A 72,089-nucleotide genomic window follows, 5' to 3' on the forward strand; every position below is an offset into this window, starting at 1 on the left:
GGTGATGGGTGTCCACCCCAGTGTTCAGAGGACGTGGCAGGACTTTCTCACACTGCTCCTGTAGAGACCTTCCCAGAAATTGTAGAATACTTTTAATCAGTTCATGGCATTCTGTATTGATTTGATCATGGACTCTCTAGATTGACATTCCCCATTCATATGGATTTGTACTATAAATGTAATATTTGGGAGTTCCTGCTGTGGTGCAGTGGGTTAAGAATCTGCCTGCAGCAGATCTGGTCACTGCAGAGGAGTGGGTTCAATCTGAGGCCCAGCCTAGTGGGTTAAGGATCTGATGTTGCTGCAGCTGCGGCTTAGGTCGCACCTGTGACTCAGATTTAATACCAGACCTAGGAAGTTCCATATGCCACCAATGGGCCATAAAAAAGAAATAAATAAAAATAAATGTAGGAGTTCCCATCATGGCACAGCAGAAACAAATCCGACTAGGAACCATGAGGTTGCAGGTTCGATCCCTGGCTTCCCTCAGTGGGTTAGAGATCTGGAGTTGCCGTGAGCTGTGGTATAGTTCACAGACATGGCTCAGACTGGCATTGCTGTGGCTGTGGTGTAGGCCGGCCACTACAACTCTGATTAGACCCCTGGCCTGGGAATATCCATATGCCTTGGATGTGGCCCTAAAAAGACAAAAGACTAAATAAATAAATAAATAAATAAATAAATAAATAAATAAATGAATGTAATAGTTGATTCAGATTTTCTTCCCACCTGCCTTCAACAATCAGAAACTAGAAAGTTAGTAGCATTCATTTTATTCCCTCAAAACAATTCAGTCTTGGGTAGAAGCCATTCTGAACCTCATTTCTCACTGTATGTCCCCGCATTAACCCAGAAACTGGTTAGAAATGCAAATTTCTACCCTACCCCACCGCACTTACAAAACCAGAAATCCTGATGGGGAAGCCCAACAGTTGGTGTTTGGACCGGCTTTCCTGGTGAGGCTGATGAATGATGAAGTTTGCAAACCAGTGCACTAGTGTAATAAGTTACATTGGCTTGGCCAAGCCTGAGTGAAATTGGACCCCCTCCACGGCAATCAGGCCTTCTCTGTGTTCCGAACAGTCTCCCCTGATTGCCAGGGGCAATAAGTGGTGGCTCAGAAGATTTATTTCTGAATAAGACCCAGAAACAGCATGGAACAAAACCTGAATTCTTTGCATACTTGGGCTTCAGAGGCTCACAGTGGACATGAATCTGAGTGGGGAGAAGAGGCCTCCAGGAGGGACAGAGGCATCTCTACAAGTGGGAGAGGGAGAGAATCAGGGGGACAAGGGTGAAGGGAGGAAGGCAGGAGGTAGTCTGGGGGATCCAGATTCATCGTTGATATAATGTTAATATAATTTAGTCTAAACCTCAATCCATATTCAAATTTCATCCATTTGTCCCAATCATGTCTTTTATAGCTTTTTATTCTTGGTCTAGGATCCAGGATGGCTCAGTGTGATATATATATATATCTATATACATACAGTTTTTTTTTTTTTAAATGGCTGCGCCCAGGGCATATGGAAGTTTCCAGGCCAGGGGTCGAATCCAGCTGCTGCACCACTGGATCCTTAACCCACAATGCCGGGCCTGGGATCAAACCTGCATTTCTGCAGTGACCCGAGCAGCTACAGTCGGATTCTTAATCCACTGCACCCTGGCAGGAACTCCCACTCAGTGAAGGTAGTTCTATTTCTTTAGTCTATTCATCTGAAGTAGTTTTTCTGTCTCTCTTTTTAATTTCTTGAACTTGACAGTTATTTTGTATAATTTCTTCAATTTTGGTTTGCTCTGACATTTCCTCATAATTAAGAGGCAGCTAATGCATCATGGGCAGGAATTCCAGAGAACTGCTGTAACCGTTTCAAGTGCATTGTAACAGGAGGTAAGGATGTAAGTTTGTACCCAAATTGGTGATGTTGGCTTGGATCACAGGGTTAAATGATGCCTACCAGATTGCTCCATAATCAAGTTATTATTTTTCCTATGGCCTTATTTTTAATCGCATGAGCATAAGCTATAACACAGGTGACCAAAAAATCTACTAAAGAATCCCTCATTTCTACAGATGGGCTCTTTGCCTCCCTCCACTTAAACCCTTTCCAGAATCTTAACCATGAACAGAAAGCTTGAGGTAGAAGGTATCTTAGACTTCATCCAGTTCCCAGCTTCCCAAGAGTCGGATGTTTACTGCTAGTGGACTGAGATGATTTTTATGTTCTTCCCATTTGTATTAGGTTTCATTGTATCACTTAGCAGCAAAGCCTTTCCCATTTCAATAATCTCTGCAGCCTTCTGAGTATATAAAGTAAAAAGGCTCTAGCTTGGCTAGAAAATGGGTACTATCCTGGCTTGAAAACTTTAAACAGGAGTTCCCATCATGGCTCTGTGGTTAATGAATCCGACTAGGAACCATGAGGTTGTGGGTTCAATCCCTGGCCTTGCTCAGTGGGTTAGGGATCCAGTGTTGCTGTGAGCTGTGGTGTAGGTCACAGATGTGGCTTGGATCCCGCATTGCTGTGGCTGTGGTGTAGGCCTGCAGCTATAGTTCCGATTGGACGCCTAGCCTGGGAACCTCCCTATTCCGCAGGAGTGGCCCTAGAAAAGGCAAAAGACAAAAAAAAAAAAAAAAAGAAAAGAAAAAAAGAAAAAAAATTTTAAACGGTTGCCATTTTTTCTTTTAAAGAAAGAGAAAGAGAAGGCCTTTGTTTGACAGTATTTGGCAGCAATAGTATAATTCAATAGCATTTTAAAAATTGCATCTATTTTTATACTTACCCGGTGTTCATCATTGAAAATTATACATTTTAATTTCACAGTATTAACAACAATTTCCTTTTAAATTACATTTAAAAATGTGCAATAGACTACATGAGTCAATTTAGAGACATGAGAAGAAAATGAAAACTCTTAGGTATGCAGGCCCAAGGCTTGAAAATTACATAGGAATTGCTTAAGTTTGGGAAATTCCAAGGAAGGGCTTTTGGCCAGCATCCTTATAGGAAATTGACAATCTGGCTAGCTGACCTTGATGCAAACTCTGGCAGGCAAAGAACTCATGATGACAAGGAATAGATTAGGCCCAAAGAAGGCCTCTCAGAGGTCCTATTGTGGCTCACGTTGTGGCTCCTTTGTGGCAAGTTACAAAACCGGATAGTATCCATGAGGACGTGGGCTCCATCTCTGGACTCTCTCAGTGGGTTAAGGATCCTTCATTGCCGCAAGATGCAGCATAGGTGGAAGATGCAGCTGGGATGTGGCATTGCCATGGCTGTGTTGTAGACCTGCAGCTGCAGCTCTGATTCCACCTCTAGCCTGGAAACTTGCATATGCAGCAAGGGCGGCCCTAAGAAAAAAAAAAAAAAAAAAAAAGGGAGAAGGCCTCCAAAGCCCAAACCCAGGGTTGGGAGCACAGGTGAAAGCTTCCAGGTATAGGCTTCTGAAACACACTTCCTCTTTGTGACTTTGGGTGGTTCTGCACTTTCTTTAATTCTCAGTTGTCTCATCCTTGAGATGGGATGGAAATAAATGGTGCATAACTCATACATTTATTAGGACTGTGAGTATAGTGTCGAGAGCCCTTAGCGCACTGTAAGGCACAGAGGCAGGAAATATAGGCTATTACATTGAGGTCATTTTTCTTTTGCGGGGACAGGGACAGGGCATGAAGGGCTGGGCATGGTACCCCGGAGGGGGTCTTTTCTCCCATTCCTCTATACTGGAAACCCAGTGGGTGAAAGTGCATGGGGCCCAGGCTGCAGCTGAGACCTGCGGGCCCGGCGGCGCCTTGCCCCTGGTGAGGTCATTTTTACTGAAGGTACGGGGGAACCTCGTCTCACCCACCCCAGACACCAAGGGCTGCAGATTCGGGTGGCAGCGCGCGGGCAGGACGGCTGTACCAGCGCGGCTCCCTGGAGCCCCAGCCCGACCCGGGGAACTCCAAAGCAGAGGCGGGCGGAGGCGAGGGCAGGGCGCGCTCTGCGCCAGCACATCTCCAGGACTCCCTCGCGGGTCCCGGGCAGCCTGAGCGGCAAAGAGAGCCCCAAGCACCAGCGCTCCACGCACCAATTCCGAAGGAGCTGCGGTGGCTCCCGCGCATGCGCACTGGCGCCTCCTGCTGTTTGGTCGTTTCCAGGGCGACCAGGTCTGCCGGCTGGCGGTCCCCCAGTGAAAAAATGAAACTCAAGAGCCTACTGCTCCGGTATTACCCACCAGGTAAGGGTGGGCCCCCCTCTAACCCCTGGGGCCCTAGGATCCGGCACCGGGAGGGTCTGGAGGTGAGGAGGCGGGGGGGATGCGAGGGAGCGGGGAGTCCCCAGTAGATGATCCAAGTGGGACGGGAAGCCTGGCGCTTCCCAGCTTGAGCTCCTCACTCCTCCTCACTCGCTGGACTCCGTTTCTCAAAACTTAAAAACACTCTTTGAGGAAGTCTTGAAACTTTTAAATTGCTGGGTTGTAATGCTTTCTGGTTACTTAGGAATTAAGTGGGTGGAGAGGGCGAGATGGTGATTAGTGATGTCTTGGGATATTGGTTTCTGGAAGGGAAGACACTGACAAGGACCATGTTGCTTTTTATTTTAAAAGCACCAGAATGAGCAAGTCAAGCGTGTAGGGTATGGAAAGAAAAATTCACACTCAAAAAACCTTTGGGGACTATACTCCAGACTGTACATATCAATCAATGGACACATTTATCATTTACTGAAGACCTACTGGGTGTGGAAAGTAACATAATGTCTTTTCTATCAAAGGAAATCTTTTTTTTTTTTTTTGCCTTTTCTAGGGCCACTCCCGCAGCATATGAAGGTTCCCAGGCTAGGGGTCTAATCGGAGCTATATCTGCCGGCCTACACCATGGCCACAGCAATGTGGGATCCGAGTCACATCTGCGACTTACACCACAGCTCACGGCAATGCAGGATCCTTAACCCACTGAGCCAGGCCAGGGATCGAACCCGCAACCTCATTGTTCCTAGTTGGATTCATTAGCCACTGTGCCAAGATGGGAACTCCTATCAAAGGAAATCTTGGTTACTCCATTTTGCTTCAGTTTCAGCTGAAATACTTTCCTGTGACCCCCCCCTTCCCTCTTCTCCCAGTAACAATGTTTCAAATTAGCCAACCAAGAAGAATATGTGCCCTGACCTGACATCACCTGCGTTAGGGGTAAATAGGGAAGGTCTTCTTTGTGCGTGCTTTTTGGAGCACCCGCCCCTTCTGCAGAAGTAAAGAGCCTTGTTGAGATCTCCCCGGGTTCATGGGTCTCACGACACTGGTGATCGGAGCCATGACCCAGCATGGGTACACGTTTTGTGCTCCTTAGTATGAGGCTTTTAATAAGTTCCGTTGAGTTAAGGTATTAGGAAGTGAACCCAGAAAATGCTGGAATACTAGAATGCTATGGTTTTAGAGTAGGACAGCCTTGCCTAATCCTCTTGTTTTATAAGGGAGGACATGGTGACGTTTAGCAAATAAGTAAAGTCTGCTGGTCACACAGATTGTCAGGGACAGAAATAGGAGCAGAATTCTTGGCTTTTAATTCAGAATTCACATTAAAAATAGGAATATAAAGTAAAAAGTCTGCAAAACTTGCCACAGGCAGTAGATAACAAAATATATTTGCCAGTGAAAAGTTTGGACAAGAACATTCATAAAATTTCAAAGGAGGATGAGATCACTTTGGACCAGTTTGATTTGGGATAACTTTGTGAGGCAGGACTCGAAGAGCTACCAGTGAATATCTCACTCACAGCCATGCATCCAGCTGCTTAGTCAGCATCTTCACGGAGATGTCTAACAAGCCCAGATCTCACCATGCCTTTTCTCCAATCTCATCCAGTGGGGTAGCTTCTTCAGTCTGTGCCCAGTCCACAAATGGTATCATGACCTGTGTCCACTTTTTCTGGCAGAAACCTGGGTCATTGTTGATTTTTCTCTTATGATCCCTCACTCCCTGCTCAGTCTCACTGGACTCCCATATCCAGTCTATCAATGCATTCCGTCAGCTCTACTTCCAAAGTATCCTGTGAACCCATCACTTTCTCTCCATTTCCTTGGCACAGGTTCGTGACCCAGCACTCCTTCCAGCTATCACCTGTGCCCATGGCTCCATCTCACCCACCATGGCCGCAATTTCTACCGTCCCTGGGCTTGTTACCTAGATTCCTGATTTTCCCCTTCATCCTCTACAATTTGTATGTCGACAACAGCCAGCAGGATCTGGACTATACATCTCCAGTAGTTTCCCACCATGTTCAGAATAAAATCCACCCTCTGCAGGATTTGGCATAGTCTACTCCACTGACTTCTAGAAACCTACTTATCTACCTTACTACCCTTCTTTAAATGTTCTTCTAAGACGTGTTCTTTTTAAGGTCGCACCTGCAGCCAATGTTGCATCTCACATGGGGCCTTTGATGGTCAATGGAAGCTCCATTCTTCCACTTGCTTACGCCAAAACTTTGGACTCATCCTTTTCTCCTCTCTGGCTCATTCCGTATTTGTTCCAGGGACAAACCCGGCCAGCTCACTTTCAGAATATGTACAGAATTAAACTCCCCTCCACAGCTATGGCCACGTTTTCTTTGTTCCTGGAGCCTCCCTATTTGCCCCACCTCACTGGGGTGACTCTGTTAGAGCATGGATCTGATTATGTCACTCTTCTGCTCCAGCCCTTCAATTGCTTTTCATTTCATTTAAAGTGAAAGGACTGAGATGTCCAAGACCATAGAGCATCCTGCCCCTTTTTGCCTCTCTGACTTCCTCCTGCTTCCCCTGAAGCAGCATGTCCCTTCCTGGTGTTCCTTAGGTGGGCCAGGGGGGCCCTCATTCAGGGTCTCTGCAGTTGCTGGTATTTTGCTGGAACAATTTTCTCCTGGGTATCAGCACTTTTGCATTTTTAGCTCTTTCCTTAAAAGTAAGCTAAGTGAGTAAAGTGAAGCCCTTTTTTTCTAGAATTGCAATGTCTCCTCAAGGTACAACATAGATCCTGCTGTATAGCACTGGGAACTTTGTCTTTTCTTAGCATTTTCTCAATTTACCCTACCATAACTTCAGTAGGTTTGTCTTACTTTGTCTTCTATTAGCATCATCTTAGTTTAACCTACCATAATGTTACTTGTTCATCTTGCTTAGTCTCTCCCACTAGAATAAAAGCTTCACAAGGGCAAGGGCCTTGTCAGTTTCATTTATTACAGTATCTCTACCACCTAGAGTAGGGCATCTAGGTGAGTGGAACCCCTAGCCAAGTTGGGTGCATGAGTGAGCACTCAACTCACATATTTGTTAAAGCAATGGATGGGTTTGATGAGATGGTGTGTGTCAAGTAGATTGCCTAGGGTTTGTGTTGAAAAGTGAATGGGTCAGATAGGTGACCTTCGAGGTGCCCTCTGGCTCTAAAGTCCAGGGTGCTAATAGCAAACTTAAGTAAAGATTCAGACTCATGGTGGTGACTGTTGCCTTAATGATTATCTTATAATAAGGTCATCTCACGTGGCATGTTAGATACTTAATTTCTGAACTCTAGTTTTTGGTAAGCTGTATGATGTGCAAGTTTCCAAGGTACCACTGAGTAGCATGTGGGTGTTATAATAACACTATCAAATAAAAAGTCCCTCATCACCGAATCATTCTTTTGCTACCTTTATTCCTTCTGCCTGCAAAGCAATTACATTTCACCTCCTAATCCTTTCATTTCCACCCTCCCATTTTCTTTTTAAATAACATATGGATCAGGAGCATTCTTTTGTTGGCATCCTATGCATAATTCTTCTCCTGAAGACTAAAGGAATGTAGCAGCAATATGGCCAGTCAAACTTGAGACATTCCCTTTTTTTGGTCTCTGTCACAGTCACTAATTCATAAGCTTGGCACTTTGTGAAGAGTAAGTGTTGAGTACATGCTTTGCAACTGACTCATATATGACAAGCTTTGTCTTTTATTTATCGCATATAAGCTCCTAGTTCTTTGGCCAGAAGAAGCAACTAAATAAGCATTCATGGAACTGGTTGGTATTCTGAATGCATTGAAGGTTTCTGTTGATTGAATGTAGCCTGGGTAAGGAATACTATTATCTTTTGAAGCTTAAGCTTTTAGTACATTGGAGAATTTTGGGAATAGCGGCTTCTTACCCATGTATTCTGGAAATAATAACCTATTGCATGATAGTTCACAGCCAGAGGAAGATCAAGAATATTAAGACACTCGAGGAAACAATCACTGAAGAACAACATGTATTCCTGGGAGCAACTTTGTCTATTTTTTGCTTGTTCCCTTCACTGCACACGTCACAGCCTTATGCTCATATCGGAGCTCAGTGAGCATATTGTCTTGATGTCTTGTCGCAGTGAAGCAGTCAAAACAAATGTACATGTTTCCACTTTTGCACTTTATTTTCTAAATCCATTTGTACAGCAACCCAATTAATTCTCAGTAGTTGACACAAGACTTTTTAACATTTTTTTCATCTTATTAAAAATAAGGTAGCTTTGAATAAGGAAAGAAGAATTTTATCAATTTTGTTTGCTAGATTTAAAAATGCATCTATTTAGGACATTAGATTATGCCATGTGGGCTGTCAAGTGCTCATTCTTTCCAACCTTTGTCTGAGTTACAGATTATGATTATATTACTATTACTTATTTAACTCAACTATTTATTGAATGTCTACTTTCCTCAATAATATATGGTGCATGAGCACCCTTGTATATAAGGCCAAATACCTAAAATTCCAGAACAGGAAAGAAACAGTGCTTGATAATAGCAATACTTTGAACTGATAGAAACTTGGTATGTTTCAAAGCACTGAAAAAGTACTTGAAAGTATTTGAGTTTTCAAATAACCTCATGGGGATCTTGACCTTCAGGAGTTTATATTCTGATTATGTTTATCCACATCATTTTCCTCCCCTTTTCTTCATTTTTTTTTTCTTTTTTTTTATTATAAAAGTAACATTAACTTATAACCAAAATTTGAAAAATACACATCAAATACCTCAAATCACACTCAACCCACTAAAGGTGTGATTGTGCCTTGAAAGAACATCCCCCCAACAACATATCTAATTTGAGAATGCCTGTTTGCTCAACCCTGCTCATATTGAGTACTATTCATCTTTGTAATATTTGCTAATATGATGGGTGAAAATTGTCTCTGTTATTTTATTTTGTCTTTCTTATTAATGACATTGGGAACATTTTATTTTGGCCGTTTTACTGATCCTTGTCTTTCTTTGCAAATTTACTATTCATGCCTTTTGTTCCCTTAACATTAAAAAAAAATCATTTCTATAGTTTTTTTAAATTGTAAGGTCTCTTTTTTAAATTTTATAATGATTTTTATTTTTTCCATTATAGCTGGTTTGCAGTGTTCTGTCAATTTTCTACTGTACAGCAAAGTGACCCCGTCACACATACCTGTATACAGTCTTTTTTCTCCCATTATCCTGCTCCATCATAAGTTATTAGACATAGTTCCCAGTGCTATACAGCAGGATCTCATTGCTTATCCATTCCAAAGGCAATAGTTTGCATCTATTATCCCCAAATTCCCAATCCATCCCACTCCCTCCCCTTCCCCCTTGGCAACCACAAGTCTGTTCTCCAAGTCCATGATTTTCCTTTCTGTGGAAAGGTTCATTTGTGCCAGATATTAGATTCCAGATATGATATCATATTACAGTATTTGTCTTTCTCTTTCTGGCTTACCTCACTTAGTATGAGAGTCTCTAGTTCCATCCATGTGGCTGCAAATGGCATTATTTTGTTCTTTTTAATGGTTGAGTAGTATTCCATTGTGTATATATATCACATCTTCTTAATCCAATCATCTGTTGATGGACATTTAGGTTGTTTCCATGTCTTGGCTATTGTGAATAGTGCTGCAATGAACACACGGGTGCATGTGTCTTTTTCAAGGAAAGTTTTGTCCAGATATTGCCCAAGACTGGGATTGCTGGATCATATGGTAGTTCCACGTATAGTTTTCTAAGGTACCTCCATACTGTTTTCCGTAGTGGTTGTACCAGCTTACATTCCCACCAACAGTGCAGGAGGGGTCCCTTTTCTCCACACCCTCTCCACCATTTGTTATTTGTGGACTTGTTAAAGATGGCCATTCTGACTGGTGAGAGGTGGTACCTCATAGTAGTTTTTTTACATTTCTTTAATAATCAGGGTTGTTGAGCATTTTTTCACGTGCTTGTTGACCATCTGTATATCTTCTTTGAAGAAATGTCTATTCAGGTCTTTTGTCCGTTTTTCAGGTGGGTTGTTGGCTTTTTTGCTGTTGAGTTGTATAAGTTGTGTGTATATTTAGAGATGATGCCCTTGTCATTTGCATCGTTTGAAATTATTTTCTCCCATTCTGTAAGTTGTCTTTTTGTGTTTTTTTTTTTATGGTTTCGTTTGTTGTGCAAAAGTAAATAGTAAGTTTTTTAAGCTTTATATTTATAGTTGAATTTTTTTGCTGACTAGCATTTGTCTTTAAATTTGTGGTGTCTTTCACTGTATAGAAGCTTAATATTTATTTCACACAAATTCATCAATTTTTTTCTTTTTTAGCCATTGAGTTTCATATCATGCTGAAAGACATAAATATTTCCTATTAAATCATTTATATTTTATTTTTAATTCATTAATTAATTTTTTACTCAATGAATTTTATTAATTTATAGTTGTACAGTGATCATCACAACCCAATTTTATAGAATTTCCATCCCAAAGCCCTAGTCCTTACCCCCTACCCTCATCCTGTCTCCTTTGGAAACCATAAGTTTTTCAAAGTCTGTGAGTCAGTATCTGTTCTGTAAAGAAGTTTATTGTGTCCTTTTTTTAGATCCCACATATGAGTGGTAGCATATGATGCTGGTGTCTCACTGTCTGAATAACTTCACTTAGCATGATAACTTCTAGGTCCATCCGTATTGCTGCAAATGCCATTATTTCTTTCCTTTTAATGCCTGAGTAATACGCCATCGTGTATTCGTAGCACATCTTTTTTGTGATCATTGTAACTTCCCTGCCAGGTAAGTGTGTGCTGCATTTTTTTATCCACTCCTCTGTCGATGGACTTTTAGGTTGTTTCCATGTCTTGGCTATTGCATGTAGTGCTGCAATAAACATTGGAGTACATGTATCTTTTCACGTCATGATTTTCTCTTAATAGATGCCCAGGAGTGGGATGGCTGGATCAAATGGTAATTCCACTTTTAGTTTTTTGAGGAATCTCCATACTGTTTTCCATAGTGGTTTTACCAAGTTACATTCCCGCCAACAGTGTAATAGAGTTCCCTTTTCTCCACACCCTCTCCAGCATTTATTGTTTGTAGACTTTTTGATGATAGTCATTCTGGCTGGTGTAAGGTGGTAATTCATAGTAGTTTTGATTTGCATTTCTCTAACAGGGATGTTGAACATCTTTTTGTGTGTTTTTTGGCCATCTACATGTCTTCTTTGGAGAACTGTCTATTTATATCTTGTGCCCATTTTTCGATGGGATCGCTTGTTTTTTTTGGTATTGAGCTGCAGGAAGTGTTCATAAATTTTGGAGAATAATCAATCCCTTGTCAGTCGCTTCATTTGCAAATATTTTCTTCCATTCTGTGGGTTATCTTTTCATTTTGTTTAAGGTTTCCTTGCTGTGCAGAAACTTTTAAGTTTAATTAGGTGTCATTTGTTTATTTTTCTTTTATTGTCTTTATTCCAGAAGGTGGATCTGAGGTGGTTTATGGCAGACAGTGTCCAGCCTATGTTTTCCTCTAAGAACTTTATAGTATCCTGTCCTTCTATTTAGGTCTTTAATCCATTTTGGATTTATTTTTGTGTGTGGTGTTAGGAAGTGTTCTGATTTCATAATATTTTATTTTAAATATTAAAATGTCTAATTAATCTAGAATATATTTTTGTACATTGAGTGGTATAATTCCAATTTTATTAATATTTCCAAAATCCAATTTATCATATCATTATTTATTGAATAATAATCTATTCTTTCCCCTCTAATTTGAAATATTACTTCCACTTTATTTTAAAATTTCCGTAGATAGGTGATTCTATTATATTGATGTAATTTTTGTATATCAGAGCCATACTTTATTGTTTTTAGTTTGTTATAATAATTGGTAAATTTTCAAATTCCAAAAATAAAAATGATTTTAATTACTTTAACTCCATAGAATGATTTGACACTTTCACAATACTGAGTTTTCTCACCCAGAAACGTGTCTCTTCCTTTATCACAATTTTCTTTTATATCCTAGATTACATGTAGGTCTTAAACATTTTTTGTTAATTTTATTTTAGATGCTCAATGCAAGTATAAATGTGATCAAACATTTTTTGTTAATTTTATTTTAGATGCTCAATGCAAGTATAAATGTGATCAAACATTTTTTGTTAATTTTATTTTAGGTGCTCAATGCAAGTATAAATGTGATCTTTCCTTAACTTGCATCTTCCCTTGTTTATGTATCTATTTCTTATCTACTTCCTGTCTTAGCTTTTTGTATTCTATTCATCTTTTAAACTCCATTAAATCCTTTCTAGAATGTGGGGCATGTAAAATAAAAATATTTTGGAGTTCCCTTGTGGCTCAGTGAGTTAAGGATCTGGCAATTGTCACTACAGTGGCTCTGGTTATTAAGGTGGTGTGGGTTTGATCACTGGCCCAGGAAGTTTCTCATGCCACGGGTGCAGCCAAAAAAATATTTTAACAATGTTACAATATCCATATTTTGCTAAAAAGCCTAATGTGAAACGAGAAGCCTATTTTCCCTCTAAGGAAATAAGAGCAGTATTTGCAGTGGTTGGCTCTCTATCCAGCCTTTCCCCTGTTCTTTGTAAGTTTGCTTCTTAGACTAGAATTTGGTTTCAAGTCTTGGATGTAAAAGAATTACTTCTTGGGAAAGGAAATAAAATAAGACTGTGCCAAACTAGCCTCTTTGTTACAGTTGTTTGCCTGCTGTGCCAGGGCGTTCAGCCAATTTTCCGAGTCATTAAAAGCATTTAGGATGCTTTTTCTGCTCTGAAATGTTACACTTGACTACACGACCACTGCTTGGGCTACCAGCTTGGGTTGTGCCAAATCAATGCAGCAGGACTGTGTTATTTCTGAGTTTGCAGCTTTGTAGCTGGGTGAGTGATGGCATCAGACACTGAGGAAGAAACTGGAGGAGAAGCAGGGTTGAAGGGAAAGATCTCAAACTTACTTGAGGTGCAGGAGAGCCATCTACCTGCCTGGAACTCAGAGGCAGTCCAGCCTGAAGATGAAACAGCTGGTAATTGTTGACATATTGGTGGCAACTGAAGTCAGGGGTGTAGGTGAACCTACGTGGGGAAAAAATGTAAAGTGAGAATTGTGCGACCTGCATCCTAAAGACCATCAGTATTTAAAGAGGAGGCAGAAGAGGAGGAACAGGTAAGAGCGAATGAAACGTGACCAAGCAAAAAAAAAAAAAAAAAAAAGACAGGAATTTCACAGAAGCCTGTGGAGGGCAGTGTTTGAGGAAGGAGGAGTTGTTCCTGGAGTGGATTATTTCTGAAAGGCCACGTATGGTCAAGGCAGGGAATGTCAACTGCGCTGAGCAGTCTGAGGGCACATCAGTCATTTACCAGTTAGTTCATGAAGTCAATGAACACTGAACTTTTCCTGTGTATCAAATTTTGGGGTAAACACTAGGGATAAGGTGAAGACAGACCCAGGAGCCCACGCAGGCTAATGAATCAGATGTCGCTAGGAGAGAAGACAGAAAGATTGTGAAACCAGTGGGAAAGGGGCAGACACCATTGAGGGAGACATGGAAGCCAGAGCGGGGAAGGTGTAAGTCTCATCCACTTCTTTCTGTTTGTTTTTGCTGTAGAATTGTATGAATGTTTATTCTCATTCACTCTTTTTTAAAAAAATTATTGCGGGATAGTTGACTTACAATGTTCTCTTTGTTTCAAGTGCACAGCAAAGCCAATCTGTTATACATATAACACATCCATTCTTTTCCCCCACTTAGGTTGTTACTATTGAATAGATGTCTCTGTGCTATGCAGCAGGTTCTTATTAATTATCTCTCGCTCTCTTTTTTTTTTTTTGTCTTTTTAGGGCCACACTCACAGCATATGGAAGTTCCCAGGCTAGGGGTCGAATTGGAGCTACAGCTGCTGGCCTGTGCCACAGCCACAGCCATGCAGGATCCGAACCGTGTCTGCGACCTACACAACTCATGACGATGCGGGATCCTTAACCCACTGAAAGAGAAGCCAGGGATCAGACCTGAGTCCTCACAGGTACCACTCGGGCTCGTTACTGCTGAGCTACGATGGGAACTTCCTCAATTATCTATTTTATACAGTAGTATGTGTATGTTAGTCCAGCCTCCTAATTTATCCCCCCCTCCCCATGGCTTCCCCTATGTTAACCGTAAGTTTGAGTTCAAAATCTGTGCTTTTTTTCTGTTTTATAAATAAATTCTTTAGTATCATTTTTATTAGATTTCCCCGTGTAAGTGATAACATGTGATTTTTGTCTTTGTCTGACTTCACTTAGTATGGTAATCTCTAGGTCCACCCATGTTGCTGCAAATGGCATTATTTCATTTTTTAAGGATGAGTAGTATTCCACTGTATACATGTATCACATCTTTATTCATCTGTTTTTGGATGATTAGATTGCTTCCATGTCTTGGCCATTGTAAACAGTGCTGCAGTAAACACTGGGGTGCATGTATCTTTTTGAATTGTGACTTTCTCTGGATAGATGCCCAGGCATAGGATTGCTGGATCATATGATAATTCTATTTTAATTTTTTGAGCAACCTGCATATTGTTCTCCATAGTGGCTACACCACTGATGATAGATATTGGTAGTGGTATTAACAAATGTGATTTTTTTGGCGATATTGTATGATGAAATATGTCTACATTTAGAACTCAGTAAACTAATATTTTTTAAACATTTGATGCATGATTTGTAAATCACATGTGGTAAAAATCCATTGAGAGTGTGAGATAGACAAATGGATTTTAATGTACCAGGCTATGAAGTGTTCACCAACGTGGTATCAGATTCTGAATTGCAACCAATCTTTATAAAACTACCCTTTGTTGAGGTTTCTGTTTTCTTTTCTTTTTCTTTTTCTTTTTTTTTTTCTTTTTACGGTCATACCTGCAGCATGTGGAACTTCCTGGGCTAAGGGTCAAATCGGAGCTGCAGTTGGGGTCTACACCACAACCACAGAAACGCCAAGTCTGAGCAACATCTGTGACCTGCACCACAGCTCAAGGCAATGCCAGATCCTTAACCCACTAAATGAGGCCGGGGCTCAAACCTGCATCCTCACGGATGCTATCTAGGATTCTTAACCCTCTGAGCCATGATGGGAACTCCCCATTTGTTGAGTTTTAATGTAGTATCAAAGAAGAATATCAAAATTACGCAAAAATCCAATTAAAATATTCCTCCATTTTTCCAACTGCATATCTGCGTATAGGACCCAGATTTTTTTCTTATATTTGGTCTAAGATAACCTATAGCAACAGCTTAAATGCAGAAGCAGGAATGAGACTCTAGCTCTTTAGTTAAGCCAGATAGTCTAGAGATTTGCTAAAGTGTAAAACAATGCTACTCTTCTTACATTTTTTGGATGGGGGGATAAATACAGTTATTTCTATAAAATATGCTATTTATGTTCATACGCTATGAATTTATTATTACTATGTGAAAACAATTTAATAAATATTTTAATAATTTCTCAATTTTAATGTGGAAAATATCAGAAATGCCAAAATTCTCAATAATTTAAAAAGTATAGAGTGGTCTTCAAGCCAAACCTTTTTACTTCTGCTGGTTCATATCCAAGGCGGTGTTACAGAAAGCTCAGTTCATTTTTATTTCAGTCTATCAGGACGCTGTTGTTCAGATGGAATGCATTCTATTGATTTGTCTTCAAGTTCACTGGCTCTATCCTTTGTCATCTTTGCTGTACTATTGGGCAAGTTTTTCATTTTGGTTATTGTATTTTTCCATAATTCTCATTTGGTTTGGCTGAACAACGTCTCTTTATTTTCTGAGATTTTTCATTTTTTTCCATTGTTTCAAGTGAATTTGTTACTGACTGCTGAAGCATTTTTATGAAACTTCTAAAATCCTCAGCAGATTATTCCAGCATCTGATTCATGTCAGTACTGGCATTTTTTGACTGTCTTTCTCTGGTTCTTGGTGTGATGGGTGATTTTTTATTGTACCCTGAGTATTGGGTTTTAGTAAGTGTTTTTTGCACAATTGTTGGTATGACGAGAGAATTTTTGTGTCCTGGAGACTCTCGACCCCATCTATATCTATGCTGTCATGTGTCACCATGTTTCGGTTCAGCCCACAGGTCCTGCTCTGCTTTTGTGGACTTTGCCTTTAATTTTGTGAGCTTTTGCTGTGTTGCTCTGGTCTGATTTGTTTTTCTGGTGTAAGACTCCTGCTTTGCTTTGCCTTTTAATTTAATGCAATTTTTAAACATTTTATTGAAGTAGAGTTGATTTACAAGGTCATGTTAATTTCTGCTGTACAGCAAAGTGATTCAGTTGTCTATAAATACACACCTCTTCTTTTTCAGATTCCTTTCCCGTATAGGTTATCACAGACTATCGGGTAGAGTTCCCTGTGCTATACAGCAGGTTCCTGGTGATCATTCATTTCATATGCCAGGTGTTCATATGCCAATCCCAAGCTCCAGTCCATCCCCCACTTTCCCCTTTGTTAACCATAGTTTTGTTTTCCAAGTCTATGAGTCTGTTTCTGTTTTGTAAATAGTTTCATTTGTATCATTTTTTTTAGATCCCACATATAATTGATACCATATGACATTTCTCTTTCTGACTTAGTTAGTGTAATAATATTTAGGTCCATCCATGTTGCTGCAAAAGGTATTATTTCATGCTTTTTATGGCTGAGTACTATTCCACTGTATATGTGTACCGCATTCTTTGTCCATTCCTCTTGTGATGGCAATATACCTTGCTTCCATGTCTTGGATATTGTAAATAGCGCTGCTCTGATTTGCCTTAGCAAGACTTCTGTTCCATCTCTGCTTGTTCACCTGCAGGGTCAGAAGGTATGTTCTCAGTGTGCCTGCTCTCACTGTGTGACCTTTGAGGGATGGAAGATGAGACCTGGCTGTGCCACTGGTTGAAAGGCAGGGAGACACTGGTTTGGTACCTCACTGTGGAATGGGGTCTGGGAAGCCCTGGGACTTTGATGCTGCTGTTGCAAGCAGATCAGATGGCCTCCTGGGCCACCTGCTGAGGAGCAGGAGTTGAGGAGGTCTGGGGCTTTGCTGTCTGCAGCTGCTGCAGGCAGATGAGATGGCACTGGGGCCCAGCTTTGCAGTGGGGATGGGGCAGCCCACAGCTTCCACTGGTGGGGGGCCTGCCTGCAGGGGTTGCAGTGACGGAGCAGACTTGAGGACTCCCTCCTGGTGCTTGGTTGGACTTGCCCATTCCTGGTCCTTTGACCACAGAGAACAAGCTTTTCTGTTGCTTTTGCATTTTTGTTATCTATGCTTTTTGGTGGTTCCAGGCTGCAGGTCCTTCTGGTTCCCACTGCTGGGGGGTAAATGTGAAATAAAGAAAACCCAGGGAACTCCCCATGTTGTCATCGCCCAAATCCTGAGGCCTCTAGCCATCCACCTTCTTCTACCCGACCTTCAATGATTTCAGCAATGTCCACTGAGTGATTTCAGATGTATGTATTTATTTATTTTTTGGCCTGGGCCAAGGGATCAAACCCATGCCCCCGCAGTGACGACACTAGATTCTGAACCTGTTGAGCCACTGGGGAACTCCACTCTCAAGTATATTTAGTTGTACCGAGCAAGGGAAAGTGGGTCTCTGCAATCTTCTTTGGGGATGACATCACTGCCTATGTTTGATGCTGAAAAATTAAGAAAATTGAAAAACGACAACGAAAGAAATTATGGCAAAGTAGGTTAACGCTTGGCATAGGCTGTCATTGTTTCATAACATATTTGTTTCTTAGGAATTATGTTGGAATATGAAAAAAGTGGAGAATTAAGGACCAAATCCATAGACTTGCTTGACCTTGATCCCAGGTAAGCTAGCTTCGTGATGCAACATGTGTTTCACATCCCAGGGGGTTACTGGGAAACCCTGACGCAGGATGAGCGTGGATGAGCTCCGTCAACTACAGACAGCGCTTCACTGACAAACTGTTCCGTGCGTATCTGTTCCTGTTCGTTTCTGAACTTTATTTGAATGTCTTGCTGAAGGAGGAGGAGGTGGAAAAAGGCTCATCACTCTTTCCTTTTCTTCTTCCCAAACCAACCTTATGCTTAAAAAAGAAACCTTTTGGTTTAGAATAATTGTAGAAAAGTTGGGCAGACAGAGCTCCCATATACCCCGTAGACCATTTCCCCATTACTGGCGTCTTAATTAGGGTGATGCATTTGTCACATTAGCAAACCAGTATTGATACATTACTGGGAACCAAAGACACTATGTGACTCAATTTTTCTTCATTTTTTTCCCCCAGTTCTCTTTTTCTCTTCCAATATGCCATCCAGTACATCATGTAATGTTTAGTCATGTCTCCCTAGGCTCCTCGTGCTGTGACAGAAGTTCCCAGGCCAGGGATCAACCTGAGCCATAGCAGTGACAACAGCAGGTCCTTAATAGCCAGGCCACCAGGGAACTCCTGCCAACTTTCTTTATTTTTGATGACCTTGACATTTTTTGAGGAATACCAGCTGTTGAATTTTAAGAATATCACTGAGCCTGTTATTTTCTTAGTAGAGAGCTGTCTCATAAGGCTGACTGCATCTGCTTGTCCATAGTAGTTGTCATGGAGCAGAGGTGGGGGGGCCAGATATTTGTCTCTGAAGCTTCATGTGTACACAGAAGAAACCCCCTTGTGAATTCATGTGGCCCTAAATTTTTTCCCTTTAGGAAATCTTACACAAAACTTTACATAAGAGACAGAGTCAGGAGGTCCCACTGTGGAGCAGTGGGTTAAGAGTCTGACTGCAGTGGCTTGGGTTGCTGGGGATGTGTGGGTTTGATCCCCAGCCTGGGATAGCGGTTTAAAGGATCTGGTGTTGTTGAAGCTGTGGTGTAGGTTGAAGCTATGGCTTGGATTCAGTCCCTGGCCCAGGAATTTCCATATGCTGTGGGTGCAGCCATTTAAAAAAAGAAAAGAAAAGAAAAGAAAAAACAGGAGTTCCCATTGTGGCTCAGCTGGTTAAGAACCTGACTCGTATCCATGAAGTGGCAAGTTCGATGTCTGGCCTCTCTCAGTGGGTTAAGGATCAGGTGTTGCTGCAAGTGCAGCGCAGGTCACAGATGTGGCTGCAGCTCTGATTCAACCCCTAGCCTGGGAACTTCCATATGCTCCCTAAAAAGACAAGAAAAAAAAGGAAAAGAGACAAGTCAGACTGATTATGCTTGTTCTAGATCATATCAGAGCCCAAATTCAGTTAAGGTGAAGATATTCTCAATGGGTGAAAAAAAGAATAAAAATACTGCAATAGGCGTTTTATTTAGCGTTGTGGCCCAGAGAAATAGGTGATTTTTCGGTGTGACTGTCCTTTGCGCGTGCCATGATTTCTGGGAAGGGGGTACAGAAACTCTCGGCAAAAGGACCTCTCACAGAACCCAGATGAAAGAGATGAGCTGCTTTCCAGTTTTAAAATGAGCCCGCACGGCCCGATGACTTGTGAGAACTGTGGCCACTCGAGAGGTTTGGAGTTTCAGGGGTGACTGGTCTGAGGGTGAGGACAGGGTTTGACTCGGAGGACAATGGCTTAGGTTGAGTTCAAGTCTTATTTTAGGTGCCTGGCACAGAAAAGATACCCAATAGGCATTTTTTTCAAATCAATTTTTTATACGTTTATATTATGTATGGTTCTGAAGTTATTCAACCTTCAAATTGCATGAAGACTTTGGGGACATCAAGTTTTAGCAAAATAGTCCTAGATTATATCCCATTATATGTACTTTCACTTATTTATTTATTTTTTCATTACTGGAGCATCATTGACAACAAAGTGAGTCAGTTATGCATCTACAGGTATCTGTTCTTTTTTCCCATATAGGTTATTATAAACTATCAACTAGGTTTCCCTGGGGTATGTAGTAGGTCCTTGCTGATGATCTGTTTTATGCAGTAGTGTGTACCTTTCAAACTAGTTCTCTTCCAGAACAATAATGTTACAGCCCATAAAAAATTAATGATGATAATAATAATAATTCTCGGAATGTTTATTTTTTAGAGGTATTTTCCCCTAAAAATATTAAAATATCGAACTTTTCTGAACCTCAGTTTCTCCCTCCCTCAAATAGCTACCATAAAACATTAAATTAGAGGGTTGTTAGAAGATTAAATGAGAGACTATATATAAGGTGGAATAGAGAGTAGGACCGGGACCATTGAATGTATGTTTACTAAAAGAAAGAAGAGACAGGGAGAAATAAATAGAAGAGCTCCCGTTCAGACACAGCATGCACTTGGCCTTCTTGGGTGAGTAACCCAGAATCATTGCCGACCTTCCTGGCGCGAAGTTTCAGATGTGCAACGAACGGCATTGGAAGGGACCCGAGCAGCTTCCACTCGTGCCACGGTGCTCTCTCGGTATTGATTTCTGGGCTTTTCTCCCTCCAGAAATCTCTTGGTAAAGATGATGGCATTCTTGACATTTTATAAATGTTGTGCTTCCCAACGCCCTGCAATTCTTCATGGAGTGAATGTATGTGCAATTTTCCACCTAGAAAAAAGTAACTTTTGTTTTTGCTTGGTGAATTTCAGTACAGATGTCAACGCCTTAGTAGAAGAGATACAGAAAGCAGAACCTCTAATCACAGCTTCACGGTCAGACCAAGTCAAACTTCTAATACAGAGATTACAGACGAAACTCGGACAGCACAGCAACCACAACTTCTATCTTTTTAAGGTAAGGCATGTTTTAAAAATACGAAGGAATGCTTTCATGAATTCATTGATGTTCTCCTAATCAGAGGTAAAAATACAAAGGCTGTTTTCTCTTTCTCTCAGTGCCTCAGATATTTTCTGAGACTACGTCTTAATAAATGTTTGTCGAATGAATGAAATTCAAAAATTTATTTTTTGAGAGGTTCAATAAAGATTTGTAGTAGGGAGTTCCCGTCGTGGCGCAGTGGTTAACGAATCCGACTAGGAACCATGAGGTTGCGGGTTCAGTCCCTGCCCTTGCTCAGTGGGTTAATGATCCGGCGTTGCCGTGAGCTGTGGTGTAGGTTGCAGACGCGGCTCGGATCCAGCGTTGCTTTGGCTCTGGCGTAGGCCGGTGGCTACAGCTCCGATTCAGCCCCTAACCTGGGAACCTCCATATGCCGCGGGAGCGGCCCAAGAAATAGCAAAAAAAAAAAAAAAAAAAAAAAAGACAAAAAAAAAGATTTGTAGTAGTATTGTTGTAATGATAAATCTAAAGGATAATCATTAAGGTAGTTCTAAGTCATTGAATAATTTTTTTGATTTAGATAATATTAAAGCCTATTTCACTGTGTATCAATATTTCACATTTTCTGCTTCCATGTGAACTAAATTATACTTCACTAAATTATGTATTGATTTGAGTGCATACTAATTCAGTGTAAATATGCTTATTTTCCTCTTCCTATATATATTTTTTTGCTTTTTTAGGGCCACACTTGCAGTGGATGGAAGTTCCCAGGTTAGGGGTCAAATGGGAGCTGCAGCTGCCCGCCTACGCCACGGCCATAGCAATGTGGGATCAGAGCTGCATCTGCAACCTACACTGCAGCTCATAGCAGCGCCAGATCCTTAACCCACTGAACAAGGCCAGGGCTCAAACCCACATCCTCATGGAAAAAAGTTACTTTTTTCTTTTTTCTAGGTTTGTTGCTACTGAGCCTGAATAGGAACTCCTTCCTTTATGATTTTTTTTGGGTCTTTTTGCTATTTCTTGGGCCGCTCCCGCGGCATATGGAGGTCCCCAGGCTAGGGGTCGAATCGGAGCCGTAGCCACCAGCCAGAGCTACAGCAACTCGGGATCCGAGCCGTGTCTGCAACCTACACCACAGCTCATGGCAACGCCAGATCGTTAACCCACTGAGCAAGGGCAGGGACCGAACCCGCAACCTCATGGTTCCTAGTTGGATTCGTTAACCACTGCGCCACGATGGGAACTCCCTTTTATGATTTTGATGATTAAATTAAAATACAACAAATTAGTCATTTATTACTTTGAGAACAGCGATTTTCTTTTTTATCTAATATTTAATGCTTTATCCTAGGATTGCTTCATATATTGATTTTCTTTTTTATGACTTAAATATACTTATTTTTTATATACTCAGCGTATTCTGTCTGATACAACATATCCAGGTAATCTTCAGCATTTACCTATTCAGTTTGCAGAAAGAGGATGATTATTCTTGTAATATTTCTTTTTCCAGCAGGTGGCACTATTTCACTTCAAATAGGAGCTCTATAATTCACATGACCTTGTAATTTACCTCCTAAGGGAACATTTTTTTTTTTTTTTTTTTTTGTCTTCTCTAGGGCCCCTCCTGGGGCATATGGAGGTTCCCAGGCTAGGGGTCTAATTGGAGCTGTAGCTGCCGGCCTAGACCAGAGCCACGGCAACACGGATCCGAGCCACATCTGCAACCTACACCACAGCTCACCGCAATGCTGGATCCTTAACCCACTGAGCAAGGCCAGGGATCGAACCCGCAACCTCATGGTTCCTAGTCAGATTCGTTAACCACTGAGCCACAACGGGAACTCCCCTAAGGGAACATTTTTGATAGTGAAAAGGGATGCTATTAATAGTTACACTCTGGCAGTAGACATAAGTGGGACTGTCCCAATCTAGCCAACCACTTTATCTATAAACAGATTATCCAATTTAAGTATATTCATTCAATAAATATTAAACATCTGCTATACTAGACAATGCAAGGGTGGAAAAATAAATAATGTCAAATTCTGACTCTAAAGGAGCTTTAGGAGTTAAAAAGTAATAATATATTGTACATCTGTATTTGAAACATATTTAGTTTGTTTCCTATGTACACTGTTTATGCATAAGTGCAAAACCATGTGCAATAAGTAACAGAAAATATAAATTTGTGCTATTTGGTATCATGTAGCTGTAATCTGTCTCGGAGTAGATTAATGGAAAACACTGATCCAGTTACATTTCTGTAATTATTTGTAGCCGCCAAATGTGTTATTGGTCTTAATAATAGAAGGTACAATGTGTTTTTGTCACTTGTTCAGCTAGTGGATATTGTCCATTTATTATGTGTAATTAAGATATGTTTGAATGCCTTCATTGATTTGAAGTTAAGATGAATGAATGAAACAATTTTGTTTGAGTGTAAAATAAATGGTGTTGTCTCTCATCGAAGGTTCTCAGAGCACATATACTGCCACTGACCAACGTCGCACTTAATAAATCGGGCTCCTGGTAAGGTTCTCTATTTATTAAAAGTTTCTTTCTTTCTTTCTTTTCTTTCTTTCTTTCTTTCTTTCTTTCTTTCTTTCTTTCTTTCTTTCTTTCTTTCTTTCTTTCTTTCTTTCTTTCTTTCTTTCTCTCTCTCTCTCTCTTTCTCTCTTTCTCTCTTTCTCTCTCTCTCTCTCTTCCTCTCTTTCTCTCTTTCTCTCTTTCTCTCTTTCTCTCTTCCTCCCTTCCTCCCTTCCTCCCTTTCTTCCCTCCCTCCCTCCCTTCCCTTCTTTCAGAGCTTCACCCAGGGCATATGGCATATGAAGGTTCCCAGGCTAGAGGCTGAGTAGGAGCTACAGCTGTTGGCCTATGCAGCTGCCACAGCAATGCCATATCCGAACCACATCTGCAACCTACACCGCAGCTCATGGCAACCGGATCCTTAACCCACTGAGCGAGGCCAGGGATTGAAGCCTAATCCTTGTGGATCCTGGTCGGATTCATTACCGCTGAGCCACAATGGGAACTCCTACAATTTTTTATTTTTTTAGAGCTGTTTTAGGTTCACAGCAAAAGTGAGCAGAAGATAGAGAGACTTTCTATATCCTCTGCCTTGCACCCCACACAGCTTCCCTCCCATGGACACATCCCCCACCGAGACCTCCATCTGTTGCAAATGTTGAATCTATGTTGACACATCATATTCACCACAAGTTCGTAGTTTACATGAGGGTTCACCCTTGGTTTTGTACATGCTATGGGTTGGCAAACGTATAACAGCATATATCCACTGTTATGGTAAAACCCAGGGCGGTTTTACTGCCCTAAAATCCTCTGTGCTTTGCTTATGTATTTCTGTCTATTTCTACTCTTTATTTTTGATTTTTCATAATCAAGGGATAAATTAAAAAAAAAATAAAAGTATGTGCATGTAAGTCATGCAGCATGATGATTCGATATACATGTACACAGTGAAATGATCCCTGCCGTCAAGCTAGTTGACATACCGTCTCCATACAGTTGCCATTGTGTGTGTGAGCACCCGAGATCTATTCTCTCAGCATATTTCAAGGATGCAATCCAGGGCTGTCAATTACAGTCACTATGCCTGTAGAGTCAATCTCTAGACCTCGTCATCCTACATAACCATGATGTTTGTACCCTTTGGCCAATGTCTCCTCATTCCTCCCACCTCTCCAGTAGGTCACTACTGTTCTATGTTCTGCTTCTGTGAATTCAACTTTTTCTTTTGCTTTTTTGGGTTCCACATATAAGTGAGATCATCTGGTATTTGTCCTTCTTTGTCTGGCTTGTTTCTCTTAGCAGAATGTCCTAAAGGTTCAACCATGTGGTAGCAAGTGGTGGTATTTCTTTCTCATGGCCAAATAGCATTTCGTTGTATGCATATCTATGCACCTTATTTTCTTCATCTGTCCACCCCTGGACAGTACGCAGGTTGTTTCCATATCTCGACTATAGCGAACAATGCCAGAATGGACATGGGAGTGCAGGTATCCCTACGAGATCCCGATTTCATTTCCTTTGAATATATACCCGAAATGAGATTGCTGGATCATATGGTAATTCTATTTTTACTTTCTTTGGCAACCACCATACTGTGTTCTATCACGACTTTACCAACTTACGTTACCAAGAAGCCAGGAGGAAAATGCCTAGAAGAGAACCAAAGATGTGTTGCCCTGTCAACCCTCCTGTTCAGTTGGGTTTAGATATCAGAATTTGTTTCACCTTTTACCATCACTACTTGACGTTAAGACTGGGTTTCCGGGAGTTCCCATTGTGGCTCAGTGGGTTAAGAACCCAACTAGTATCCATGAGGATGCAGGCTTGATCCCTGGCCTCGATCAGTGGGTTAATAATCCAGCGTTGCCATGAGCTGTGGCATAGGTCGCAGATGCGGCTCAGATCTGGTGTTGCTGTGGCTGTGGTGTAGGCCGGCAGCCGCAGCTCTGATTCCACCCCTAGCCTGGGAACCTCCATATGCTGAGGGTGCAGACCGAAAAAAAAAAAAAAGGAAAAAGAAAAAAGACTGTCTTTTCAATGTTGTACCTTTTTTCCTGCTTTTGGGAAATACTTTTCTTAATGGAATATGTAAGGAGTAACCAAGATACTGTTGTTTTACTTTAAACTATTAGAGGTCAATATACTGATGATTCCTGTAGAGGAAAAGTCATGTAAAGATAGTAAATAGTAAACGCATATTTATTGGACATCTCTTAGTCGTGATCCAGGTCGTGGGCATGGTGGTTATACTCCAGATGGGCAGAAGGACTAGCGTGCGTGAAAGGAAGGATCCAGTTCTTCAGAGACTAGTGGGAAGCAGGGTGTGGCTGGTCAGGGGGTGTTTGGGAGAAGTTGAGGTCCGAGGGACAGCCAGGGCCGCTGGCCAGGTGGACCATGAGCAGAGTCTGAACTTTCGCCTGGATTGCTAGGGAGCCATTTGACGAAGGTTAAAAAAAAAAAATTAACTGCAATTTTATTAAGGAAAATAGACAGGTAAGGATCACACGTGAGCCCAGACCTGTTAGAAGATGGTTTCGTTGGTTTATGCAAGAGATGCAGGCGATCAACCGGTGAGAAGTGGCCATACTACGGATGTATTCTGAGACTGGGCTGATGGAATTAATAGACGGTATATGGGATGTGAGGGAAAGGGAGGGGTCAAAGATGATGCTAAGATTTTTATGGTTCAACCATGTGGAAGAACGATGCTATTGCTGAGATATATTAGTTTCAGAAAATGTTACTGATTATTAATATTGTTTAATTATATAATTATTTATATTATAAGAATGATTACTGGAAGGATTACTTTTTTTTTTTTTTTGGTCTTTTTAGGGCCGCACCTGCAGCATATAGAAGTTCCCAGGCTAAGGGTCGAATTGGAGCTGCAGCTGCCGTCCTATACCACAGCCACAGCAACATGGGATGAGCCAAGTCTGTGACCTACACCACAGCTTGCAGCAAGGCGGGATCCTTAATCCACTGAGCAAGGCCGGGGGTCCAACCTGCATCCTCATGGGTCCTAGTAGGATTTGTTACCACTGAGCCATGATGGGAACTCCAGGATTACTCTTTATTTATTACCTCCTTTTTGGGTTTAGGATAAAACTGGAGAATTTCTAAGTGAAATTATTTAGATATTGTTCCCAACTCAACTCCTTGTTCTGCAAATGCGATTCCATTGTAAAGAGCAAGATAAATGGAGTTCTGATTTTGTAGGCAAAAACATGAGGTCTTTCCTGACCCACTGCTGTTCTCACCTTGTGTTGTATTTCTGTGGCCTGTGTTAGCTTTATCACAGGGAGCTATGATCGGACATGCAAACTCTGGGACACGGCATCTGGAGAGGAACTTCACACGCTGGAGGGCCACAGGAATGTGGTTTATGCCATAGCATTCAACAATCCTTATGGGTAAGGAGACGTTCGCTCCTTCACTTATTCTTTACGAATCCATTAGTTTCATTAGCTATTCATCCATTAGCTATTAGCTATTCATCGCTCCCTCCATCTACTGGAGAAGCAAAGAGGAGACAGAGAACTCACATTTACTGAATGCTTGACATGTGCTTTGAAAACCTGACAGATCCCTTCTTCAGTGCTTAAAGGGGCTTTTGGGTAGGTATTCCTGTCCTTGCATAAGGTCTGTAAAGTTCACGCATACATCCTAGGATCACACTGTACTAAAGGGGTGACCAAGCGTTCAAGGTTCCGCAGGGCTCACTCTCTGCCCTTGGGGGTTCTCTGACGGGAAGTTCCTGCCGGTGTTTATAGCGCTGCACGGACGCGGCAGGAGACTGGACATGCATGCATAACAGGGTCTACTTTGTTGAGAAGTTCACTGACAGTCTTCTCAGGTAGAAAAAAAGGTGCTGAGTAACAAGCTAAGTAACCCTACAAAATATAGTGGAACCATTTTTAAACTAACTTCTAGTTAACCTGTTCCATAGATTAACCAAGGTTCTCTACCCTTCTGAATGACATAGTACGGGTAGCCTTGCTGCCTGCATGCCTGGGGCAACTAGGCTTACCCACAAGCGTGCTTAACGTCTCTCCCCCCCGGTTAGATTCTTAGCTTACCAAAGTAGTACTTGTCTACAAACCTGCTTCTGTCGGCTGTGCTTTCAATTTGTAATTAATTTAATTATGATTGCTTAAACTAATGAAATATGAGTGTGCAAATAAAGCTGCTGTCTCCTATGAAAACATAGATAAGATAAATATCTGAAAAAAATGTTACTAAATGAAATTGTAGATGAGGTCATTATAAAAATGAGAGAGAAGGTTGTAGAATGTCCCTGCTTCCCTCTGGTGTCAGAGACCACAGAAAACTCTGGGGTGGTCCTGAGAACAGACGCGAGGTCTTCGGGTCCCTCTGGAGGATTACACATTCCACAGTGGGGCTGAGCCCTTGTCCTTTGCTTTGGAATGGCTGTTTGGGGCCATAAAACCCCTCACCCTTTTGAACGGTGAGCTTGTACTATAAATCATGGCCCAACTGTGTGAAATTTTAATGACCTGCTGCAGAAGACAGACAAGGGTCAGGGGTGGAGGAAAAGGTTTTTGTCCCCTGATGAGGGTTGGTTGACCAGACTCCTCTACCCTTGCCCTTGTGTGTTGACAGCAGCCTTGCTCCACAGAAAACATGAGGAACCCCCTTTTTGAAAGGGATCGAAGTCTTTACCATCGCTCCTCTCTAAAGCCCCTAAACTCCCCCCCTTTTTTTTCATTTTTAAAGTTTTATTGAGGTATAGTTGATTCACAATGTGATAATTTCTGCTGTGCAACCAAGTGATTCAGTCATACGTGGGCACACATCCATTCTCCTTCTGATTGTTTTCCCACATAGATGAGCGCAGAATGTTGGGTAGAGTTCTCTGTGCTATACAGCAGGGCCCCTTTGGCCAGGCATTCCATATACCTCAGTGCGCATATGCCAATCCCAAACCCTCAATCCATTCCCTGCCCCCACCTGTCCCCTTTGGTAACTGCAGGTTCTTCAAAGTCTGTGAGTCTGTTTCTGTTCTGCCAATAAGTTCATGTGTATCCTTTTTTGGAATAATATAAATATTATTTTCTCAAGGAGACACTCTGGCTAATGTCTCAAAACTTTATCTAGCCATATATTTAACTGGATTTATATCTTCCATCTGCCTTCTTTCAAATTCAATGTTATCCTTTTCAGTAGATCTACTAACAGAAATTTTCTGCATTTGTACAACTCATATGCACATTGTTAATTTCCCTTTGTTAGTAATTTTCTAAACTATTTTGCCATATTTGTTATGCTCATTAAAAAAGAGTTACAATCTTAAACACAATTTACACCTTTAATGTAAAATATTTTAAACATATAAACTGACACTATTCAAAAATTAGAAATTTGTTATCCACAGAGATGTAGGTTTGCTTACTCTTTTAAAAGTGAGATAAATTTCTGAGTAGATAGAGAGCTTTGTATTACTTCAGCTTGTTTTAATTCAGTTTATCAAATACTGTGGTTGAATTCATTTTCAAATTCCGTGTATATTTTTTTAAATCTTAGGGACAAAATTGCCACTGGGTCCTTTGATAAGACTTGTAAACTATGGAGTGTAGAAACAGGAAAATGTTACCATACCTTTAGGGGTCATGCAGCAGAAATAGTGAGTATATTTATTTTATTAATATATTTTTAATGTTGCCATCTCTTTTGTTTTTGTTTTGTTTTACTTTTTCTTTCTTTTCTTTTTTTTCAATAGACTGTATTTTTTTAGAGCAGTTTTAGGTAGATAGAAAAATTGGGTGAAAAGAACCAAGATTTCTCACCTACTCCTCCCCTCTTCCCTCTGCAGCATCCTTGGTATCAGCATCCCCACTAGGGTGGTACCTACATTACAAGTGATGAACCTACCCTGGCACATCATTCTTTCTTTTTAGGATTCCGTTGTAAAGGTAGTGGTTATAGCTTTATAATTAATTTTAACATCTCTCTGATAATTTTAGTATCTATGTATTATATATGGCAGTATTGACATAATTTACAAACTACTCTAGTTTGATATCTTGCAGATACTGTCAAAGACCCATATCCTGCATTGACTAGGTAGACAAATAAATAATAAGTATATGACTACAATAACCAACCTGACTTTTTCTTTTTCATTGACTTATCTTTTTTTTTTTTTTTTCTTTTTCCAGCTGCGCCTGTGGCATATAGAAATTCCTGGGCCAGGGTCGAATTGGAGCTGCAGCTGTGGCCTATGCCATAACCACACTAGATCTGAGCCGCATCTGTGACCTATGCCACAGCTTATGGCAATGCTGAATCCTTAACCCACTGATTGAGGCCAGCAATTGAACTCCCATCCTCACAGAGATAATGTCAGGTCCTTAACCCACTGAACCACAGCAGGAACTCCTTCCTTGACTTGTCTTTGGAGAACTGACTCCGTGAGTGTTGACGGAGTCCTTCAAGTAGCTCTTAAAATAACTTTTTTATATCACATAAAATATTTACACTGATTGTTTTCTGGATGTGATTAGGACTCAGATTTGCATGGTTTGATACTCTAAATAGCTTTCACTATTGGGAAGCCCTTGGCCTTGGCCAATTCTGTGTTATATCTTATAACAATTAGTGAGATAATTGGCACCCTATGGAACAGGCAATAGCTTTAAAAATAAACACTCTGCTTATTTTAGGAGTAAAAATGTATTTGTATTCATCCTTCCATTTGATTGTATGTTCACCCAATAGGAGCTCATGCTAAGCTCAAGGTTCTTCGTTAGACACTAGGGATACTGCAGTGAGAAACCATAACTGACCCTTCAGTGACACACTCTCATAAGCCCTTGTACAGATTAGTTTAGCTGTTTACCCTAAGGGGTAGGTATTTCCCCATTTTACAGTTGAGGATGCTGAGGCATAAGAGCTTACGTAACTTGCACAAGATCATAAGAAAGACATAATCCTCATTCTCAGAGTGTGCCCATGTTTCTATATTCCCAGTGGCATTTTGAAAAGATTTTCTTTATTTACGGTTCCTAGGAAGACCTTTGTAATATATATTTTTTTGTAGTCAACAACATCAATCCAATGAATATTTATTAAGTATTGGACCATGTGAAGCCCTGGCCCATGTGTGTGGGGTGCCAAATAGAATCAGATGTAGTCCGTGGCTCCCAGAGATTTTGCTGTAGAGAGAAGAGAGGCATCCATGGATAAGTTCGAAGATGTGCTGTAGGTGGGCTAGAAGTGGGCAGGGGGTTCAGTGAGGGCGGGAGGGAGCTGCCACACCTCCATGGCCAGGAGAGACGTTCAGGAGACTCTGCAGACAGGTGGCACGTGTGTTCCAGGCAGAGGGAGCTGCCCTGGCAAATGCCCAGAGAAGGTATGGCACCGTAGTACATGCTCGAGAGCTCAAGTGGCTCTGGGCATCCAGAGCTGCACTTCCCAGCCTTCCCTGCAGGGACAAACACAGAAGGTGCTTGTCTGGATATGCTGAGGGGACGGGGGGGACCCCTGGTGCTGCCCAGCCATCTGCACTAACAGGGTCCATGTCCTGGGGCACCTGTAACCCTGCAAAGTCAGATCACAGCCTTTGTGTGATTGAAGTGGGGGAGGCAGGAGAGACCATCCTGTAGGCTGATAGAGGGTCCTGTGTGCTGTGCTAAGGACTTGGGACTCTATCCTGGAGACATTGCCGTACTGTTGAGCCTTGTCAGCTGGGAGGCGGCATGGTCAGCTTTGCTCTGTGAGGAGACCACTGTGGCAGTGGGGAAAAGACATGGAACTGGGTAAATTAGAAATATGGGCCAGTGGAGGCGTTCCCGTCATGGCTCAGCAGTAACAAACCTGACTAGTATCTATGAGGATGAGGGTTCAATCCCCGGCCCTGCTCAGTGGGTTAAGGATCTGGCATTGCTGTGAGCTCTGATGTAGGTCACAGATGTGGCTCAGATCCCGCGTTGCTGTGGCTGTGGCATAGGCCAGCAGCTGAGCTCCCATTCGACCCCTAGCCTGAGACTTCCATATGCTAAAGGTGTGGCTCTAAAAAGAAGTTAAAAGTATGGGCCAGTGGGGATCTTGGAGTGCCCCAGCTGAGATGATGAAGGCCAGACGTGAGGCTGGTGGGGAGAATGTGAGAGAGGTTGGGGTTGGTGTTGGGTTAAGACTGGGTTACCAAGTAGATAGATACGTGGCATGAAAAAAAGAAAAAAAAAGGTATTTAAGATGATGCCCTGATTTCAGACTTGGGCAACTGGCAGTGCTGTTCACCAAGTCTGTACATAAAAGAGAAGCTGGCTTCTTCATGTGACTCGCATGAATTAGACAGAGTGACACGGTCTCCCTGTGTGATGTCCAAACCAGGGCTTCCCTTCGGCCGTGAGGTCTGGGTGAAAGTCACGGATGTGTGATTCACTGGCATCTCCATGGCAACAGAAACCACTGAGCCACTGAAAGTTTCCAAAGGAAAAGATAGAGCATGAGGAAGACACTGACGGGATCTTGGGAAGAGGGAAAGGAGAAACTTGTAAAAGATACCAAAAAGAGAGAAAAGAAGTAAGAGAAGAAAAGCAGAGCATTGCCACAGCTTTCGAGAGGGAGAAAAATATGGAGAACTCCAGGGAGGTTAAGTTAGATGACTGAGCACGCCTCTCTATTGGACGTTTATCCAGAGTGGTTCCAGGAGAGCTGAAGAGTGGGGGATGGGCCAGTGAGGGACAGTAGGCTATTTTCCCAGGGAATTTGGTTGGAAAGGGAAATAGAGGGAGATAAAAGGGGGGAACGTGGAGTCAAGGGAGGATTTATTTTATGAGGGAAAGGCTCAAGCGTTGGTGGGTACACTGCCCTGAGGGCTGCAGGGAAGGCATCTTACAAAGGCAAAAGGGTTCCTCTGGGAGGAAAGGAAAGTGAGAGCCAGCAGAGGAAGTTCCCACCGGATGGGTGAGTTTTTTCAGGGACGTGTTAGGAGGCCAAGTTACCTGCTAAGGCAGGATGAGGATGGGAGTGGGGGCAAGGATGGAGTGGGGGCAAGGATGGAGCATGGGAGAAGGTCTGAGCCAGAGGCACGTTAACCAAAGTAGGGAGTGATGCTGAGGCCACAGCTGAGGACAGAAGGCACAGATGAGCAGTACCAGTAACCTGCCATGCCGTTTTCTTAATCTGCCTTGGCTGACTGGTGAAGTCGAGCAGGCCGACGAACGGCTAAAGTCCCAGATTGATACAAGCTGTTAGGAGTTTTATGAAGGGTGCCGTTGAAAGACAGGGTCTAAGGGTGTTGAGGATGCTGGTAGGAGAGATGCTTCCAGATGTCAGTTGAACGGGGATGATAAACCAAGAGAAAAGAGAGGGTTTACATGCCAAGGAAGATATCCTGGGGGTAGGACTTGGTAAGGAAGAGAGAAGGCAGAGTATTAGAAAATGATACCTGGAGATTACTGTGTTGGTAGTGAATCTTCTAGAGAAGGTGGCATCACGGGAGTCATGAAAAGGAGTCCAAGATCGTGGGTCTGGGGGTATTGGATGGATGGCCCCCAAGACGGTCACCTGGGATCAGAACTGAGACGGTGAGCCAATAGGCAGAGCCCTCGGTGATTGACGGGAGTGTGAAGACAGCAACAGAGACAATGCGAGCCAGATGGGAAGAGTCACAAAGGAGCAGGGCTTGGCTTTTGTCTTTGTTCTTCTGTGGTCTGGATGTGACCAAGGGGAAGCCAGTGCCCCTGCAAGCCTGAGACGGCTGATGTGGGATAACAGCAGCCTCATCTCGGGAGGAGAACGCCACAGGACCAGCCTGCAGAGAGACGACTCCTCTCAGCTGGTTATTTTGCTGCATATGTGTAGAAAGAACTAGGCTGAATCTGCCGAGGGCGTTGCCCCTTCGAGCTTTTCTATATGAGAATGAACCACTTCTAAAACCTCTCCCATGTCATGTCATTCAGGTGTGTTTATCGTTTAATCCTCAAAGCACATTGGTGGCTACCGGAAGCATGGACACAACGGCCAAACTGTGGGATATTCAGAATGGAGAGCAAGTGTGCACTTTAATGGTATGTGCATAAGGTCACCTTCTAGTTTCAGGTTTTCATTAGCTGCTCCTCTGAATAAGCCTCTTTTCTTGTGTTTGTTTTTCTTTGTGTGTTTATTACAAAATGAGCGCTAAGTTTGAGCTGTTGGTGTTCAGAGTGCAGTGAGAGCGTTCCAATTGGTTTGCTGGCTGTTCCAAAATACTGAAAGGGACATGATGGGGAAGCCAGGTGGACTTTTGATTTTGACCAGCTTCACTCTGTAAGCTGTACCAACTATTGCTTAAAACCTATATGGTCATTGGTCTGGCTAAATGCAAAGTAGGTGGAAGCCAGTACCTTTTGGAAGAGGCAAAACTGGAAACACCTGCCCAAAGATCGATCGATCTCTCTTTCTTTCTTTCTCTCTCTCTCTCTTTCTCTCTCTCTCTCTTTCTTTTTTTTTCTTCCTTCCTTCCTTCCTTCCTTCCTTCCTTCCTTCCTTCCTTCCTTCCTTCCTTCCTTCCTTCCTTCCTTCCTTCCTTCTTTTCCTTCCTTCCTTCCTTCCTTCCTTTCTTCTTTCTTTTTTTCTTTCTTTCCTTTGGAGTTGTGGGCTGCAGTTGCAGCATATGGAAGTTCCCAGGCTAGGGGTCAAATCAGAGCTTCAGGTGCCAGCCTATGCCACAGCCACAACAATGCAGGATCAGAGCTGCATCCGCAACTGATGCCAGAGCTTGGGGCAACGACGGATCATTAACCCCAAGGATTTCTTAAAGGGATGACTGTTAACTCTCTTCTCTTCTAACCTCCAGTCTTAGAAGCCTCCTGTGCTACAGAGTCTGAAATACAGGGGGCAAATGGCAGGTGGTGGCAAGGTGGAAGGACACTGCCTGCAGAGTGGGTGCAGGAGCCCCTATCTGTCACCATCACACATCCGTCCAGCACCTTCCTATGACTGCTGCCCTTCACTTCTTCCCACGCCAGCCCCAACTACCAGATGTAAAGGGCAATGCCCTGTGGCAGTCAGTGGGAACAGCTGGATGGGAAATCATGTTATCCTTTCAAATTATAAATGGATTTAAGAAATAGAGCCCATTTCCTAGGAGAGATTTTCCTAAGAAAGTTAAAAAAAAAAAAAAAGGAAAAGCAGTGCCTTTAACTAAGAGTTTTCTTTCTGAAATGAGAGCATCCAGCTTTATTAGTAGAAATGCGTCTCCTGATCTTCCTCTTCTTCATTTCTGTGAGTCTCTGCTTCTTCACTGGCTCTTCTGTCAGACAAATGCCCGAGAGCCCTGGAAGGCCTATGTCCTGCTTGGCACACCTCTCTGACACCAGGGAATATGCTTTGTGCCCAGTATTTTCATATGCAGCTCCATTTAATTTTTGTCATTTGGAATCAACCAGGAGTTTAACTTAATTTATTTATTTTTTGCCTTTTTTTAACTTGTTTCTAGGGCCACACCCATGGCATATGGAGGTTCCCAGGCTAGGGGTCGAGTCGGAGCTACAGCTGCCGGCCTATGCCACAGCCACAACAACACAGGACTGGAGCTGCATCTGCAACCCACACCACAGCTCGCAGCACTGCTGGCTCCTTAACCCACCGAGTGAGGCCAGGGATCGAACCCGAAACCTTATGGTTCCTAGTCAGATTTGTTTCTGCTGCGCCATAATGGGAACCCCAGGAGTTTAATTTTATTTAATTAATTAATTTATTTATTTTTGTCTTTTTGTCTTTTCTAGGGCCGCTTCTGCGGCATATGGAGGTTCCCAAGCTAGGGGTCGAATCGGAGCTGTAGCCACCTCCCTCCCTATGCCAGAGCCACAGCAACTTGGGGTTGGAGCCTCATCTGCTACCTACACCACAGCTCACGGCAATGCTGGATCCTTAACCCACTGAGCAAGGCCAGGGATCAAACCCGCAACCTCAGGGTTCCTAGTCAGATTCGTTAACCACTGAGCCACGAGAGGAACTTTGGCCAGGAGTTTAATTTTAAATGCACTTTTGAATTATGAAAAGAAAGTAATCATGTGAATTTGCTAAAATAGTTGGAAAAACGAGGGCTATGTCCAAGCGTGGTCTACTGCCGAGAGGGGCTCCTTCTTCCCATTGTCCCACACATTTTGATTCATCAGCTGCAGACGGTATCCAGGTGGAAGTCAGGCCAAAGGCCAGATGTTTATTTATCTATTTCATGTTAAAGCATCATAAGAATTTTCCTTATTAAAACATTATCAATGTTATTCCACAAGTATCCTGTCTTTGCCCATCATCTATTATTAGCCCATAACGCATACGCTCTTCTTAGCATTTCCAAGACTGAAAGAAGCCCTTTGGTTTCCAACTCACATCCCTTTTCCTTTTTTTTTTTTTTTAAATCAATTATCTTGAGTTGAAATGGACTTACTTCAAGTGTAAAGTCTGTGTTTAAGAGTAAAATTACAGAACTGCGCAGCCACCACCAAAACCTGGCTTGAGAACATTTCCACCATCCCCACAGGAAACGTCGTGCCCCTCGTTTGCAGCATCTCCTTTCTCCCTACAGAGATTTGCCCTTTTTAGCATTTTCTTTTCTAAAAAATTTAATTTAATTTTTAAAAATTTTATTGGACTATCGTTGACTCACAAAGTTGACTCTCAGGCATTTGGCAAAGTAAACGAGTTATGTATCTATCCATTCCTTTTCAGATTCTTTCCCCAAACAGGCTGCCATACAGTCCTGGGTAAATTTCCCTGTGTGGTACAGTAGGTCGCCATCGCCTGTCTGTTCCACATGTAACACCGTGTTTACATCAATCCCGACCCCATAATTTATCCCTGCCGTCTAGTTTCCCTTTGGAAAATACAAGTTTGGTTTCGAAATTTTTGAATCTGTATCTGTTTTGTAAGTTCTATCGCATCATTTCTTTTAGACTCCACACATTAGTGATCTCATTTGATACTTGTCTTTCTCTGACTTCACTTAGGATGATAATTTCTAGGTCCATCCATGTTGCTGTGCATGACATTATTTCATTATTTTTATGGCTGAATAATATTCCATTTTCTTTATCCATTCCTCTGTCAGTGGACATTTTGGGGGCTTCCATGTCTTGGCTATTGTAAAGAGTGCTGCAGTGAACACTGGGGCGCATGTATCTTTTTGAATTATGTCTTTTCTCCAGATATATGTAGCATTTTCTTTTAGATTATTTGGTTATACATTTGTAGAAATTGTTTAATTTACAGGTATGCATGATGGCATCTGCTCTTTTTCTAGGGACATTCAGCCGAAATCATCTCCTTGTCCTTTAACACCTCAGGCGACAGAATCATCACAGGGTCTTTTGACCATACGGTTATAGCGTGGGATGCTGGTACTGGAAGGTAGTCTTGATTTTTAAGAATTTTTTTTTAAACCTGGATCAGTAAGAAGACAGTCTTTGTTATTTATTTATTTATTATTATTTATTTTATTTTATTTTTTTTATTTTTTGTCTTTTGTCTTTTTGTTGTTGTTGTTGTTGCTATTTCTTGGGCCGCCCCCACGGCATATGGAGGTTCCCAGGCTAGGGGTCTAATCGGAGCTGTAGCCGCCGGCCTACGCCAGAGCCACAGCAACGCGGGATCCGAGCCGCGTCTGCAACCTACACCACAGCTCACGGCAACGCCGGATCGTTAACCCACTGAGCAAGGGCAGGGACCGAACCCGCAACCTCATGGTTCCTGGTCGGATTCGTTAACCACTGCGTCACGACGGGAACTCCAGTCTTTGTTATTTATTAGTTTAATGTTAAATCTGTTAGCTGTGCCTTGGCTTCCATTAGGAATAGGACACGTTAGGAGCAAATGAATTCATTCTTTAATGATAGTTCTGATCCACCAGAAATAGAAGTTTCCTTTGAATTCTAAGAAAATAATGCCAAACAGCTATATAAGAGAAGATTGTTAGCACTAGCCTGGTTATATAGCTATTATTTATTCCATGTACTATGTAATCAAATTTCAAGGGCTTGTCATTATGGTAGGCATGGATGTCATGAATAAATGAAATCACAGCTAATGGTCCAAATTTAATTTAGTCCAAGAACTTCAATTTCCTTCCTAATTATTTTTGGTTCTAGTTGCTAAGAAGTTAACTAAATTAGCCTATTTATATTGTAAAACTCCACTCTTGGACTTGTCTGCATTTTGATTGAGAGGTTAATTATCAGGGAAACCAATCAAGATGAACGCAATAAGAAATGAGAACCATGCAAGGTCCTTAGATGATTGAGGGATGGTTTCAGAACGACCAAGGGGTCCACCCATCTGGTGTAAAAATATTTCCAGAATTTCACATTTCCTTTGTTATTCTTTATCCATGCTTTTCTGTGGTATTATTTTAGGTAATGTTGTTATCTGGGATTGTCTAAAATTTAAATATATTTTTGTCAAAATGCTATTAGACTCTTGGAGCTATGATCAGGCCATCTTTGGTCATCGGAGACATTTTGCAAAAACTAAAATTCTGACTCTTATATCAACGGGCTTGACATCATTCTTTGTGCATATATCCTGAATGAAGGCATCTTTCACCAGTCTGAACCATTTCCATCCTGTAGGAAGTTGTATACCTTGATTGGGCATTGTGCAGAGATCAGCAGTGCTTTATTCAACTGGGATTGCTCTCTGATATTAACTGGCTCTATGGACAAAACTTGCATGGTGAGCTTAAGAAATATCTTTGCTTTATAATTCTGTGTCTTTATACTGTGTTAGGTATTAATTGCAATATCAACAGATTTTAAAGTTGCTGTAAAATGAAGGTACTAATTTATCAGTAATAATTGGTAACTTAAAGTCAAGTTTTTGAGCCTCACTGTTTGAAGGAATTATTATGCAAAACAGCTTTAATGGATTCAAATGTGTTAGAAAGGTATTATTATTATATTTTGTCTTTTTTTTTGTCTTTTTAGGGCCGCACCTGCGGCATATGGAGGTTCCCAGGCTAGGGATCCAATCAGAGCTGTAGCCGCTGGCCTACACCTACACCACAGCTCATGGCAACGCCAGATCCTTAACCTACTGAGCGAGGCCAGGGATTGAACCTGCAACCTCATAGTTCCTAGTTGAATTCGTTTCCACTGCGCCACGATGGAAACTCCCTATCATTATTTGTTAATCTTTTTAAGGCTGCACCTGCAGCATATGGAAGTTCCCTGGCTAGGGGTCAAATCAGAGCTGTAGCGGGAGTCTATGCCACAGCAATGGCAACTCTAGATCTGAGCCACAGCTTGCAGCAAAGCCAGATCTTTAACCCACTGATCGAGGCCAGGGATCAAACCCTCATCCTCATGGATACTAGTTGGGTTTGTTACTGCTGAGCCACAACGGGAACTCCCAAAAGATATTTTTAAAGGCACATTATTATTATTATTATTATTATCATCATCATCATTTTGCCTTTATTTTAGGGCCACACCTGCTGCATATGGAGGTTCCCAGGCTAGGGGGTCAAATTGGAGCCGTAGCTGCCATCCTACACCACAGCCACAGCAATGCCGAATCTGAGCTGCGTCTGTGACCCACACCACAGCTCATGGCAACGCTGGATCCTTAACCCACTGGATGAGGCCCGGGATCAAACCCGCCCCCTCATGGATCCTAGTCGGGTTCATTTCCACTGAGTCACAACGGGAACTCCTAAAGGCACATTATTTTTAATGTCCTGTATTCTTTTATCAAACTTTGATTAGCGTGAACCTCAAGAAGTTTCAACACAATGCCTCCCTGCCTTTAAGTTTCAGTTCTTAAGAGCTTATGCTCTGGAATTATTATTAGATATATAGAATGTATACCAAATGTATTATAATCTTAATATACCTTCCATTTTCTAGCAGTATAGTTTTAGATCAAGCTCTTTATGATTTAATGGCCTTCCTGTGAAAAGAGGGCACTTCACTTTAAACAGTGAAACATGGGCTTTGAGATTTTTTCCTACTATGATGATGGATTTGTACCACCCATTCTAAAAGTCCGCCTTTGATCTTCTCTGGTCCAAAGTATGCCTTGTTAGACGGTTGGCTGTCGTCTCTGGTCATGAATCAAGGTAAAATGAACTAACGTGAACCTTTGACGCATGATTTTGGCACAGTTATTTGACCAGCCATAAACTTGTCATACTTCTGGCCATCTTAGCACTTTAGACAGGAAATCATAGTCTTCATACTCTTCCTTGATTTTTAAATTGCAGCTATGGGATGCTACAAATGAACAATGTGTGGCAACATTGACGTGCCATGATGATGAAATACTGGACAGCTGTTTTGATTACACCGGAAAGCTTATTGCAACTGCTTCAGCCGATGGTCGGTAATCTGTACATTTAATTTGGAGGCATTTATGTTTTGTTTGATAAACACATGTGCTTCTGCTTCATGGGTCATCTCCCTGATGCCCAGCTGTGCCGGAAAATGCATGTGCCTCATCCCTATGACGTCCATGTATGTCACTACACTCTGTCTGCATCATATTCCTGATACTGTAGAAAGTCTGCATCACCTCCTTGATAGCCACCTATGATGCTAAACTAGAGCTTCCCCATGTCCTTCATAACACTGTCTATTGGGGCATCTTGGGCCATCTCCCTGATGATTCACTTATTATGCCGCATGTTGTTCTCATCAGCTAAACTGCCATCAGTGGTGTAAAAACAAATCTCTCTCTCTTTTTTTTTTTTGTCTTTTGTCTTTTTAGGGCCACACTTGCAGCACATGGAGGTTCCCAGGCTAGGGGTCGAATCAGAACTGCTGCTGCTAGCCTATGCCAGAGCCACAGCAACACCAGATCAAAGATGTGACTGCGACCTACACCAAAGCTCACGGCAACGCCGGATCCTTAACCCACCAAGCGAGGCCAGGGATCACACCCGCAACCTCATGGTTCCTAGTCGGATTCGTTTCTGCTGCGCCATGACAAGAACTCCCTGTATTGTCTCCTTTTAACCACCTGTGCTGCTCTAGAAAGTCTGGCAGATCTTCCTGATGACTATATCTAATGCAGAGCCATCCATCATCTTCTTGATAACCACTTATGAGTCTACACTATGTCTCATCTTACTGATAACCATGGGCTGGTGCTACTCTGTGTGCCTCCATTCTATGAAGTCCAAAAATGATACTGCAAAGACCTGTGTCATTTCCCTGTTGACCACATATGCCATTATATCACATCTATCTCACCCCCCAGGATCCATGCTACATTATATCTCTTTGAAAGTGATGTGTTGTTCTATGCTGTGTTCTCATCCACTCCTTTAAAGCCATGTTTGATGCTATGCCATTTCTGCATCCTTGACAACTACTTAGACATGGTAACGTCTATGTTATTTCTTTGGTGACAACACATTACACTACACTATGTCCGCTTCATCGCCTGGTCACTGAGTGACTGCATTATACACACATCATCTTCCTGATGACCAGGGGGACACCATGCCATTTATATCATCTTCTTGATGACCATACATGATAATAATCACATCATATTTTCTTAAAAACCATGTATGATCTTATGGTATGCAGATCTTATGGTCTACCTGCATCATCTCCTTGATTGCCACCTGTGATATATACTTTGTCTGCATCATCTCCTTAGTAACCACATATGATGCAATAATAGGACTCACCTTGGTGACAAAGATGTATGATGCTGTCCTGTGAATGCATCATCTCATTACAAACCACATGTAATGCTGTATGATGTCTGTATCATCTCACTGACGACCATGGGTATTGGAACACTGTATATACATCATGTCCTGGTTGATAATTGAGGATGCCAAACCATGGGTCATCCTCATGACAACCACATACTCTTGACAAGCATGTAAGACACTACACAATTTATGCATCATTCCATGACAGCATTTTAATACGCTATAATAAGCCCATGTCGTACCCTTGATAGCCATGTGTGATACTATGCTATATCTGCACCGTCTCCTTGACAACCACTTATCATGCTGCACTCCAGCTGCATCGTCCCCTTGGCAAGCGTATGTGATATTATACTAAGTATATGTCATCTCATGATATCATAGAATCATATGTGATGCTATTTTATGAGTCATTACCTTGACAATAAAATATGATGCTGTACTATGTGTCATCTTCCTGAAGACTACAGGTCAATGCTACCTCATACCTATATCATTCACTCTGGCAGGACAAAGTGGCATGGTGCAAGATTTCATCATGCTACTCAGAATGGCCTGCAATTTAAAATTTATGAATTATTTATTTCTGAAAATTTCCATTTAATATTTTTGGACTGCAGTTGACTGTTGAGTGCAAGTAACTGAAACTGCAGAAAAAAACCACAGATAAAGGGGGACTACTGTAGAGTGCTGGAGTATGTCTCCTTCTTGGTCTTGATAACCATAAGTATGCTGTATTATATAGGTCGATTTCCAGTCACTGTGTTTGATGTCCGCATCATTTCTTTGAACATATCATGTGAGATGCAATGATTATGTCTTTTTCTTATAACCATGCATAATGTTATGTTATTTCAAGATTAATTGCTGGACAATAACCTCTGAATACCTATTGTGTCTCATCTCCTTGGTAACCATGTATAATGCTATTCTTATACTAACCTCTTTTATAACAACGTATGATGCTATATATCTATATATCTGCATATTGAATTATCATCTTGATGACAGTTTACAGCCCTACTCATAACCTATGTCGTGACCCTGTTACTGGGCATGATGCTACAATATAGCTGCCTCATTTCCTCAATAAGTATATGATGCTATACTATGTGTACTTTATCACCTTCATAACCCCCTGTGATGTTATTATAAGTTTGCTCATTTCTGCTGAAACCTCATATGATGCAATTCTCTGCTTCATCTCCTTGATAACCACATAATTCTAAATTATTCACAAATCCTCTCCTTCATAACTATTTATGATAGTATATTGTGGATCCAAGAGGAACATATCTGATGCTCTATTTTATGTGTATTATGTCATTTTCTTGAAATCCATGTATGATGCTATAGTATACACCATCTCTTTACTACTACTTATGATGTTACACTATGTCTGTATCAAGTGTTTGATAACCATCTCTCATACTCAATTGTGTCATGTCCTTTATAACCACACACAGTGTTGCACTGTGTTTGCATCACCTCTGCCGAGATCACTTACGTCCCTATACCACGTCAGTATTTTCTTCCTGATGACCACGTGTGGCACTGGATTATGTCTGCCTCATCTCCCTGACGACTATGCATGATGACATCTTGTGTATCCTCCTCCTGGTCTTCCTGACCAGGCATCATACTACCTTGGAGCAGACTCATCACCTAGGGAAAGACCTGTAATGCTGCAGTATGTTTCATCACCTCCTTGAAAACCACCTTTGATGCGCAACCATATCTGTCTCTTCTGCCCTATGACCACTTGATGCCAGTGTGTGTTTTGTGATGCCTTTGGTGACAGTGTCTACCACATCTCCACCATCTCCTGACCACTGGTAATATTCCACACAACATATGTATCATCTCTTTGACTGGGTAGGGTGCTTCACTATGTATGTATCATCATCTTGCTGACCATGTATGACAGTACTCCATGCCTGCCTAATCTTGTTCTAGACTAAGTATGATGTTACACTGTATGTGTGTCATCCTTTTATGACCATGTGTGATACTGTCTCTTATCTGTACATATTTAATAAGCATGCATGGTAACGTACATCATACCTCTGATGACCCCATATATTACACTACCTCCTATAGCCCCTTTATGATGTGACACTCTATTTACACGTGTCACTGATGATCACATGTGTTGCTACACCACATCTGTACCATCTCTGGTGATTCCAAATGACACAACAGTGTCTGAGTCATCATGCGGAGCTGTATGCCACTAAACTGTGTCTGTGTACTCTTAAGACATGTTGGTTGGATTCTTGACTGTGTTGTGTCATCTCTTCTAAGTGTACACGATGCCACAGATGTACACCTCTGCATGATCCTACAGTGTCTTTCTCTCTCTGACTTACTTCACTTAGTTTGAGAGTCTGTGTTATTGTGAATGGCATTATTTTGTTCTTTTTTATGGCTGAGTAGTATTCCATTGGGTATATGTACCACATCTTCTTAATCCAATCGTCTGCTGATGGACATTTGGGTTGCTTCCATCTCTTAGCTATTGTGAATAGTGCTGCTCTGAACACAGGGGTACATGCATCTTTTTGCATTACAGTTTTGTCCAGCACATATACCCAGGAATGAGATTGCTGGATCATATTGGGTCAACTTTTTGATAACTGAGTATGAAGCTATAAGACATTTCATCTCACTACTTCCCTTTATCACAACGTAGTAACTCAGTTCTGTCAACCATCTGTGATACTACACAGTCTGTCATATACTTGATAATCACATACAGTGCTACACTGTATCTATTTTCTCTTCCTGATAACCACATATAATGCTATATAGCCATCTGCACCGTGTCTTTGAAAACTCTTTATGATATTATGCTAGAGATCACTTCACCGAGAATGATTTATGATGCTATACTATGTGTCATCTTCTTGAAAATTACCTATGATGACATATTATTTCTGCATTATTTCCCAACTATTTTTGATGTTCCATAATGTCGGCCACATATTTTCTTATCGATATGTGTGATACTAAAATGTTTTTGGCATTTCCTTGACAACCATGTATGATACAACAGTATGTTTTAATTATCCCACTGATAACCATGTATGGCACTGTATTGTATCTGTGTCATCACCATGAAAGCCGAATCTGATACAACACTATGTCCAATCATCTCCTTGACAGCAATGTATGGTTGTATTCTCTGCATCATTTTCTTGACAATTAATACATGAAGTTATACCATATCTACATCATTTTAAAAATAGTTATGAGTGCTGCTATGCTATGAATTATCTCACCAATGACATTATATGAGGCAAAGCTACATATGCAAAATCCGCTTGACAGGCACATGTGATGCTATATTATCCCTGCATTATCTTTTTCATAACTATGTATGGTATTTAAATTATGATTTTTCTCCTTGATAATCCCACATCATGAATGTGTAAGTTCATGCCATCTCCTTGAAAACTGAGTGTCGTGCTATACCATGTCTGTATCATTTCCTTGACAATCATATGTAGTGCTACCCTATTTTGCAACATCTCCTAGACAACTGTGCGTGATAATATAGTTTATTTCATGTCCATGATGGCAAGGTATGGTGCTGCAATATATCTGTATCGTCTGCTGATGACCACATATGTTGCTACACTGTGTATGTGCCACCTCCTCATAGTTCCCAGACGACTCTACACTATGTCTCCATTGTCTGCTTGATGGCATGCGTGATGCTACCCTATGTCTTTTCATCTCCTTGAGGACCATGCATCATGCTATATTACGGCTGCATTATCTCTTTGATATCCTCACACAGTGCACACTCTGTCTATACTAACATTCTGACTGCTGTCTGTGATCCTGCATTACATCTGGATCATCTTATTAATAGTCATGTATCATGCTACGTTGTATCTGTCTCATCTCCTTGATTCTAAACTATGTCCACGTAATCTTTTTTTTTTTTTTTTTTTGAGGGAGGGGGGCGCCGCACCTGCGGCATATGGAAGTACCCTGGCTAGGGGTTGAATCGGAGCTACAGCTGCCAGTCTACACCACAGCCACAGCAGCTCAGGATCTGAGCCGTGTCTGCAGTGTACACCACAACTTACGGCAACACTGGATCCTTAACCCACTGAGCAAGGCCAGGGATGGAACCCACCTCCTCATGGATACTAATTGGGCTCATTACTGCCAAGCTACAATGGGAACTTCCCATGTCATCTTCTTATCAATAATGTATGACACTACATCATAATGCATGTGTCTAAGTCATCTCTGTTGAACGTGTGTGATGCTCTATCTGCATCATCTGATCACCACATCTGGCCTAAACCATGTCTGTGCCATCTCCCTCATGGCCACGCGTGACGCTATCCTATGTCTTCATTAGCCCTGTGATAACCACATGTGACACTATATTATATCTGTATCACCCCTTGTGCATGCCTATCATGTTACTCTCTCTGTCACTGACCTGACAACAGCAGTAAGCCTCCACTCTGTCTACGTCACCTCTCTCTTAATCACATATAATGCTACATAAATGTTTAATTCTCTTAACCACCATATGAGACCTTATCATGCTTGTGTAAATTCCTTAATAGCTATTTAAGAAATTCTGGCAAAGATAGAATGCTTTTTCCAGGAATGACTTGTTCACTTGTTCTTTGACTGTATTTGTTCCTGTGACTAACATATAAATAATTACTTTGTGTTATAATCAGTTGTAGAATTTTGCTAGGGATTCATTTTAATTACACATTCTTTATTGTTTCTTCCCCTTAAAAATTGTATTTGCACGCATATCTTACTCACAAGGACTTTTCAAAGATGATCCTTTGATTTTATATACATGCTCTTTTTATATCCTGGAATATAAACACCCTAAATCTGGAGAATTTTATTCTTTGAAGTAGCTACTTATTTTTTCATCTTCTTACAGACCTCGGCTTTTACAGATCATTCCCTAACTATACTTAATCTGCCCTTTTCCTTTTAAATATCACACTCATTTATACAAAAAAATCTATTCATTAAATATATATGGAGTACCAAATTTGTGCCAGGAATTTTTTTAAGAATATAGGATATAACAAAGGACAAAAGACAGGAATCTCTTCCCCTGGGAGCTTACAAAGGGGGGAAGAATGAACTATTATACCATATGTATGTTTTATGTAGAATATTAGGTTATACAGAATGTTTGACCCTATTCTTTTCCTTGTTTGATAACAGATTACTGCCCCCCAAACCCTTTTTTTCTTTTGTTTTCTAAACCTCTTCTCATTCTGTGCCCCCCTTAGAAGTCTTGGTGTTTAGAGCAATCTTTTTTATTTATTGTTGTTCTTTGCTCTTCATTCTCTTCTTCAAATCGGGTCTCATTCAATAGAGTTAGCTACCTGTGCAGCTGCACATCTCTTTCTCTGTATGTACCACCTTTTTCATCATCGGTGGAGTTACTCTCAAGGCTGAATTTTGGGGGGTGTCTTATTCATATTTCTCTCTTTAGAAAGTTGTAATGTCAAGCTTTATCATTTTTGTGTTGTCAGAAGTTTAAAAACACTTTTGTAAAATTTAAAGTATTAATATATGCTGGATATTTCTATCATATTGAAAAACTCTTAAAAACAAGTAGGTCACTTTTCTTTAAGGCTTTTGAAATGTCCAACTAAAAAGCAGGTTTTATATTTTAATCATAGTAATTCTAAAATAGCATTCTTTGTCTACTTCCTCTCAAAGTTGACATTGTCAGAAAGGTAAGTAAAAAATTTATTAAGATTTTTTTCTCCAAAAGAAAAGTAAAATCAAAACCCCTATCCTTGAGAATTTTACCTTGATGTAATGCTATGACTGTGATAAGAAAGCATCCTTCACTTGGCCAGATAAACTTTAATTTTTTTTTTTCTGGCAACAATTTCACTCTTTCCGTTTTTCTCCTTCTATGCTTGTTTAACTCCTCTATTCCTTAATTTCAAGGAAATGTATATACTACTTCATCCACCCATCATCCATCCTTCTCTCCATCCATCCATTTATCTATAATTCTATCCATCCATCCATCCATCCATCCATCCATCCATCCATCCTTCTCTCCATCTGTCCATTCATTTATCTATCGTTCTATCCATCCATCCACCCATCATCCATCCTCCTCTCCATCCATCCATTTATCTATCATTTCATCCATCCATCCATCCATCCATCCATCCATCCATCTATCCTCTATCCACTTACTGAGTGTTTATTACAATCTTGGCACTTCTAGGAACTGAAGATACAATGGGAACAAACCATCCTATCAGCCCTTGCTGCTGAAAAGGTTTCCTAGTGCCCGAACTTTGTTCATGGAGTACTGTCTCCTGTTCCTTCTCAGGAAGGCCTCTTGGATCTTTTGTAACCTTAGACTCATATTTTCTGAATGATGTTAAGTCTTTCTGTTTATTTCATCATCAACCTCTCAAAACTTTAATTCTCCTTTTTCCCCTTAAATTCTCTTTTTGATTCCTCTCCTCCTCCTCCCCTCTGTCTTGGAACCCCGAATTCCTTCTAATAAGCCCAGGACTAGAGAGAGGCTCCTTTTCACCCTCTTCCTGCAGTGGGACCAGTTTGCATTTGTGGTATTCAGTGGCTGGTTCTCACCGCAGGCAAGAAGAAGCCCACACAGATATTCAGATAAGTCAAGGCATGTGGTTCAAAGTTCTGCATTTTATATATATATATATATATATATATATATATATATATATATAATCTCCACTCTTCTCACAAAGGAACAGCAAGAGTATTCAGTGCAGCCACAAGAAAATGCATTACCAAGTTGGAAGGCCATGAAGGCGAAATCTCAAAGGTGAGCAGCAATTTATTATTGTTGGTGCAATTTTTTTATTTTCAAAAAAATAGGCAGCAAGCTTGGTGTAAGTAGGTCTGTTGGTACCAAGGGTACTAAGGTTTGATTTCTTTCTAGAAATCAGCTACCTAGAGACTTTATTTTTAAATGGGTCTTCAAACTCAGCATAATAAATGAATTCCAAAACCTTTTACAAAGTATAAAGTAGCATTCTCCTCAGCATTCAGCAAAAGATTCAGTCAGCTAAAAATACTTATTAAAGCTATTCAGAAGCTTATGAAGTACTCTTCCTGTTTTAGTAAACACACAATTTTATGCAGAAAACATGCTGTGCAGCAAATACCAAGTGTCCTGGAGATGCGATGCAATTGAGGAAATAGTTCCTGGGAATACTAAAGGCTTAACACAGATAAAAATGGCATGTTTTGAGACCTGAAACCTGTCTTTTAGGGTTTTATATAAACTCTGCCCAAAATCACAGAGCAGGGGCCATCCAGTTGGTGATCTGAGGTTTGGCTATGTCCTCAGAAAACTGTCGTGAAGGCTGGACCAGTGCATCTCGTCCAACAGCTCAGCCCACTTCCTCGGGCTCCTAGTCTCATACCTGAGACCCATTTGCTTGTTCCTTGTAAAATATCAGCTTGGTGGTTTCAGGTTTCTGCAGGCACCCCTGGGACCCCAGGACCACCCCCTGCTGTGCCCACTCCCTCCACCCCGCCCCTAATGCCTGCCTCTGCACCTGCTCCTGGTGGCCATTGCCCTCCTGCCCATCAGGGTTGGTCTCTGGGACAGTGCAGGGGACATAGTCTCCAAAGGCTGGGAGGCCTTGGGAACTGGCAGGAAGGGGGATGGGTGTGTGGAGGTGGGAGACAGGCTGAGAGATCCCAAACCATGTTTCTGAGTGTCTGGTGTATCACATTCCACAAGCGCACGTTTGTGTGTGTATATGAATGGCAAGAGTTCTCAATCTCTCTATTATCGCATTCTATGCTTATTAATGATTGATATATTCCTTACTGAATTGCCATCCAGGAATGGTATTTCTGTGGGTGCCTAGCTAAGGTACTCATTTAGTCCTTCATTTAGCAAATGCTTTTGGAGATCAGCCAAAGGCATTGTGCTGCGCCCTGGTGACACCTTGATGGAAAAAAGCCACAGCCTTGGGACTTGCCCTCATCGAACTCCCAATCACAGGGGAAGGGGCTCAAATCATCATCTTCTGATGACTTAGAAAAGGTTAGAAGCATGATGTTCAGAGGAACTGACGGCTAACTGTTGTCTTTGCTCTTCAGCTATCAGGTGGCAAGGCTTGGCACCTGTGTTTGTGAAAAGTGCTGTAATTTAAGTAGCAATAGACAAAGTCCTCCCTCATAGGCCCTGACATTCTGTGATGCAGATTGAAGGAGGATCCCTATGCTTTTGATGACAGAAAGTTGGTTTACAGAGGTGACGTTGAGCTTTGGGTGTGAGGACACCTGACTTATGTCTCGCCCACACCAGGGCCCTGGCTCTTTGTTTGCAGGGAGCTTGGCGTCAGGAAACTTTGGAAAGAAGCTGCACGGGGACACACATTAGAAGAGAAGAGAGCTTTGGGCTTTACCCTTAGAGTTGTGTGTGAGGGGTAGGCCATCAAACTTTACCATCTACATTTTAATTTTCATGTATTGGTCCCTGTAAGATTTTTCCCACCATGAAGGAGCCGTTCTTCATAAGAATAAATACCAGAATGGGGAGGTGACAGGTGCTTAGGAATGTCCCCTTTTTGCTAATTAAAAATATATTGGGAAGTTATTAAAAATATATTGGAGAGTCGTGTGGTGCAGTGGAAACGAATCCAACTAGTATCCATGAGGATGGGGTTCGATCCCTGGTCTGGCTCAGTGGCTTAAGGATCCGGTGTTGCTCTGAGCTGTGGTGTAGGTCACAGATGTGGCTCAGATCTGATATTGCTGTGGCTGTGATGTAGGCCAGCAGCTACAGCTCCAATTCCACCCCTAGCCTGGGAACTTCCATATGCTGTGCGTGTGGTCCTAAAAAGCAAAAAAAAAAAAAAGAAAAAATTGGGAATCAAGTTACACAAACCTATGATCATCTTTTTCTTTGTGGCTTGTAGATTTCCTTCAATCCCCAAGGGAACCGTCTCCTCACCGGCAGCGCTGACAAAACGGCCAGAATCTGGGATGCCCAGACGGGTCAGTGCCTCCAGGTTCTCGAAGGACACACGGATGAGATCTTTTCCTGTGCTTTCAACTATAAAGGCGACATAATCATCACAGGTAGGGGAGCAGTCAACGCCATCGACTCAGTTTCCCTTTTAAGGTTGGAAACTATCAGGGAGTTCCCGTCGTGGCACAGCGGAAACGAATCTGACTAGGAACCATGAGGTTGCGGGTTCAATCCCTGGCCTCGCTCAGTGGGTTAAGGATCTGGTGTTGCCGTGAGCTGTGGTAGGTCGCAGATGCAGCTCGGATCTGTCATTCCTATGGCTGTGGCATAGGCTGGTGACCACAGCTCCGATTTGACCCCTAGCCTGGGAACCTCCATATGCCACAGGTGCGGCCCTAAAAAGACAAAAAAATAAAAAAATAAATTGGAAACTATCAAACCATTAGAGTCCCAGCTGAATACCAGACGGAGTCCACCCCCATCCCACTCCTTTCCCCCAGGTCCCTGGCTCATCTTGGTATTTTCTCTGTCCATTATCCAATGCACTTTTAGTTGCATTGCACAACCACAGACGTGAGCTCTGTCACTGGCTGTAAGGCTCTGTGAATTCTGAATTGCAGTTGCTCCAGACAAAGTAAGAATTTGGTAGTCTGTTTAGTATATTTCTGCAGGCAGCGTCCATCCGATGGTTACTATTCAGTGGATGGTACTAAGCATTCGTCACTAAGATAAATCAGGACCTGATTCTCCACAGTGGGATTGAGAGCCCTTTCGAGATTTATCTTTTGGGCAAAATTGTTTTATCCTTGGAAGTCCCCTCATAATGCATTAATATTTGGGGGAAAGAACACATATGGAGTATTTATCAACCCTTAACGATTTACGGTGCATTATCAGTATTAGCAATATTGTACAAGGACCGGACTGGGATCAGGATAATTTTGATTGTGGGAAAGAGAGCAAATGACAAGCATATGGCAGAATGTCACCACGGTGCCTCTGGAGCCACCCTGGCAGGGAGTGGAACGTGACAACAGTGTGGGGCAGGGAAGCCCTCAAGGGCACGGAAGAATGAATCTGACTAACCTCAGGGATCCCCATCGTGCTGAGAAAAACTTTTTTTTTTTTTTGTCTTTTTAGGGCCACACCCGAGGCATGTGGAGGTTCCCAGGCCAGAGGTCGAATCAGAGCTGTAGCCACCAGCCTACACCAGAGCCACAGCAACGCCAAATCCGAGCCGCATCTGCGACCTACACCACAGCTCATGGCAACACTGGATCCTTAATCCCCTGAGTGAGGCCAGGGATCGAACCCACAACCTCATGCTTCCTAGTTGGATTCATTAACCACTGAGCCACGACGCGAACTCCGAGAAAAGCTTTAAACTGCTTAACTGGTCCAGTAAGTTAAGTGTCACATACACAAAGGTGGCTTTATATATTGACTGGTTAGGTAGCTTCCCAATCCTATAACTTCAGGGATGCTGAGAATAGTCTCCCCTTTTGCCCTAAAACCCCCTCCCCTTTCCTACCTCATTATGGATAGTTTCAAAAAGGATAGATTACTTTCTTTGGGTTTGTGATTGGCAAGTGTTACTAAAATGTACATACCCCTAATACCATAATAAATAATGTCAAATCCTTTCTCACCATGAGGAAAGAGGTGGGAGGTTGTGATGGGAAGCACAGAAGCTGGGGCTGGTTTTTCGCAAGACTAGCCTTTCCTAGTCCAGCCAGTTCATGTTCAGCCAGAGCAGCTCTGCTTTACCTGTCCCTTAACCACAAAAGACCCCGGAGAGCTTAGGGAAGGCACATTAGTTGTTTGTGCCTTGTTTTAGTGCTGGCCCCTGAAAATGTCTTTGCTCTTTTAAGATATTGATTTATTTAGTGTTTCTCAAAGCTCCAAAGTGCTAAATACTGTCTTGCTCCAAGAAGGTGCCTCTGAGAATGGGGGCCGGAGGTTGGGGGTGGTGGGGACACGTCTGCTTGCCATCAGCAGAGCACTTTGTTCCAATCGATCTGCCCTATTTTCTCGGCAGAGCCCAGTGTGATTAACTGCATGCATTTTTTAATGGACTGCCTGAGGGTTTAGAATCACAAAACGGAAGGAAACTGTCCAGTCTGGTCAAGACACTTTTAAAAATATGAGGTGCCTGTGGGTGGAATGTGCAATGTTCACGGCCCTTCCCAATCTGTGCCGCCCCCACACTTCTTATACCGACGCTGGGTGCCTGGCCCCCGAGGGTGAGGGAACCAGAGGCCCAGCCCGGCTCTGTACCAGGTGGTCATTTCCGCAGAGAGAATGCGAAGGGCGCCCCCTTGCGGGGAAGAGTGTCTGTCACAGTCGTGGGGAGGGCGGGCGATCAGATTTCACACATTGACGATGAGAAAGATCTGCTGACATCCTGAAACGTTCCAAGTGGAAAGTGCGGGAGTTCCCATCGTGGCTCAGTGGTTAACAGACCCGACCAGGATGAGGACTCGGGTTGGATCCCCGGCCTTGCTCAGTGGGTTAAGGATCCGGCGCTGCCGTGAGCTGTGGTGTAGGTCACAGATGTGGCTTGGATCCTGTGTTGCTGTGGCTGTGGTGTAGGTCATCAGCTACCGCTCCGATTTAACCCCTAGCCTGGGAACCTCCATAGGCTGCATGTGCGGCTCTAAAAAGACAAAAAAGACCAAAAAGAAAAAAAGAAAAACACTGCAAAGTGGAAGGTGCTTCCTCCTCATCAGCCAATCACTCAAACCTAGAGATGTTCAAAGTCACCGTCTTTCCTCTTGGTAACCACGTGTGGAGAGGGGGAGGGGTAATAAGCAGAGGGATGGCTACAGTGGGTGTATTCTCCGGACGTCTCCACTTCTAAGATGCCATGGATCTTGCGGGTGCGAGTAGACTGTGAACTTGCCCAATTTGTGACCGACGTTCAAAAAAACAAAAATAAAAGATTGCAACTCCCCAAACGCCTGAGCTGCTGGGGGGCTCTGCAGCTGGGCACTCAGACGCCAGCACGTTGAGTGCACTGATGATTGGCAAGGACCTAGAAGATGTCAACCTGTAAACAGAGAGAGCGCTAAGTGAATAAGGAAAAACTAACTGTGACATTTGCTTTCTTAGGCAGCAAGGATAATACCTGTAGGATATGGCGTTGACTGAAGAAAGCCAGTCGAGGGGGAACCGTACCAGCCGTGGTGATGAACGCCTGGAGCGTCCCAGCCAGCCAGCTCTTTTGCTATTTCCTGTTTTCTCTTTTTCCCCCAAATCGACCATCCGTACACCGTCCTTAGCTTCACAGATAGAACATTAAAGCTGGTAAAGTTACATCATTCCTTGATATTATTGGACGGAGAGGACAGGAACAAGCATACTGTTTGGCACATGTCACTGGTTCTTTCAGTTGTTTTCTTTTCTCGATGGCAGGATGACGCCGCGAAACGAAACCAGAGGAATTTAACGATGTGTCTTCTCAAGTCTACTCTGAAGGCAAATTATCATAATTTCTGCTCAATAAAGTTTGGAGAGAAAATTGCTGGTGACTTTGCATGTCTGTACTTACCATGTATGTTTTCTTTCTTGCGATGAGAACTTTAATGAGCTCCCCTTCCAGCAGCTTTCCAATACGCAGTACAGTTTTACTAACGAGAGTCCCCATGCCCTACGTTACATCCCCACTGCTGATTTAATTAATTAATTAATTAATTAATTTGTCTTTTCTCAGCATATGGAGGTTCCCAGGCTAGGGGTCGAATCGTAGCTGTAGCCACCAGCCTATGCCAGAGCCACAGCAACGTGGGATCTGAGCCGTGTCTGCGACCTACACCACAGCTCATGGCAAGATCGGATCCTTAACCCACAGAGCGAGGTCAGGGCCCGAACCTGCAACCTCATGGTTCCTAGTGAGATTCGTTAACCACTGAGCCATGAGGGGAACTCCCCGATTTATTTTATAATTAGAATTTTGTACCTTTTGACCCCCTGCACCATTTTACCTCTGTTCTCTGTATGAGTTGTGTTTTTTTTTTCTCTAGATTCCACATATTAGTAAGATCACATGGCATTTATCATTCTCTGTCTGATTATTCTTTCTCCACTTGACTTATTTCATTTATTCTAATGCCCTCAAAGTTCATCCATGTTGTGGCAAATGGCAAGATTTATTTTCTTTTTCATGGCTGAGTAGTATTTCTCCCTCTCTCTCTCTCTTTCTCTCTCTCTCTGTGTACACCACATCTTTTCTTCTTTAACCATTTTTCCATCTTGCTATTGTAAATAATATTGTAATGAGCATAAGGGTGGCTATATCTTCTTCAGCTGGTGTTTCTGTTTTCTTCAGATAAATACCCAGAAGTGGAATTGCTGAATTATACAGTAGTTCTAGTTTTAATTTTTTTGAGAAACTTGCATATTATTTTTCATACCAGTTGCAGCAAGTCACATTTCAGCATTTTTTGGGGGGGGGCACGAATGTAGGTTTGGAATTTGATTGGAAGTTTTATTATTTATTGTTATTTTACTTTTTGCAGCTCAGAACGAGAGAGGCAAACTAGAATAGAAGTTTCAGCTTCCTTCCCTCATATTCAAGAATATAACTACCCCCTTTTCCTCCAGAGAACAAGTTGAGAGCATGCACTGAATAAAATTATGGCAGCATGTAGGGAAAGTAAAATGGCTTTCATTTAATAGCACATATATTCTGGATTCAGTAGGCTTTAAAAAAATGTAGACAGGCTTTTCTCTGAGCGGAAGGTAAGCAGAATTCAGACTGTTGAATTTAAAAATATGGATGGGAGTTCCCATTGTGGCTCAGCGGGATAAGAACCTGACATAGTATCTGTGAAGATGAGGGTTCGCTCGATCGCCTTGCTCACTGGGTTCAGGATCCGGTGTTGCCGTGAGCTGTGGTGTGGGTCACAGGTGTAGTTTGAATCTGGTTTTGCTGTGGCTCTGGTGTACCGCTCTGATTCGACCCCTAGCCTGAGAACGTCTATCTGCGGCAGATGCAGCCCCAAAAAGACAATAAATAAATAAATAATAAAAGGGGAGTGTCATGGGTGAGGTAGCCTGGCTCCTTATCTGATTGTTTAGCTGGTATCCGTGTCATACAGCTGGCATTGCATTTATTCAGGATGGATGTCTTTGAAATGCATGCCTATGCAAGCAAACGCTTGCTATCAGGCTCTTTCTCTACGAACACCCACTTAATTTTCATCTGGAGTACTGTGGGGTACACTGAAGTGTGTGTGTTGGGGGTCTGGAGTCAGAGCGCCTGTATATATGTTCTCGTTCCAAAGCTTAATTCTTGGGCAAGTTAGCTCACTAATTTGTCTCAGGTTTTTGACCTGGAAAGTGGTGATAATAGTAGTTCTTCTTTTGAAGATTAGGAATTCCTGGCACATAAGAAGCATGAGGATCTATATTTGCTATTGTTATGATCTATAATTTAGCAGTCATCTTTTATAAAACCTGGTTCATAAATGAACACTTTTTTTTTTTCAGGATCAAGAACAGTGTGGTTTATTCAGAAATCATAGTCAAAATATAACTCGGTGTATTAAAGTTATCCTAAAAGTGTAAACCACATTTTAATCAATTCAATTATAATTTAAGAGTCTTGGAATAATTGTCCCTTAAAGGTTTTCTGTTGAATGGAGGAGCTGAGATGTGAGGTGTGAGGAGATCAATGATATAGACTTTTTTTTTTTGCTTTTTAGGGCTGTACCCGAGGGCTATGGAGGTGCCCAGGCTAGGGGTCAAATCAGAGCTACAGCTGCCGGCCTATGCCACAGTCACAGCACCATGGGATCCAAGCCACATCTGTGACCTCCACCACAGCTCACGGCAACCCCGGATCCTTAACCCACTGAGTGAGGCCAGGGATCGAACCTGCATCCTCATGGGCACTAGTCGGATTTGTTTTCACTGTGCCACAGCTGGAACTCCAATATAGGTGATTGTGGTCTAATCTATCCTCAGATATTTAGATTTCATATAGGGTTTTATGAAAGGGAATTGCTGTCCCAGAAATGGAATGTCTTCTCTAACAACTCATGTCTAAAACTACAGAAGCTCAGCCTTCAGCATGATGCCTGATTTAAAGACAAAATAAATGTTTTGCGCTAACCACTGTTTTAACACATGGAAATCTTACCTTGCAATAATATTTTAGTTTAAATTGTAAGTCAGTTTATTATGTTTTCCTACTGTTTCTATTACCCTTGAGATGATTTACCTTTTTGGGTCTCTAAAGGAATGAAAGTTGAAGTTAAAAAAAAAGGCTATTAAAGAGACATATTCCACTAAAAGATATATTCATTAAAAAAAAAAAAAAAAGATTTGTAAACTGACTCTAAATACCTGCAACCATTTTAGTTATTTTACCAAGATTATTTCATATTTTGTTTAATTCAGCTTCACTATTATCTTGGTTTGGGCTGTAAGTCATAAAATATATGGTTAAAACAAGTTTAGTCCCATAGTTGACTATTCAGTGGCAATGACTCAAAGATCAGGATTTGGGGGCTCCCCCCACTTCCCCTCCACCCCCACCCCCACCATCCTTGTTAGCTCTGTCCCAAGCATCCTTCCTAGTTGCCAATCTTGCCATCTCTTTTAATTTCATCAAATCCAGAAGAGAATTTCTTATTTCTCTCCCTGTCATTTTCACTTGCCATATCATCTTAGCAGCTCTCTACCTGCTAACAATGGAATCATCTCTCACTTTTTCTCCTTTGTTTTCTCTTTCTACCCATCCGATCATAGGCCCTTCTCTCAATTAAAAAATCCCAGGGAGTTCCCACCCCGGCACAATGGGTTAAGGATCTAATGTTGCTGCAACTGTGGCTAGGATTTGATTCCCAGCCCTGGAACTTCCATATGCTGAGGGTGTGGCCAAAATAAATAAATAAATAAATAATAGCAAAATGACACATGCCCTCTCTTTAGTCTAGTTGCTATTTTAATCTGTAATCTATAATCTCATTACCCCTGCCCTGGAAACTAAAACAATCTTCTACTTTAGAACCTTGGCTTCCTTTTGCTCTAATAGATTATTTCTTTCTAAAATAAACAGAAAAAAATCTCCATATGTTTACATATTTTACAGTTCACAAGATTTTTGCATAAATCAGTTCATTTAATGAAGTGGAACAAAGCAGGAATGATTAGAACTCAAATCTGAGCCTATGCAACGTGTTTAGGAGAGGGAAGAGTGACTTGCCCTAAGATCATTTGGCCAATAGTTGGTCGGACATAGACCCAAACCTTGAAAGGCTGTGTCTTACAAACAGCCAGAAGAGTTATTCAATGGTATCGTGAGGCTTTTCCTTTCTTTATTTTTGCCACTTAAAAAAAAATTGTTAAAATTAATTTAATTTTATTTTTTTAAGTTTGTGTTTTTTTTTTTTTTTTCTTCCCCTGCTTTTTAGGGCTAAACCTGCGGCATATGGAAGTTCCCAAGGCTAGGGGTTGAATTGGAGCTGCAGCTGCTGGCACATACCACAGCCATGGCAACACCAGATTTGAGCTGCGTCTGTGACTTACACTGGAGCTCATGGCAATGCTGGATCCTTTAACCCACTGAGTGGGGCCAGGGACAAACCTGTGTCCTCATGGATAGTAGTCTGGTTTGTTACCACTGAGCCACAATGGGAACGCCCTAAAATTAATTTTATTTTTATTAGTGTTGTGTCAATTTCTGCTTTATAGCAAAATGACCTAGTCATATATGTATATATACATATATATACACACATATATATACATTCATATATACACACACACACACACACATATATATACACATATTCTTTTTCTCATACATTCTTTTTCTCATACTATTTTCCATCATGTTCTACCCCCATAAATTGGATAGAGTTCCCTGTGCTATGGAGCAGGACCTCATTGCTTATCCATTCTAAATGTAATAGGTTGCATCTACCAACCCCAAATCCCAGTCCATCCCACTCCCTCCCCCTCCCTTTGGCAACCACAAGTCTGTTCCCTATGTCCCTGTTTTACGTACTGTCATGTAAGGCTTTTTTTGGGTCTGGATTTCTTCTAAATTCTCTGAATAACTTTACAAAATGAACATTGTTAAGCATGGTGTTCTGTTTTGTTTTGTTTCTTTTTCCCAAGTAATGAGAGTTTGAGTTTGGACCTTTATTATGCATGTGGTTTACTTATAACAAAGTCTCAATTGCTTGTGATCTGGTAGTTCTAAATTCTCGCTTCTCCTAGCAGTGATACAGTAACAGATTAGAAATGGTTTTTTTTCCAAACATTAATGATATAAATGAAAAAAGAAAAACAATAGCTTTTGGAAACACACAGAGCAAGGGCTCAGATTCTTATTATTCACACAGTAGAGATTGAAAAGGTACATGCAATACTGATCTAGGAGGTCTGTTCAGTAACAGAAGGGCCTGTGCAAAGCCGTGAAAGCAAATTGTTTATTCTCAATTAGAAGTTTCTGGACTCTGTAAACAATAGCCACAGAAGAGTAATCTCCACTCATTATTACTGTGGATTTCATTTAAGAACTGTAGGTTGTTGAAATCACTCTTTCCAAGACAATGGAAAAAAAGATAACGCCTTGGGTGTATTACATAGGGCTCCTCCTATATTTAAATGTGTATTTGTTTAAATGCTTAATAGAATTGGTTGATTTTAATATGATAGTATAAAACAAAGTATCTTAAAAAAAGGATTTAGGAAACTTAGAGGTAAAGAGACTACAAAAGTCTATTTAAAAATACCATTAGGAGTTCCCGTCGTGGCACAGTGGTTAACGAATCCGACTAGGAACCATGAGGTTGCGGGTTCGATCCCTGCCCTTGCTCAGTGGGTTAACGATCCGGCGTTGCCGTGAGCTGTGGTGTAGGTTGCAGACGCGGCTCAGATCCCGCGTTGCTGTGGCTTTGGCGTAGGCCGGTGGCTACAGCTCCGATTCAACCCCTAGCCTGGGAACCTCCATATGCCGCGGGAGCGGCCCAAGAAATAGCAACAAACAACAACAACAACAACAAAAAGACAAAAAAAAAAAGAAATAGCAACAACAACAACAACAACAAAAAAGCCAAAAAAAAATACCATTAGATTGCATAAATTGAGTTAATTTCAATGGAATTTATGTTGTATTAAATGAATATAATTAATAAATAATATCATATGGGTTTTTTTCCTCCTTCTGATTCATGTGATTGCATTTCTGACACTGGATATTTCTCTAATAGTTTTTACTTATTACAATGGACCATGTTTTTAAGTGTGATTTGTTGTATCAAAGGCAGTAATTTTTGACATTGTTACAATAACTTGATGGCAGATTATGATCCATGTATTTTTTTTTTCTTTCCCTCATATTAGAATGAATTTCAGGAGTTCCCATTGTGGCTCAGCGGGAACTAGTATCCATGAGGATGCATTAAATCCCTGGCCTCGCTCAGTGGGTTAAGGCTCCTGCATTGGCTGAGCTGTGGTGTAGGTCACAGAAGCAGCTCAGATCCCATGTTGCTGTGGCTGTGGCTGTGGCCAGCACTGAAGTTCTGATTTGACCCCTAGCCTGGCAACTTCCATATGCTGTGGATGTGGCCCTAAAAGAAAAAAAAGAGAGAATATAGATGCTACACAGAAAAGTCCGTCTCCACTGCTGAACTCATTCTGGGAATATCCTGGCTCCCACCTAAATTAGAATATGGTTTGCATTCCTGGCTTCATGGGTATTGAGGCCTGCTCTCTGCTACTTGGCCAGCGCCATCTTTTATGCTGTCATCTTGATTTAAAAATAAATATTGAAGAGTTCTTACTGTGGTGCAGTGGGTTAAGAATCCGACTGTGGAGATGTGGGTTCCGTCCCTTGGCTTGGAATTTACATATGTCATGGGTGCAGCCATAAAAAAGGAGTAAAGATTGAGTTCCTTAAAACGTTAAACATGAAAAACCATGTGACCCTGCACTTTCACCCCTAGATATATATACTCAGAGAACTAAAAACTGGCACTTAAGCACATGTACACACATATTCATAACAGGACTATTCACAATAGCTCAAAGGGCCACCAATGGTGCATAGATAAACAAATTGTGACATATCTATCCGATGGAGTATTACTCAGCCATAAAAATGCAAGAAATACTGACAAGGAGAAACTTGAAAACAATATGCTAAGTGAAAGTAGCCAGACACAAAAGGTCACATATTGTGTGATTTCACCTATAGGAAATATCCAGGACAGGTAAGTCCACAGGTACAGAATGTAGATGGGGGGAGGGGGAATGGGGAGTCACTGTATTTCCTTTTGGGGTGACAAAAACATTTTGGAATTAGAGATGCTGATTGCCCAACACTGTGAATATACTAAGTGCTAACAAATTGTTCACTTTAAAATGTTTAATTTTAGGAGTTCCCGTCGTGGCACAGTGGTTAACGAATCTGACCAGGAACCATGAGGTTGCGGGTTCAATCCCTGGTGTAGGCTGCAGACACGGCTCGGATCCCGAGTTGCCGTGGCTCTGGTTTAGGCTGGTGGCTACAGCTCCGATTAGACCCCTAGCCTGGGAACCTCCATATGCCATGGAAGCGGCCCTAGAAAAGGCAAAAAGACAAAAAAAAAAAAGTTTAATTTTATGCTATATGAATTTTCTCTCAATAAAAAATATGGAATGCTCAATTCATTTAAAAAATCTTCTGCAGGTTATAAGTGATCAATTTTCTTGTTTTTCACAGCACAATACACTTGGCATTTGCCTTTTTAGCAGCATATCATTTAAGGAGAAATCCAACATTGACCTCGTGGGGGAAAATCACAAAGCCGAAAAGACATTGGTGTAAGCATTTTGGATCTATTCACAGTTGGATTGTATCTTTTAACAATTACTTATTGTCTCTGACATGTTCTGGGAGACACGTTTGCAAACGATTAGTTTTGGCTGGAAAGCAGGCTATAAAAGTTTGGGTATTTCTTTTCTTTTCTTTTTTTTTTTTAAGAACAAAGTATACTTTTGAGGGCATGGGTTAGTTTCTGATTTTTTGGTAATTAATACAATTGACATCTTTGAAATAAAAAACCCCTTCATATTTGAGGGATGAAATAATAGGATGTTAATAGGAAAACACTCTCTTATTACAGCATACAACCTGAACTAGAAAGGGAGTTGTATCCGATGCCCTTGAATTTACAAAAACTCTCAAAAGTTTTCTCTGGAAGTTCCTGTTGTGGCTCGGTGGTAATGAGTCTGACTAGTATCTGTGAGGATGCGGGTTCGATCCCTGGTCTCACTCAGTGGGTTAAAGGATCTATTGTTCTGTGAGCTGTGGTGTAGGTCACAGATGCTGCTGGGATCTGGCATTGCTGTGGCTGTGGTGTAGGCTGGCAGCTGTAGCTCCAATTCGACCCCTAAATTGGGAGTTTCCATATGCTTTGGGTGTGGCCCTAAAAAGACCAAAGAAAATTTTCTCATAAAAATTCATGGTTTGATCCTCTGGGATTTTTGTTTAGTTATAGAGGGATAGTGAGGGTAGCCTATACTTGGGAATGGCACTTCTAGGATTTCCCTGCTCTTTCAGGGTCAATCCAGTGGAATTTCACTGCTCTCTGAGGTCATAACATCATATCATCTAGAAGACTCCACCAGGGAGTTGGTATAACTTTGAGTCTTTTGCCCCTTTTTACTCCCCTCCCTCATCTTCCTCTCCTCCCCCTCTTAAATACCTTGGTTTTTATTTTAAAAATTTTTGTTTTTTTCTCTATACAGCTGTGTCTGCCGCATATGGAAGTTCCCAGGCGGTGTCTAATCAGAGCTGCAGCTGCTGGCCTGTGCTAAAGCCTCAGCAATGTAGGATCTGAGCTGTATCTGTGACCTACATGGCAGCTTGTGGCAATGCTGGATCCTTAGCCCACTGAGTTGGGACAGGGATCAAACATGCATCTTCATGGACCTTATGTCAGGTTCTTCATCCCCTGAGATGTAACAGGAACACCACCCTCATTTTTATAAGAAATCCTTAGGATATATTGGCTTAGAACATGGAGAGGAATTGTAAAGGGGTGTGTGTGTATGTGTGTGTGTGTGTGTGTGTGTGTGTGTGTGTGTGTGTGTGTGTGTGGAGGGGCTTCTAGAACTCTGAAAGTCAAGTCCAAATCATCAGTTTTTCTCTATTTCTCTATTTCCTCTTGAGTTTCGCATGTCAGGTTGTATTACCTAGAACAGAAAAAATATATTTATGACCATCCATGTGCACAAGAAAGATGGGAATCTGAAAAAAGACATATTGAAGCTGTAAGTGCAATGAAGACAAAGAGTGCTGTTTATTCTACCTTGGGGGAAAAGTTGGATGAATCTCTTTGAACAAAGGTTGACTTTGCTACTATTTCCTTGGGGCTGTGAGATCTTAATCAAGTAATTACCACGTCAGATGTCCTTGCATTTTACTGAGAAATGAAGAGCATACTTTTTACTGCTCTCACTAAATGAAACATGGAAGAAGCTGTTTTAAAAGTGCCTAAGCTTGCACAGCAGGTGGCAGTGTTTGTCTTTTGACAAATAAGTTCTTATAGCTGCAAACGAAGAGTATAAAGAGTCAAATTTTTCTTCTGTGTCCTTTAAAGATCAGGTTATGTGGGGCTATATAACAATGCTCAGATTGTGGTATGGCTTAAAGGCTGGACCATCTTGGCATATCTGGGGCAAATGACATACCTCATTAATCCTGATGCAGTGTAGAGACATTTTTCCATCTGTTTATGAGAACATCAACCAATAAGGTGAATAAAAAATTGTTCTGTTTTTCTCTGTAGATCCCTTTATTGGAAACTCTGCTATGATTATTTATTTTATAATGACACAATCTGTCGAGGACTCCAACATTCAATTATGTCTCTCTCTCTCTTTTTTTTTTTTTGGCTTTTTAAGGTGGCACCTGTGGCATATGGACTTCCTAGGTCAGTGGTTGAATCAGAGCTGTAGCTTCTGGCCTACGCCAGAGCCACAGCCACTCAAGGTCCTTCAAACCTGCATCCTCATGGATACTAGTGGGGTTTGTACCCAATTGAACCACCATGGGAACTCCCAATTATGTCTCTTAATAGTAACACTTGATCAGTTTTCTTGTTTTAATAAGATTGATCGCAATTTCAGTGGGTTAAGGGCCTAAGAATTATGAACACTTTGAATTGTATTCTTTAAACCTCATTGTAAATTAAAGGGTCAAACTGGTTTGTGTTTTGTTACCAAAGACAAAAGGAAGGCTGAGACTAGATTAACAGAGGCTGCTTATTAATAAACTCATGGCCAAGGAAACCAGCTGCTCTCACTTTCATCTCAGCAGTAGTCCCAAGTTTCAAAGGCGAGTCAGTTTCATAGAGTAAAAAGATGAAATACTGAGACGCTCTCTGCGTGACAAGGGCTCTATTAAGGTGGCAGGTTTGGAAATGGGGCGACTTTCTACTTGGCCTTCAGTTACTTCTGGCAGCCCTTAGTTGGCTGCAAGGGGGCAGGAAAACCATTTGGGGACCTTTCAAAAGAAGGAAGGATTACCCAATGTTGTGGGTGGAGGGTTTTCTGTTGTGGCCATTTCCTGGAACATGTTGGGGTGGGGGTCATAATGGTTCTTATTTGGTGGAGGGAGGGGCTTCCATGACAGCTGGTTTCTCACAAGTGACAGTATTTTGATGATTAAAAATGTAGACTCTGGGAGTTCCTGCTGTGGCATGAAACAAATCTGACTGGTATCTATGAGGACTCAGGTTCCACCCCTCGCCTCACACAGGGGGTCAGGGCCCAGCATTGCTGTCAGCTGTGGTATAGGCTGCAGATGGGGCTTGGATCCTGTGTTGCTGTGGTTGTGGTGTAGGCTGGCGGCTGTAGCTCTGATTCGACCCCTAGCGTGGGAGCTTCCATATGCCGGAAGTGCAGCCCTAAAAAGCAAAAAACAAAGCAAAACAAAACAAAACAAAACCTCCAAAACCAAACATAGACTCTGTGACCAAAAAGCCCACTTTAATATCCTGTTCAACCACTTCTTGGACGTGAGACCTTGAGAATTCAAACATTCCTCTATGCAGGTTTCTCGTCTATAAAATGGGACTAATAATAGTGTGGGAGGAATTTGTAAGGATTAAATAAGTTCATAGATACCTGAAGAACCTGATCTATCCTGGGCATTCAATGACTGGGTAGGCAGCTAATGTTATTTGTAGACACTGCTGCAGTGACTTGGATTTAAAGATTTAAGTGTTGAGAAAGAATTAGCACATTCAAGAGAAATTCTCCCCTGTGAAATCACTGTCATATGAAGTGATGCCATATGATGTTTGTCTTTCACTGCCTAACTTCACTTCATATGATCATTTCTAGGTCCATCCATGTTGCTGCAAACGGCATTATTTCATTCCTTTTTATGGAAACAGACTCTCAGACTTTCAAAAACTTATGATTACCAAAGGGGACAGGTTGAGGGGGAGAGATGGTCTGGGGGTTTGGGACTGGCATATGTACACTGAGGCATAGGCAGTAACTGGCCAATACGAACCTGCTGTAGAGCACAGAGCACTCTCCCCAATATTCTGGGATAATCTATGTGGGAAAATAATCTGAAAGAGAATGGATGTGTATATGTTTAACGGAATCACTTTGTTGTTCAGCAGAAACTACCACAACATTGTAAATCAACTACACTTCAACAAAACTTTTTTTTTTTTGGTCTTTTTTTTTTTGCCTTTTCTAGGGCCGCTCCCATGGCATATGGAGATTCCCAGGCTAGGGGTCTAAGTGGAGCCGTAGCCACCGCTGCCGGCCCACGCAGGAGCCACAGCAACGCGGGATCCGAGCCGTGTCTGCGACCCATACCACAGCTCATGGCAACGCTGGTTCCTCAACCCACTGAGCAAGACCAGGGATCGAACCCACAACCTCATGGTTCCTAGTCGGATTCGTTAACCATTGCGCCGCGACGGAGTGGTTTGAAGCATCTGCGCAAATAGACATGAAAACCTTCCAATTCACCTTCTCCTAGGAAACCGATAGGGAATAAAATAAAAGCAGCATATATTTTTGAGTGTTTATCTCTCATAAATTCTTATGGATTCAGGAATGAGAATCAAGATTTGGTTTAGCTTAACAAATATGTAATGGTCATGGCTCTCTGAATTAGCCTGGTTTTTCAGTATTCTTCTCCTTTTTGCAAAGCTGTGAGCTTCTAAGTAAAGCCTCGTCTGGTCTTCATGGCCAAGGCAATCACTACTGAGGAGGAAAAAGATGCACATGCCATTAACTAAGTGGAACTTCCAAATCCTTCTTGAAACACTCCTCTTAGTGCTTAGGAAGATAAATTATATTTATCAGAAACATTAGAGGGGATTTATCAAAGACTTCTTAAAAATATCTTAAACATGGAAATATTCCCCAGGTGTGTTCTAATATACCTATTAAAATGTTGATGATGCATGCATTTTGGAGGAGTTGAGAAATGCCCCTAAGTTTGAATTTTAGTTACACATGGTGTCAATCAAAGAAGCAAGTGCCCATCATTAAGGCTGAACACAGACACATCTCCCATTGGCACCTCTAGCGTGGTGACCTGTAAGGTTTTGGGAGTGGGCTTATGCCCCCCCCCAACACACACACACACACACACACACACACACACACACACACACACACACGAGTGATGATCTCCTGGGACTCTTCTGTGGGGTGGTTCCTGCTTGAGGATTTTTCTTCATTTTATACACCTTGTTACTTGCAAGTATTTCTAGGACACACTCTCATCATTAATTATGGAAATAGCAACTCAAGGAGGAATGCCTGAATTTCTGCTCAGTGTGGATGTGGTTTTTCTGTTTTTCCCAGAGGAGTGTATATTCCTGGACTGGAGGGTGACACTGGGTGTTTTTCCCTAGTCAAGAGGAGACTCGTTTTCTAGGTGTGCCTGAGGCAATAGAACATGTACAATTCTTTTCCGAGCCAGAAAAATCTCCAACAGTAAGTAGAGTAGCAGTTACAGTTATTATCTCTTGTGTTATTTCCATGAATCAACGATAGGATGAGCCATACAAAATTTTGACAATGGCAATTTTGACTGATTTTGATTTATAAAAAGTAATTTCATGTGTTTCAGCTTAATAAGTTGCTGTATACATGCAGGTTGGGAGATTTTTTCGTCCAGGCTTGTACTCAGACAGACCCTGGACAGTGGCCCACAACCATGATTGCTTCCTGGGGTCCTTCTATTGCAGGAGGCAGATGATGGGATTCAAACAAAGGCTTGACCTACTCTTTTTTTTTTTTTTTTTTTTGTCTATTTGCCTTTTTCTAGGGCCACTCCTGCAGCATATCCTCCATAGGCTAGGGGGTCTAAGCAGAGCTATAGCTGCTGGCCTATGCCAGAGCCAGAGCAATGCAGGATCCGAGCCATGTCTGCTACCTACACCACAGCTCATGGCAATGCCGGATCCTTAACCCACTGAGCAAGGCCAGGGATCGAACCCGCAACCTCATGGTTCCTAGTTGGATTCGCTAACCACTGATCCACGATGGGAACTCCTTGACCTACATCTTGACCTTCATATCCTGGTAGAGAAAATACACTTAACATGATGAGTGGCAAAGAGACTGGACTTTGGAATAAGACAGTGTTCAACTCACTCTTCTATTCTTTTTTTTTTAATTTTTCTTTTCATTTTAAAAAATTTTATCAAAGTATAATTAATTTACAATGACTTAATTCTGCTGTACAACCAAATGATTCAGTTACACATACGCACACATCCATTCTCCTTCAGGTTTTTTCCCCACATCAGTGATCACAGAATATTGGGTAGAGTTCTCTGTCCTACAGCAGGTCCCCATTAGCCAATCACTCCATATACTTCAGGGGGCATATGCCAATGCCAAACCCTCAGTCCCTTCCTCCCCCCACCCCACCTGTCCCCTTTATGAGCACACCTCTTTACCTTTCTGAGTTTGTCCCCTCATCTATAAAATAGAAAGACAATAACAGAATGAAATGAGATAATACACATGGAGAAAAACTAGCTCAGGGCCTGTAGGAGAAGTGGCAGTGAGTCGGTGTCCTTGAACTTCCAGTCTTCCTTTGAGAAGTAGAATCAGTGCTGACTTGTGGGAGAGAAAAACCATCTTGCATGACCTGTCCTTGGGGAGAGCAGGGCAGCCTCTCTGCCTTTCTGAAGAGCCTTTGCCCATGTTGCAGCACAGAGATTTTCCTGATAAATGTGCTTTCCTCAGCCACTTACTCAGGCTTTACCAACTTTTGGGAAAAGGAGGTGGCCTATATTTAGAATAGCCTCAGCGGCTTTCTTAAGCGTTTGAACTAATGCTGATGATTATTAATTAAAAAAATTAAGCATTGGCTATATGTAAACATTTTCTTGCAACTAATCTTTTAAATATCTGTAAACCCTTTTTAGATTTGGTTTTAAGGAGGAGGCTAGGAAGAAAAATAAATATATATATATATCTGAAAGAAGGTCTCTATAGGGAAGTTAGTTGCTACAAAATATACACTATAATACATAGAAATAATTGATTGATAAAAGAGTCATATTAGCAGGTGTCACCTTCAGTTTTAAACAGTTCAGTGAGGTAAGGTATGCCATGTCAGGCATTCATATAGCTCGCTGTGTAAAAAAGACATTCTAATTTCCTGTTCTTATGTTCCAAGGCACCTATGAGTTGGCCCTAACCTACCTTTCTTATCTAATCTTCCCTGTTCCACTATACCCCAGGTGTTATGGGCTGAATTGTGTTCTCCCAAGATTTGTATGTTGCGGTCCTAATCCACTTAGAATGTAATCAGAATGTAATTATATTTGAGATGAAGTCTTTATAGAGGTGATTCAGTTAAGGTCTTTAGCATCTTATCCCTAATCCAATCTGACTGGTGCCCAAAGAGGAAATTTGGACACATAAAGAGACACCAGGGATGCTCCAGTTATGCACAGAGAAAAGACCATGTGAGGACACAGGAAGAAGATCGTGATCTGTGAGCTGATCTTGGACTTCCAGCCCCCAGAACTGTGAGAAATAATTTTCTGTTGTCTAAAACACCCATCTGTGATGGATCCAGCAGGTAACGAGATTGCTCATGAGGTCTCAAATATGAGCCACTTTCCTCTCTCTGAGATTTTACTTTTGCCTACTGTCTTAGTCCATTTGGTCTGTTCTAAGAGAGTGCAGTGGCTTGTAAATCATAGAAACCTATTTTCTTAAAAAAGTTGTAGAGGCTAAGAAGTCCAAGATCAAGGCTCAGCAGATATGGTATCTGGTGAGAACCTGCTTCCTGGTTCATAGATCCTATGCCCTCACAGAGCAGAGGGGGCAAAGGAGCTCTTTGGGGTTCTTTTATAAGGCCACTAATCTCATTAGCGAGGGTTCTACCCTCATGACCTAATTACCTCTTGAAGGCCCGAGCTTCTAAAACCATCACATTGAAGCAAAAACCTTCAATCTGCTGTCTACAAGAAACTCACCTTAGGGCAAAGGACACATATAGATTGAAAGTGAGGGATGGGAAAAGATATTTCATGCCAATGGACGAGACAGGAAAGCGGGAGTTGCAATACTCATATCAGACAAAATAGATTTTAAAACAAAGGCCATAAAGAAAGATAAAGAAGGACACTCTAATGGATAAAGGATCCATTCAAGAAGAGGATATTACAATCATCAATATGTATGTTCCTAATATAGGAGCACCCAGATACCTACCACAAATACTAACAGACACAAAAGGAGAAACTGATGGGAATAAAGCCATCACATGGGGAGTTATTTTTTAGCATGTGAATTTTGGTGGGGGACACAAACATTCAGTCTAATATTCCTCTTCCTCTATCGCTAGCTGAGAAATTCCTCCTCCAATGCTTTATATTACCCCAGATACTATTTTTTTAAAAAATTCTTCTTTGATCCCCTCCACCTACCCTCATCCTTCTAAGATGGAAAAGCTCTTCCTCCCAGTTCCATTCACACATACCTATTTATAAGTTTTAATCATGTTATTCTTGAAAACAAAGATTAGAGGTTCCAGAACTGGGGTGGGAGATAAAAAAGATTAGGGGGACCTGGGATCCTTGGAGGTAATTGTGACTTGTTCTAGAATGAAAGTGGCTTGTGCCTGATGTTACACTGAGGGTATGGTCCCAGTGGAGAAAGAAAGGTTTAAAAATTAGAAGAAAACTCATATCTGGGCTGCAAGCAGGGGTTAGAGGAGACAGAGAAGGTGGTCAAAGAACAGACAGAAGGAAGGGCTGACACTGAAAGGAGACCAGCTCATTCTGAGACTGGAAGAGGGGATGTGAAAGAGACAAGTCTTGCTAAATTTGTAGTTTGTTATTTCTAAAATCCTTGAGCATGTGAGTTCTAGAACTGGACAATTCCTTCACCCTCTGTGCTGGGTCTATTACCTGGATGGCCTTTAAATTTCATTCAGTCCTAGTGCTTTCATGTCTGCAATGGGTTAAATCATCATATCATCAAAGAATTAAACAGATCACCCTGCAAAACACTTAGCACAGAGCCAGCAAAAGTGATACTTAATAACAATAAATCTCATCACTGTTGTCAATGCCAAAGACCACTGGGGATATGCCTATTGTTGATCTAGTTGGGTCAATTTTTCTTTGGAGGGAGAAGGCAGTCCCATAGGGAACTGTGCAGCATTTCAGAAAAATAATGTTAGAATGGATTTATTGAGAAATTTAGGCTAGGGTGAGGTTCTTTTGGGAAGAGTTTAGGGACTTTTCTCTCAATGGGATGCTGTCAGGAAGTGAGGTCATTCCGTGATCGGGCGTCTTCGTAAATGTTATGTAAGACTAGCTTTGTAATTGGTAAAGCAGCAGCTGCCACTCACATTAGCTAAGAGAGAGAGACATCTGGTTTACCACAAATTTGTGGCTTGAGCAATGCTCAGATTTGATCTGTTTCAGACAAAAGAGAATAGTTTTGTTTTTTCTTCATCCATCCTGCGCACAAAGTGACCTTTTCCGATGTTGGTATTCTGTGACATTGTTTATGAGAACACCCAGGCCTGGCTGTGAGTGTCAGGACAGTAGCAACACCAAGACCTAGGTGATTAATGCCTAACGTGCTTGGTTCACATAAGACCATCTACTGAGAATGAGGTGCATAGGAACTGAGATGGACATTGGCAATTTTTTTTTTCTTATGGCCGCACCTGTTGCATATGAAGTTCCCAGGCTAGGGGTCGAACTGGAGCTGCTGCAGTTACCAGCCTACACCATAGCCACGGCAACACCAAGTCCAAACCACATCTGGAACCTACACCGCAGCTTGCAGCAACGCCAGATCCTTAACTTACTAAGCAAGGCCAGGGATCGAACCCACATCCTCACGGACACTATGTCATGTTCTTAACCCTCTGAGCCACAATGGGAGCTCTGAAAATTCTTTTTTGATTATCACTGAACGTCATCATAAGGGTCTGATGGGTGATGCCGAAAGCCAAGGATGGAGACCACAGGTGTGTTGCGGTTATCTGCGTTGCAACTGTGTGATTCTCATCCTTAGTGCTCAGGCCACACAACACAGGTATGAAGAAGGCACATTCTAACCTTGGTCCTAGCTTAGGGTTTTCAGAGAGACCAGGACAAAAGAACAAGAGTTCCAAGTTGAGAGTGTAGATGAGAATAATTGGTTTGCTGTGAGGTATGAGCAATGCAATGAATAAAGACAGATGATGAAGAAATTAACCACCAAGAGAAGAGGAAACAGTCTTTTAGAAAACTTTCAGAGTAGAAGCCCTTCTGGGAAGAAAGGAGATTTTGGATGGAAAGAGTCCAGGGCATATTGGAAATGAAAGGGTGGGAAAAAAGCGGAAAGGCTGCCCTGCAAAATAGACCAAGTAAATAGCTTTTAACGTCTCTGTGGGCCATTTGGGATCTGTCATTTTTCTGCCTCCTTTAAGATAGGATGCAGGTGAGGCGACAAGTACTCCTGCCTCCATGACCCTCCCCTTTCCCTCATCTGATGGATGACGTTCTCTCCTATTCCATTTTTAGAATCTGTTCCACTTCACGTGAAGCTGATACCTTTTGGCACTGCATCTGTGTTGCAGTTTGCAGTGTGGGCTGTGAAGCGGCTTTGCCATTGCCCCAGTGTTTCAGATATTTTTATGCTGGAGTACTTTATTTTTGTCTCCTCTCCCCAGGGCTCTAGTACAAGTTCATGGAGGAGAAAAATCTAGTAAGCACATCTCCACAGTTTTTTACAAAACTCTGTCTCCTCTATAGGAGACAAATTGACTTTGGAATAAACCTTAACGACCTTGAAAACCTCAAGACCTTAAACATGCCTGGAAAGATCTGCAGTCTTGGGAGAGTGACCTATTGCCCCTCAAGCTGGTTCCATCACCAGAAGATAGGTCTCTCTTCAGCTCCGAGCTTCTCTTGCATGTGGTGTGGCAGAGTCGCTCTGGTTAATGTTGATTGATTGTTGATTGAGATTACTTTAATATTCATGTTCACATGATGCTTTGTGGAGCACTGTTCTTCAGAGGTTCCTCAATGGCATCCATGCCAGGGAGCAAGGGGCTGAGCACACAAAACCGTCTTCCACATCTTCCTTTAACCAGAGGAGCTTCTTCTTCTTCTTTTTTTTTTTTGTCTTTTTGCCTTTTCTTGAGTCACTCTCGTGGCATGTGGAGGTTCCCAGGCTAGGGGTTGAATCGGAGCTATAGCCGCCAGCCTATGCTAGAGCCACAGCAACGCAGGACCCGAGCCGCGTCTGCAACCTACACCAGAGCTCACGGCAACGCCGGATCCTTAACCCACTGAGCAAGGCCAGGGATCGAACCCACAACCTCATGGTTCCTAGTCGGATTCGTTAACCACTGTGCCATGACGGGAACTCCCAGAGGGGCTTCATTAAAAAGCTGTTTTTAACTAACAACTTTGGAAGTCAACTATACTCCAATACAATTCAT

The 72,089-nt window shown here is 41.8% G+C and overlaps 1 protein-coding gene across 2 annotated transcripts; it reads left to right on the forward strand.

Moving 5' to 3' along the window:
• Nucleotides 1–4,109: 4,109 nt before the first annotated feature.
• On the forward strand, nt 4,110–53,660 carry DAW1 (dynein assembly factor with WD repeats 1). Of its 2 annotated transcripts, XR_007134096.1 has the most exons (14): nt 4,150–4,221; nt 18,020–18,092; nt 20,801–20,945; nt 23,410–23,468; nt 26,759–26,881; nt 29,013–29,112; nt 33,395–33,502; nt 36,718–36,824; nt 38,042–38,144; nt 39,673–39,787; nt 47,895–47,971; nt 50,085–50,247; nt 53,249–53,443; nt 53,552–53,660. XR_007134096.1 is itself a non-coding variant. In XM_047773685.1 (13 exons), the coding sequence occupies exons 1-13, from the start codon at nt 4,182–4,184 to the stop codon at nt 53,281–53,283; spliced, it is 1,248 nt and encodes a 415-aa protein (XP_047629641.1). In that variant the 5' UTR covers nt 4,110–4,181; the 3' UTR covers nt 53,284–53,660. The 2 variants fall into 2 exon arrangements, 1 of the variants encoding a protein (XP_047629641.1); XM_047773685.1 differs by having other exon boundaries at nt 4,110–4,221; nt 53,249–53,660.
• Nucleotides 53,661–72,089: the final 18,429 nt, after the last annotated feature.

This window comes from Phacochoerus africanus, chromosome 3 (genome assembly GCF_016906955.1).
Source record: "Phacochoerus africanus isolate WHEZ1 chromosome 3, ROS_Pafr_v1, whole genome shotgun sequence".
In the NCBI taxonomy this organism is placed as follows: domain Eukaryota; kingdom Metazoa; phylum Chordata; class Mammalia; order Artiodactyla; family Suidae; genus Phacochoerus; species Phacochoerus africanus.

What these genes read in the sequence shown, in the direction of transcription:
- DAW1 (XM_047773685.1), top strand. Translation starts at nt 4,182, where the DNA reads ATGAAACTCAAGAGCCTACTGCTCCGGTATTACCCACCAG. An exon ending in TTGCTTGACCTTGATCCCAG is followed by an intron (nt 18,093 to 20,800) that starts GTAAGCTAGCTT and finishes GGTGAATTTCAG; the next exon opens with TACAGATGTCAACGCCTTAG. An exon ending in CTTAATAAATCGGGCTCCTG is followed by an intron (nt 23,469 to 26,758) that starts GTAAGGTTCTCT and finishes GGCCTGTGTTAG; the next exon opens with CTTTATCACAGGGAGCTATG.